The sequence below is a fragment of the Colias eurytheme genome, chromosome 8 (genome assembly GCF_061535395.1).
Source record: "Colias eurytheme isolate Ceu_HAF_F1 chromosome 8, ilColEury1 Martin Lab GWU primary, whole genome shotgun sequence".
In the NCBI taxonomy this organism is placed as follows: Eukaryota; Metazoa; Arthropoda; class Insecta; order Lepidoptera; family Pieridae; genus Colias; species Colias eurytheme.
This window is the reverse complement of record NC_142987.1, coordinates 6,324,709-6,396,797: the sequence shown is the minus strand read 5'-3', so window position 1 is coordinate 6,396,797 and position 72,089 is coordinate 6,324,709. Positions and strand designations below refer to the sequence as shown.

The following is a 72,089-nucleotide window of genomic DNA, read 5'->3' as shown; positions in this document are numbered from 1 at the left end:
CGTGCCTTTACTATAACTACTACTGTTACTATAAATTCTTAAAGACCCTAGGTTGGCTAGTTATAGGTATGTACCTAAATAATATCTGAAGTTATAAAAAAGTTTAGGTCAAATTGATAAAATATCTACCTATCCTTAAAACAACGACGCGACCACGCCATAATATTACTAAAAACATTTTTTCAGTCTACAATGATATGAGATAAGCCTGAAAATACACTCGTAATGAGTTTGCGTCACTAAATCACTCTAAGAGGATTTTTGCTCACGTTTGCAAACGATTAACACAAAATGCGCCAGACGAGCCAAATTTCCACTCAAAAAAGTTAATCTTAATGGTTTCAAACACATCTTTTATTCACGTTTTTGTAAACATTTCTGCTCTTAATGTATTTTATGCGTTTTATTGTGTACAATACGAATTCATATAATACTTACTGCATAATATAATATGAATATGCTTAAGCCTTTACTATGTTCGTTGCACAAACTTTCGTTTATTTGAATAAACTAACTAAAATGGGTGCCGAAAATCAAGTCTAGAACTCGAGGTGCCTGTAACAATTTGAAATGGTTCTGAAATTATTCAGCTTGCGATGATGGCCGGAGCTTAATTTCCTGTAAGTAGATGGGAAATATAATAAAAGTTCTATTTTTTGTTCATTTTGTTATAAAATGAATGAATTTGTTATAAATTGAACAAATGTTTTTATATTATTGTCCGCAAATTCTACGTTTCCAAACCCTTTCAATTGTAAATGTTTCTATATTTCAGATTATATTTACTTATAACGATTGATGTAGGCAAGCTTTTCAGAGAGGATGTTATAGATGCATATATGCATATGCATTTATATAGAATGGAGATTCAAGAGGTTTGTGCGAACCTACACATCTGCTGCCAGTCTTTGAAGAATTTATAGCAAAGTTATGAATCCCAAGAAGAGCGTACTTAGAGTTAGTTTTTATTTGACTTCTTGAAATGTTATTCTTGCCTGGAAGGTTGTGCTTCTCCGGCTTGAGCCAATCGTGTAAGTTAAGTTAAGTTTTAATAATTTTATAGCTAATTTTTTAGAATTTAATAATTGACATTCGCAGCTAGGTTTTTATGTAGTAAATTTTATAGTCATGCTAATTGATCATAAAATATCTATTAAATTGCATTTTCGGAGTGTGTGGTCACGGATAAACATACATGTAAAAGTCGTCCATTTATTTATAAACAGAGCTACCGTGAAATCGAACAATAGAAATTACTTTGTACCTACTTGATAAATTATGTCCATCTATCTGAAGACAAAGAAAATAAACGGTCTTATCTAAAAGGTTAAACTTTAGCCAACATAAGAAGAATAATGGTCATATATTGTAGGTATGTTGTGTAGGTAAGTATTTATATTGATTTTTGGTATTTGGATTCGTTTTATCTTAGCGTTTTATATAGGGAGAGCGGGGATGAAAGTCACATTTTTATCTTTTTTTATGTAACTTCCAAAATACGTTGTTTAGGAATGATATTTGTATACCAAAAGATAGTGTAATTATTCTGTTACAAAATAAATAAACGTATTTTTGTGTAATATTATCAGTTGTAGAAATATTTTGTATTTTCACTCTAAAGAAAAATGTGACTTATAACCCCGGGTCAGGCATGGTTGTCACAATGCCTAGGGTAGGTAGTCACGTACTAAATAACAGGCAATTTATAAATAGAAAGTCACACTTTGGTCTCCATTTTACGGAATAATTTTTAATTAAGAACTCTTAACCAAATGAAACCGTGTCTACGGTCTTTATTTCAGTCTGAATATTAATCAATCACAATTTTAGCAAACAATAATAATCGTGAGTCAATATAGAGTCATCAAGGACAGATGGACTTCCAGCAGGTTTGTTAGGGTGATTTTCCGGTGTTGATTGAAAATTTACGGCTAAAACAAACAACCTCAAAACGCAATTAAAGTCATCTCGCATACAGGGGGCTGGTTGATAGGTGACAACCAGCCCCCGAAAATTTGTGACAACGAGCCCCATAACACGTTTCATGAAAATAAAATTGAAAATAAATTCCGATCAATGAATATCTAAAAAACTATACTACGATATTATAAAACACATTTCATCATCATCAAATGAACTGAAAGATTATTACTGTAAAACAAGAACGTATAATTACGAGGTTCGACACAGCAGCACAAAAATTTACTTTTGCTGTGCGAAAACAATAAACACGTGTGAGGCCCTCACGGCAGATCGGAGCGCACAGTATTTTTTTGACCCTTCTTTTGCGACAGCCTAATTTTATTGAATGAATGTATGGATATATACATGACAAACGCAAGAGTAAAACTCCCATGAAGCTCACTATCATACTTTTCGAAAAAATTCAATCTGAATAAAAAGTACCGGTATTTTATATAATTCAATTTTAATTTTTTATTAATTTTTCTACCATTATAACACATTTTTTTGCATTGCGAGCGTCAAGGCTAGCCATAGGGCCAATTTTCGATCCATTCGGGGAAGAGCTGTGACTTCGCAATTTCGAGATAATCGCATAAATAACAAAATTTCATTTCTTTTTTTGTGACTGAACTTTTAAGAATAGGCAAATTATTTTTACTTCAAAACATAGTTATATGTATGGACTACTTCCACAAAAAAAACCGATCGCGAAAAGAGCGGGATTCGCGAGATATTAATTTCTGAAAAAGTACCGGTTCTTTAACGATTTTTTTGTATAAAATCCTAAATCACACTTTATCAATATTTTTATTTCATACTTTCATATAAAGGTAAGTAGGTACCCCAATTACTATTTCTTTTCTTTATTTATATACTTATACCACATTATACTATGAAGAGGATTACATAAATTTGTAAGTTTCCTTGTTTGTAAAATTATTAAAATAAACTTGACCTTGGATTTGGCAGGAAAAAATATGTAGCTAAGGGAGTGAAATGAAATGTGAAAATGTCTAAACTAAAAATACGTCATTTTCATTTGTTAGAATGAGTGAACTGTCTTCAATTTCAGTACAATATGATTCTTCTTCGTTGTGTTCATCTTCTTCTTCATTAAATTGAAATGGTTTCAACATTTCGATAACAGCAGAGGGCAAAGGCAATTTTTTCATACTGTTTTGGCGCATACTCAAACGTGTATTCGATATAACTGGATCGGACGATTCCAATGCCCTATGAAATAAGTCTTCCATTGTGTGTTTTCTGTCGTCTTTTCGGCTGTGATGTTCGCGGTCATATCGCCAATATTTATTTCTGGACTCTCCAGCTTGTTCGGATAAAACACCTACGGGCAGTACCGAGTTTTCTATAATTTCTTGGCCGTGAATAAGGATTTTGTGCATTGTCGTCGTCATGGGGTGCCAGTTGTAATTAGCTACATATTTTTTGGCTAAATTTCTGCAAAAAATTCCGAACTTCGTTGAGTCTACCGGTAGACCGCAGTTAATTGCCACTAAAATTACGTGTATGTCATCTACAAGCCATCTACTTATTCCTAATATGTCTGCAAATATGCCGCGACTTTCCTCATTAGCGAAAACTCTTCGAGCAGTATTTCCGTCATTAGTTGTTCCAGAGTTCGGACGTACAACATCTACTAGTATACCCAGACGATCCCGTATTTGCGCCTGAATTGTTTTTTTTCGGTCTTCAGTAATTATGCCCGCAGGTGACAACTTTGAGACTCGCCACTGTCTTACTCGGGGGTCATTTTTGTATCCCAAGTGGAGTAAGAACTCTAGAAATCTTATAAATGCATGAAGAGGGCTCAGACCATTTTTTATAGCTTCTTTATTAATTTGTGTAGAGAACGCCAAATCCAGGTCATTGAATTTAGTTGCTGTCAACCCGCAAATTGGACACCTTAGTTGAGAAAAGGTATTGTTGATGATATTGTACACCTTGCCATCTATTATACTTAATGTAAGATTACAAATAGTTTTTACTATGAAGCCTTTTGATGTGGCTGCTGCGATAGGGGACAAATTTTTTAATTGTTGTTCAACGTACTGTTTTTCTCTGAGAATAAGAGACTTTGACTCTTTTCTATATTGAATATGTAGAGGCCTGCAAGAGCGATATGATTGAGGTGTTGGATTTACCCAGAGAATTTGACTGCTGCACGTTTCCATGACCTTTAATGGTACGAAGGTTGTGGCAAATATAGTATTTTCATCATACAAAGGATCTTGGGGTGCCTTCTGCTTATATAATGATTGGCCTGTGCTGCCGTCAAAGCCCCAAGAGCCTTCAAATTTACAAGACAATTCGTCCAAATCCATTCGTTCGCAATACGCATTAATGACATCATCACAGAGACTTACAATTCTTTTAAATGTGTGTGCAAGCAGACCTTGTAGCGAAACAGAAGCTTCAACTTCATTTGCCAAGACTCCATCCTCTGGGTAACACTCCAGTTTTGCTTTTGCTACAAGTCTGTACGGTGGAAAAGCTTTAAAACCTCTTTTATTTAAATCTTGTTGTAAAAATTTATATGTTTCGACACTATATTTTCGGTCAATAAGTATACCAAGCGCTTCTTCTGGAGAGTATGGATTACTGTACTGATTTATTTTTGCCAACACTTCAGTTGATTTATTTGCAGACTCCAAACATATCTTTATCACAGCTTCTAAGTCATGGGCACTTTTTTTGCTTAGTTTTTTGTTGTCATGAGATTTAATGACTTTAGTAAATGATGAAATCAGTTTTGCTGATGGTTCATTCTGAATCAATAATTCTAGTGATTTTTGTTTTCTAAGTTGCGTTCGTTTATGAAGTTTTGCATATTCTTCATCTTTATTACAACAGGCAATTTCACGCAAGACCAAGCGATGAGGATCGGGAACTATTGGGTGTTCATCGGCTACCTCAGATGGCACGTCCAAAACCATAGGCGATACATCCAAGACGGCAGGTGGTACATTCACAACCTCAGAAGGTTTCGAAATGACATCTTGAGGAAGATCATTTATAAAAGGCTTATTCAACCAAGCGTTATTTTTTTTTCGAAATTGTGACAAAATTCTGTTGCTATCGTTATATCTTTTCTCAACTTTGTTGATAAAACGGTTTATAGCAATGTTAAAATTTTTCTCCTGTGGTTCTGAAAGGGGTGTATTTAATATAGTTGCAAAAATCGATTTTACAAAAATATTCCTTTCCGATTTGGATAAGTCAAACGGTTTTCCATAGCGACCATGGAGTTTTTTACTCTCTTGATCCAGATATATGTATATATCATATCGAGTTAGTGTATGGCAGCCTGTTTCTACATCTAGCCTGTATGAGGCCACCTCCGAAGGATAAGAGGTTCCAGCTACAGCGTTATCCATAGCCTTTACGTATACAAAACTGTATGAATGGCAGTGAAAGTATTTAATCAAATAAAATAATTGGATTAAAGAAATTAAAAAACAAAGTAAAAAAGAAAAGTCAAAAATCAACAACCAATAAATGGCTTTACAAAACGAAATAGAAGATTTAATTAGGGTTTTGACCCACAACCAACCAACTGAAACGGTTGGACCGATAAAACCAACCGATTTTTCGTTTAAAGCGGATAAAACGCTAATTCAACCAACCTTACTTTTCAAACTACCAACTTTACTTTTTTTTACTTATTTCTCCAAACCAATTAACCCAACTCATGGAAATCAGCTTACATCTTATATGTAACTAACAAAACATTTCAATAGCGCGATTCAGCGCGCAAAAGCGCCCTCTAGTCTGGATTGCGAAAACTCCACACACCCCGATAATGTCAACTAATAAGTTGAAATAAATAGTCGTAATCTTGATATCTAGTGCCTAGAGAAAGCAATTTCAATTGATGGATGAGTTGAATAAAAAAAATTTGAACTATTTATTTTTATTTATCTAATTAAATGTCATCCGACCAAACAAATAGAGAATTTATTGAAAGTCAAAAACATTTTTATTATAACACCTTATGTCGCGATAAACGCTAAATAACATCAATAAAAAAATAATTAAGATTAATTTGTAAATGATGTAATTTTACTGCATAAAGAAATTTTGTTTAATTTTAACTCAATTTTTTTTATAACTTTTTTATTTTTTATATTTTGTTATAGACACTTCAATTTACTAACAATATGTCTCATCAAATTTTCTGTAGTATTCCGTCATCTGAGAAACGCAACTCTATATAAGTTCAATTTATATTGTGGATTTTATACAAAAAATTCGTTAAAGAACCGGTACTTTTTCAGAAATTAATATCTCGCGAATCCCGCTCTTTTCGCGATCGGTTTTTTTTGTGGAAGTAGTCCATACATATAACTATGTTTTGAAGTAAAAATAATTTGCCTATTCTTAAAAGTTCAGTCACAAAAAAAGAAATGAAATTTTGTTATTTATGCGATTATCTCGAAATTGCGAAGTCACAGCTCTTCCCCGAATGGATCGAAAATTGGCCCTATGGCTAGCCTTGACGCTCGCAATGCAAAAAAATGTGTTATAATGGTAGAAAAATTAATAAAAAATTAAAATTGAATTATATAAAATACCGGTACTTTTTATTCAGATTGAATTTTTTCGAAAAGTATGATAGTGAGCTTCATGGGAGTTTTACTCTTGCGTTTGTCATGTATATATCCATACATTCATTCAATAAAATTAGGCTGTCGCAAAAGAAGGGTCAAAAAAATACTGTGGAGCGGTCTGACGCGAAGTTGGGACAGCGTTTTCACTGTATCGCTCTTGCCACGCTGTTCAACAGACTTATTCGATAGTTCAGTTTTGTGTTAAGACCGCTGTGACAAACAACCCGTGAGACAACCAAACCCGGTCTCCCTACATACCTATAGGTATACAAGTTTTATAATAAAGTGACTAGATCATAGAAACAGGTCAGTTGTAAATGAGGTGTAGAGTATATTATTATAGGTAAGTAGGTAATTAGAACAATGATTCGATGTTTTTGCCTCGATAAACATGAACAACTTGAATTTTTTATATTCTATATTATCTGTCTTCAAAATTTAAGGTTTTTATTTATTAACAAAAATAATGTCTTGTGTATTAAGCATCCATGGGCCCAAATAATTTGTAACCTTAATATTTCACATAGCCTCATGTTTAGTGTGGAGGAATGTTTGGTATTTATAGCGCTTGGCTGCTATAAAAATGTTAGCAAGAAACATTAAGAAGAGTAACAGTAGGCACGCGAGAGGCATGCCGGTATTGTGTTCGATACCGTTTTGTTTATGTACAAAGTTAGATAGTTTCCTATAAATATAAGTCATATTCCTTCGTTAGGCTACGTTATTATTCTGTGGTTAGGCGTACGAATTTTTAGTAATTTTTGATGCTCTATTTGGAGGTAAAGAGGGAGGATTGTTAATTAAATAGGTAACATAACTCAAAACTGTCTAAATTTGTGACATCTTAGTATCCATACTAATATTATAAATGCGAAAGTAACTCTGTCTGTCTGTCTGTTACTCAATCACGCCTAAACTACTGAACCAATTTGCATGAAATTTGGTATGGAGATATTTTGATACCCGAGAAAGGACATAAGGCTACCTTTTATTGCGAAATATGTACCACGGGCGAAGCCAGGGCGGAACTCTAGTTTACTATAAAAGAAAGGCTCTTCAGATGATGATTTCAGAGGTTTACTCTTCAAAAGCTTTTCTGGTTGACTACTGCCAGACTAAAATTTGTCTCAACATAAAAAAAAAATATTTTAATTCAGTTAAATCGACTGAGTTCCTTTGATTCTATCTATGAGGAGAGCAGCAAACTAATTAAGAACCTGGGTATGCATCTTAATAACCAGAATAGCTCTGTACAAGAGGTTTTGATTAAATTATGCTTTTTTAAAGCTCTCTATAATAAGGAAAAATGAGACAAAATTTCTTTCTAAAGCTTTCACATCAAACGAAAACCTTCTTATTTAATTTAATATGCTCGTATTACTTGGTTAGTAGAATGTTTATTAAATACTGTGAACTACGTATAAAATGTTCACCAAGAAAATTCATGTTTTCGAGTTTCATCGGTATGCTTTGAAGAATATTCAGTGAAAAGATTCAACGTACTCATGCATTCTACGAAACAAACCCGTCATTTGAAAAGCTTCTTTCAGACAAAAAGTTTACCGGACATAGAGATTATTACTAAAACGAAATATCTAAGTATTAATGCTAAAACATAATTCTTAGGTGTGGTATTAGGTTAGGTCCTAATAAAATATGTGATCATTATAAAATTACGTTTTCGAAACACCTTCATTAACGAAATCATATTTTCAATTTAGGCCGTTGGCATAACTCATCACTTTTAAAACTTATCAATATGACTATTTGGGAATAATATTAATTTTATAATAAAGTCACAGCGAATTTAATCGAGCACTGTCTATATCCAACAATGTTGTGCCAACTCGCGCTGGTAGCGTGCTAATGCGAATTATAGAAATGTTTACGAAGTTACCCGGCCAGTTGGCCTGTAAATTTCATAAAACTACCTTCACTGAGGTAGAATATTATAATATTATCCAGATGTTTCTAATGCTGACTTTCTGATTACCCTCAATACGCATCGTAGATATATAAGAATCTGTTTGAGGTTGTCTTTAGAAATAAAGAGGTACAGTACTAGGTACCTACTAACCTATTATATCCAGTGTTTATTAGCAACTAGCAAGATATTATTCTGTATAGGTAGTAGGTAAATGGCATACTCATTCACTGTTCTTGGAAATTTGGAATATATCGTCGATATCCGGATTGAAGTAGGAAATTGACGTTAGATATGTACTCATGTAAGAAATAATAGTAATATAAGTCAAACATGAAAAAACGTAGATACTTAAGGGCTTGGTCTAGTAGTGCAAACAAATGCATCCTGTCATCCTATATGTAAATAATACAAATGTGCTAAGGGAAAGTTGCTCCACTTAATTTTTAAAAATTAAATCATTCATATGCATAATTTAATATTCGTAATAAGTACCAAAAATTACAATTTGAAACAATTTTCGTGAAAATTACACCGGGTGATTTTTTTTTATCAGTACACAAAATTTGCGAATACTTTCTATTGATATCTTCAACTTCATGTTTATATAACTGATCAACTTTTACAAAGAAATTTGGACGAAATATAAAAAAAATAAGCTTTCCATACAAAATGCAGAACTCTATACATTTTTTTCGACCTAAGTTTCTTAGTGAAAGTTGTTCAGTTAAACTAATAAAACGGATAAACAAATTTTGTATATAATAAAAAAAAATGTAATGTTTGTGTTAAATGAAAACAAAAGATATTTATTTCTGACTAGCTTCCGCCCGCGACTCCGTCCGCGCGGATGTCAGTCTTCGCGACTTCTACAGATTTATTATATTATGTGTAATATATAGATTTATATTGATAAACCTAATAAATCTTTTGCTAGCATTCTGATGCTTTATCGGTTGCACTGGATTTATCTCTTTTTTTTCAATCGCTTGAATGATATAGGATGGGTCCTTGATGGGCATCGAATGCTGAAGTCTCGAATCAATCAATTCTGACAGTAGGCAATTTATGTAAAATCTTGATAATGGTCCATCATTTTATTTTGCCTAAACGTTACATACTTTTTTTATATATTCTATTTTTAGCGAATTATTCACTCCAGTCCAAACAGCAAATAAGCAGATTTCTGTTTCTGCAACGTTTAGTTGTCCCTGAATTTAGAAAAAATAGTCATGATTCTTATCTATGACAAAAGTGTTATTTTTTGCATTGTATATTTTCAAATATTAAATTTTTTTTTAACCGCATCTTCCGCATTCATGTCTTTTGCCGGAATTAGACATTTAACTTCTACTAGTCCCATTTTCCCATTTTGATATGGGAGTGTATAAAGTAATTTTTTTAGATATTTCTCGTTATACTTTTAAAAAGTTATTATTGTCATTTTGCTCATTAGGTAAAGTAATTTCGATATCAGTTTTAAGTTTTTTGATACCTGCAATAATAACGTCATAATCGCCTGCACATACTTATCGATTACACCCTGTATACAATCCACCATCCACATTCATAATGTTTTCCTGTCCTCCTCTCCTTTACGCTGTTCACCGATACATTTGAAATGAGTAAATCTGCTACCACTGAAGGATGTTTCATTGTGATCAGCAAATTTTCACCACTGTTGTCGATTATTTGTTTTTCATTTTTAATCAGCAATTGGGAATCATCAGTTTTGTTTTTTGCAGATTGGTGATGTACCCTAACAATACGTTGAAAAGGGAAAGCATCAACGAATTATCGTTTTCGTCCTCTTTTTTTATTCTTCGCGTCTCTGTTAAACTCAAAACTCAAACTCAAACATTTATTTATTCAATTAGACTTCTTCTAGAAGCACTTTTGAAACGTCATTAGGTACATATTTTTAACATTTACCACCGATTCGGAAAGCAGTATCTACGCAGAAGAATCGGCAAGAAACTCCATAGTTGCTCTTTTTACTTGTTACTTGTGTTTGTTTAGTTCTCAACATCCATTGAATTTTCCATGTTATTGCGATCTTCCATTACATCTGAGTTTTGATGATGTGATGATAATCCATTCGTTTTAATATTGGTACTTAGAGTTGGTGGACTAAACTAGAAATGGTGGACTAAATTTGTCAGCGCGTCTGTAAGATCAAAATATAAAACCAACATCCTGTATTTAAGTTACAAAATTAATAATCAAACAACATGCCGCTACGTTTAAAATGACTAGAAGAAAAAAAAACACCTCGACATATGTATTTGGAATTTTGGAGTAAACAAATCATTTTCCCCGTATGTCCCAAGTTCAAGTTCTCAATATAATTTAATATATTTCGTATTTCTCAAACGAAAAATAAACATTTTTGGAACTTCAAAAAAATATATATTATAAGAAAATTTATGAGCTTACTTTAGTTTAAAAGAAACATACATCCCTTTACTGAAACCCCGTAAAATAAAGAAATTGTTGCCAATCACCTTTGTAATGTATTTGGTTTCATTAACTTTATGTTCGAAGATAATTTTTTTTCTAGTAAGTACATAGTTACACGCATATTTTTTTCGTTTATTTTCCATATCGAAATCAAATGTTTAAAAATACGAATATTTGCACAAAACTAAGATAAAAATAATCAATTAACAAAAATATTAAATTTAATGAAGTAGAGCAACTTTCACTTCGGTATGAAGGAAAATCGAGCGTAGAGCACACGTCAGAACGCTCCGGCCCAAGGAGCGCGACTAAAGAAATTCGCTAGGATTTTTCCTAATTATTTTAAATATTTTTTTAATATTTAAAGAATTATCAAAATTAAAAAAAAAATTTTTTTTAAAGGATAAATACTCATTGGTCTTCAACCAACTCGAATAAATTAATGGAAACAATAACTTTTAGCAGTATTTATCAATAGATTTTGTAAGGCAAAAAATGGGAAATTTAATGAATTTATAACGTTCTAATTAGGAAAATCATAAGTTTTTCGGCAATTGTATTCAGCAGTTTTTAATAATGACTATATAAGGATAATAATGCGCTGATCAGATTGTGTAAATTGTAATCGGTTGCAACGTAGTGAGTGCACAAACTTAGCTCGAAATGTCTTTGGAGGAAAGAGACTTATCTTGAAGGCCTGATTAAGGTAACATAAAGTAACTTTACAAATGTGAAAAAATTCACGCGCATTGCGTATATAACACTAATTGATAAACAAGAAAAAAAATTCAGTTTATCATTTCATTAGCCGGGAAAAAATTGTCAAATAACTTGTTGAAAACGCAATTTTGCTAGACTGCAGCCTTAATATATTCTTATTAATTTCCTTAGTTGTACTTATTATTAACATAACACTCGTATGAACCAATTTCACCATAATGATCGATGATTTTAAATGGGTAGGTACATCAACATGCACTTTTGTGAAGTTGTTCAGTGTACACAGCACAGTAAGTACTTACCTACGCATGACACGAAGTAAATTACTTATTAACTGGCATAATATACTCTTATTTCGATTTAACAACCCTGCTTAGTAGGGATTAGATCGTTTGAGCCATAAATTAGATTGTAATCAATTTATCTGAGACATTTTAGTCTCATGTTCATATCTTAAGTAGCAAACACAAGGGACGACGTCAAAGGGATACGACTATAAATTATTATGTAAGGGGTAATAGTTTGCGTAACTTCGCTGTGTATATTGTATATATTACTCGTAATTAACATGATATATCTAACAGGGTTCAGGAGGCCATCTTCATCTTAATGCTTGTATTTTTATATTTAGCAAGTAGTTATTAAACTATGCTTATAAGTGTTATAACCTATGTGATTTAGGTAGGTACTTACCTAGTATATGAATTATGAACCTAAATCATGTGAGGAAAATGTTTAAAAATTGCAATAGTTTGTAATTTGTTTAAACTTTAATATAAGCTTATGTATAGGTATCTTTTTTGGAGTTTTGATCAATCATTTGATTGTTTGATTAAATTCCGCCCTAATAATATTATAACAAAGTTTATTTACTTACCTACTCAATGTTTAGGTTCTTATTTAGTTACCTGACTCATTAATCATTATAATTTTATTATTGTATTATTATTGTTATCGGGCCTCAGGCCTCAGGGGATGTAATAAAACCTTTTGCCGCCCCCGGAATATGCATCTTAGTATTATTAATATCCGGATCAAACTTTAAATCCAATAATTGGATAATACTTATACACTTATATTATTTATACTAGCTGTAATAAGTATATAGTCTATGATACTAGCTTCTTATAAGTTACTAGCAAACCCGGCGAACTCCTTTTCCCCACCAGAGACACCTTTTATTTGCTTAAAACCTCACGGAGCCCGAGAACTTTCCAACGAATGCAAAACCATGGAATTTGGTTCGTGCGTTCTGGAGTTATAGCGTCAGGAAGGAAAACCCGACTTATTTTTATAATTATAGTAGTTACTAAATACTAATACTATTACGAGGTACTTAGGTACTTACCTATAATATCTGTGCCTCCAGTGAATAAGGGAATAACTCAAAAACAGCACTTTTCAGGAGAGACAAAAAACTATATATCAATACTAAATCTTTATTAATTCAAAATTTTAAGCTTGTATGGGTAAGATATGATGTTAGACTATAGTTTTACATATGAACACATATTGTAACAACCCCATAAATATACTTTTTTCGTGTTTTTTTGTAGTTGTTGCCTTATGAACGAGTACTTCATGGAATAACTCAATGTATTCACATAATTTTTTTTTTACTCTTTGCAATATAACGACTTATGCCCTTATGCACTATGTTCATAATCGCACAACACGACTTATATTATTGCCAGTTTTGGTTTTATAGAAATGATGTGACTTATTATGCTTGAAATTTGTGTACTTTATGACTCAATTGAGGCATTTTAGTGGAAAAACTATGCACGTAGCTTGAAAAACGAATGAAATCAACGGGATTTTTAATCGTTATTAGATATTAAAAACAAAACAACATTTAGGTATTTATGCATTTAACCCTAGAAGTCCAATCTACGTAAATTTGACGTATGAACTCTTCTATATTTACCATCGAATCGCTGCAAAATCCAGAACCAACTTATTAGCCGTCGAGACCTAGCAGCACCTTAGCAGCACATAGTTGGCTCATCCCGGTAAATTCCGCCATTTGGTTGTAAAGAGGATGTTGTGCGTCATTTTGACGTATAATTGGGTTTTTCGTAACTTTTAAGATTGTTTCAAATTTTTATTTTGTTATTTATTTGAATAATTTTTTTCAAAGTCACGTTTCACATGATATCTATAGTATTATACTATAGATTGAGTATAAAATGGGATCCAGACAACTTTTATACTAGGACGAAAGCCTTCAATTTTAGTAAATGACGATTATTGTCCTCCGCTGGATTTGGACTTCAAGCAAGGGGATTGGGTGCCTGAAGATGTTGTCCGGAGTAAAACCGAATATGTTATGGGGTTTTGTTATAACCCATGTATAATGAAAGTCGTAGATTGTAAAATAAACCTTTAATCGATCTTTCAATAATACAGTACTATGTTGTTAATGCTATACAATGTTTCACCAGTCACCACAATGAGTCTAGTCTGTACAGGTTAGCAGGAGACAATCATTGAGTATTGGTATTAAATACGTATCAACTGCGTATTGCGTTTTGCGTATTAAATTGTCCTAGTGAAAATTAATCGTCGAATCAATTTAAAATTCGATCAAGTGCGTTCCGTTTCGGAACGCCACAGATAATAAAATATAGAAAATAAAAGTGGCAACGCCACAATGTCATGGTGGTATACATTGAGGATACAAGCACTATAAAGAGATAAGAGAAGCCCGAAAACCATATTCCTGTATGTTCAGTTAATACAGGAAAAGTTATAGTTGGTCAGTGGCGATATTTTACGGCATGATATAGAATTTTAACAATTTCTATATCATATAATATCAAAATAATGTAGATAAATAAAGAAAATACAATGAGCCGCAAAGATTTTATGAAAAAATTAAGCACAGATTTGAACGTGCCTTGGATGCAAATACGACTTGTGGCACACACTTTGAAGAGACTCTACGTGACAATAGCCCAATTTTTTCAAAATATGTGGTACCAGAGTATCCATAAAATGTTTACGAAAATGCAGGACCAAAGAAAGAAGTATCGATATTGCGGATTTTTTTCCTATAAAAAAGGCAAATTACCAAAGCACAGTGGCTAAAACGCTATATAAATACTTTTTTTTATGCGACTATTATAGACTATAGTATTATTGTCTTGATTATTGTAGTTAGATATTTTAAAAAAAAAAAGATTAAAAACGAGTTATTTTTTAAAAACTTACCCAATTAAAAGAAGAAAATATAAGTTTAACATTTTTGTTGGCTTTTTTAGATGATTCAATTATCGTTCTGTATTTATATAAACAAATTTATATAAACAAAGAGTATAATATCATTAAATGCGCATAATGTGTTAACTGTATTTTTAATATCTATTGCAAAAAATAGTTAATTTCCATAGAAATATATTAGTATCCCAAGTTATCTAATAAATACCTTTTTTAAAAAATATAAAGATTTGTTGTTGCAGATTTATTGAAAAAACGATTTAAAAATAATAAGGAATAGTGTGTGTTGTTTCCGTGCAGTATTCAAATAGACCAATAGCAACACTGCATTAATGCCAAACTGTCTCATGTCGTCACTTGAACCAATGACACTAAAAGAGTTGTTCCTTTATGCTCATGTTAGAAAAATGACACAAATGCGTTTATACTAAAAAAAGTGATAGGACTGATGGAACAAAATGAATTAAGTCTTTATTCAAAAAGTATAACTACACATACGTCTTTGTGTTCGTGGGTACTTTTGACTCGAGACGAATAGTTCCTTTGCGATTGCCTAAAATGATGGATAAGGTAACTTATACCGTTAATCACACCCTACTTATACCGTTTGGGTCATTCGAAAAAATGGGTTAGGACGCAGCTAGAGATATGACCTTTTGATATGTTGTGTATTTTGACGAGCTGAATCCAATGGTGCAATAAAAACCAAAGGGAATAACTCGTCTTACTCCCTTATTCACTGGAGGCACAGATATAGAGTAGATAGGTAACGTGAGATTTGAGAACTACAATATTTTAAAATAATATTATCTAGAATTATGTCAGCCATCTAGCGGCAATTTATCGCAACCGATCTTTAAAGTTTTGGCGGTTATTTGGGTCATGGCTATGTGTTGCCAGTAATAAATTTATTTCAATTATGATTTCCTCATATATTATGATTTCAATATAAATTTTAATTGAAAAGTATAGATACTCTTATAAAATTTATTTCAAAAAGAAAAAAAATACGTGTTAATATCGTACCAATAACGATATTCGCTATTATTAGGAGTTATACATGGGTTTTCGAGATGATAAAGAAATATAATATATCTGGCAAGTATTTCTTATAATGTCAACTGTCAATAATTTGTCAAATGTGAAATGAGTTGTCAATTGTCATTATTTTAGTAATCGCCATTCGCCAGTCGTACTATATTACTTGCTCTGTGGCCAGTCGTCAAACCAAACATTTTCATTTGTGATGTAAAAATAAGAAGTTTTTTGTTAAATCATTACTTTAATAAACACAAATTATAAAAATGTGTGATAGTGATGATCCTGGCGACCAGGGTCGAGGCGGCATGGACCTCACAGGATTTTTATTTGGAAATATAGACGAAAGCGGTCAACTTGAAGACGATGGGTTGTTGGATGGAGATTCAAAGAGGATGCTGTCCTCTCTGAACCGCTTAGGCCTTGGATCAATGTTGTCTGAAGTTTTAGATCAGGAGGAACCTAATAAAGATGATGAAGAGAAAGGTACATTACTGTTTGAGTACCTAACCCTAATGCTTTTTGTTTGTTTATTTGTGGTAACAACAGAGGTTATACTGTAAAGTTACTCTATTCTCAATAATATTTTTAACTTTTTACTAATTTCTAGTAGTGTAGAATATTACAATTGAATCTAATGCACAAAAGAAATCATCAAATATTGTTATAAGAATTTCTGTAAAGATTACATATTTACAAGTTTATATGTTGGCTTTGTTTTTAAATTCAAATATGATAGCTTATTGGTAATTGATGTTGACACCAAAAGACACTTTTAAACAGATTTCTAAAATAATTTTTACTTTTTAAAATAATCTTTTATACTTACTAACTATATCATTTTACAAAGTTCATAATAAATGTATTTCAAATAGCCATTTATATTTTGTTCTAGATTATACACAAAAGAGCCCATCGGCTGTTGATTTTTTTGATATTGACGATGCAGCTGATGAAGATAAGGTGAGAATATATTATGTAATGTGGATGTAACTTATATTTTGTTATCAATAAAAAATCATTTACTATAAAGCGCATTGCACAAAATTTCGGGTCATTTGTAACAGGATGGTGGTTCTACAGGGGTCTTAGTACGCAATGCCAATAAGAAAAATGATGGTCAGAACGCTGATACCGGATACCTTAAGATACTATAATATAAAATATAACCGTATCTTAAGATAAAATATTATAGTATCTTCACCGTGTGTGATGCGCTTAATTGTACTGTCATTTTGTGTTCATATCAGTTAAACATGCATTTAATTCTACATGGCATATGTTGAATCGCCTCAATTTACAATTTTATTCAAAACATTAACATATGGTATGAGTGAAGCTCCTACAAATTCTGCTGAAGTAATTACAATAGTAACTATTGTATTTTGTTACAATCAAAGTTTTATTTAAATTTAATCCTTGATTAATTTGTATACCTTACTAGCCGCGCCCCGCGGTTTCACCCACATGGCTCTGCTCCTGTTGGTCTTAGTGTGATGACATATAGCCTATAGCCTCCAAAATGGGCTATCTAACACCAAAATAATTTTTCAAATCAGTTTTTCCTGAGATTAGCGCGTTCAAACAAACAAAATCTTCAGCTTTATATTATTAGTATAAATTATATGCATATTTGACATATATTTTTTAATATTTTTCAAAATCCATTAGGATGAAGAAAGCGATTGGGATGCACCATCAGACACAAACAGAGCAGAAAATACAGATGATGTAAAAGAAGAAAACAATGACAATCAGCAACAAAACCAACCACAGAATGATAATGACGCAAATCAAGATGATTGGAAGGAGGGTGAAAATGATGAGTATGAGCAGCGGAATGATGATGGTTATGAAGGGGACATGGAAGGTGACGGTGGCCTCATGCCGCCGCCAAATACTGTTCCGTAAGTTTGTGTTTGGTATATATGTATCAATTGATTGATAATTATTGTGCAGTATTTATGCTAAAGTTCCTAACTTTTCTAGAACATTGTATTTAGTATTATGAAAAAGGGCTCATTCTGTAGTTATGAAAACATTCAGTGCTTAAAAATTGATTTAGATATTCCAAATTTTACTTTCTCACATTTATGTGGCATTCAAAAATTAAAATTTTTATCATAAAAAGAAATTATTTGATTTTTATCTATACTAATATTATAAAGAGGAAAAGTTTGTATGTATGTAAGTATGTATGTATGTATGGTTTTCACGCATAAACTACTGGACCGATTTTGATGAAATTTGGCACAGATAATCTTTAGACCCTGAGAAAGAACATAGGCTACCTTTTATTGCGAAATATGTACCACGGGCGAAGCCGGGGCGGACCGCTAGTTTTAAATAAAGAATAAGAAAATATAGTGACAGCAAGTTCTAACAGAGTATTTAAAATAATGCTAATTAGTAGTTTTCATAAAGCATCTTTCATATTTAATTGGGCAACTTTAATAAAAATAATTTAAGTAACTAGCTATATTTAGTCCGTTAATTTATTCAATTCAATGCTTCAACTATTGTCTAACTTTGCTTTGTGCAACAAACTATTTACAGAAAACAAAAGACTGAGAAACCTAAAAGGTTGGAAACTCCATTAGCCGCAATGCTTCCATCAAAATATGCTAATGTTGATGTCACAGAACTTTTCCCAGACTTTAGACCTGACAAGGTGAGTTAAGCTTATCGTAAATCTGTATGCATATTTTAAGTGAACAAAGTTTTCTTCAGCATTTGTTTTCATGATAACTTTTGATGCAATCAAATTATATGGTGTTGACTTTGTTTATATTATAAATTAATATTAAGTGTTTTAATTTTGAATAAATTTTATACACAGGTATTACTTTTCTCTCGTCTATTCGGGCCGGGGAAACTATCGAGTCTGCCACAAATTTGGCGAGGCGTTAAGAAACGAAGACGTCGTAAGAGAAGCGGCAGTACAGGGTCCGATACACCCCCACAAACATCTGAACTGCAGGATCCGCAATATGCTAGTGACGATGAAGATAAATTTCTCAAGTACGTATGATGTACATATTTAAATCATGTGTTGTGAAAAAATTGTCATTTTGAAGAATCATGAATAATTTCTGTCCCTATGAATATTTTTAAAAGTGTTTAAATGTTACTCATATGGACTAATGGTGTTCATAAGCATAAAAAAATATTTTTGTAATTCATTTTAAAAATTACGAATACTCTTAGGTTTTTAAAACTAATTTAACAAACATTTAGCTACATATAAATTGATGTCCTATGTTATATTTTGTTTAGCGTAAATATATTGTAATGAAAATTGTAGACCAATGGAAGAAAATCAAAATATGGGGAATCAAGAAAATGGTTCTTCTGGTGATAAAGGTGATAAAAGTCAGAGGCCTACACCTGCTCATTGGAGGTTTGGTCCTGCTCAGGCTTGGTATGATATGCTGAATGTGCCAGAAACCGGCGATGGATTTGACTATGGGTTTAAATTAAAGGTAAATGATGTAAATTTTTCCTTCTCGTTGATTAATGATTGGTTTTGCAGATATAATATAAAGAATAATATAAACAGTATGCTGTTCATAAATTTCAAAAAAATTGATTTGAATTACATTTAATAAATTCGAAGTGTATATGGTTAAGTGTCAATGAACAATATTGTTATTGTATCATAATAACGTTTTTTTCTTATTATTTCTAGGCTCCATCACCAGATCGCGAGGAAAAACCGAAAAAGGAGGAGGAGGTTAAAGAGGAATGTGAAGGTTCCGATAGTCCAGATAGTGGCTTTCCCGATGACTCCTTCCTTATGGTCTCACAGTTGCAGTGGGAGGACGATGTTATTTGGGACGGCAGTGAAATTAAACACAAGGTAATATAAATAAAGTTTATATTGTGCTTATGACAGAATTTTAATAATACCCGCATGAGTAGAAATCAGGTTCATTTGTCGCAAATTTATTATATTTTGTAGACAGATAATAGATATATGTATCTCTTAAGTACACATAATACATACTATCAGAGATATTTTATTGTTCTGTATCAAATATGTACTTAGGTTGTCTAATTTTTTAAATATTCTTTTGCACCTGCGCTTTCATTCTACATAAATTTTTATCTCATCAATCATCTTATAAATCAGTATTTTAAATTTGTTTTTTTATAGGTGCTAGCTCGTCTAAACAGCAAAAGCAATGCCGCCGGTTGGGTTCCGACGTCGGTGAGTCGCACTGCACAGCAGTTTTCGCATCCGAGACCGCAACCGCCGGCGCCGTTGCAACCTAAACCACCCACGTTAGTTACTTGTGTTTATTTATTAACTCTTTATTGTACAACAGTCTTATAAAATAAAAGTACAACAAAACCATTGTTTATTAAGGGTGTGTAAAGTATTTTTTTTAGAAAATTATAAAGAATGGAAAACATTCGATCACAAGGTGGTATTCGAATTTTCGCGGTGACGTCCGACCTCTCGGCCTTCCTGATCCCAGAAAAACAATCGAATTTCTTCTACTCTTTCGGTTTTATGTATATAAAGGACAGTATTTTCTGCAAAAAATCTGCTATCTAGCACATGTATATTGGTAAAATGTTCATTCCATAGCCCTGTATGTAAAAATATCTCGATATTATTAGTGTATTGTCCTTTTTACTGAAGTCAATATAACATATGTCTGGATATATGTTTTTCTTATCTAATTAGATATAAGTACATATTATTAGAGTTGTATGAAAATATATTGAATACACCAATACAGTTGCATTCAAATTTTGAATTATTAATTATTATTATTCTAGGTCCACAGCATCAGCGAACAATCCAGCCAATTCAGCAGATGGCGAAGACAATACTTGGTACAGTATTTTCCCCGTGGAAAATGAAGAACTGGTGTATGGCACTTGGGAAGATGAAGTGATATGGGACCCAGAGAATATGCCCAAGATACCCAAGCCTAAAATATTGACTTTGGATCCTAATGACGAAAATATCATTCTGGGTATACCAGATGATGTTGACCCTTCGAAGATTACTAGAGGTTTGTGTTTAGAAAACGTTAATTCATACAATAAATAATTTATTCGTTTATTCTCCTTTATAAAGTCTGTATTTCTCGCTTTATATGACGGTTCTTTTTGTTTCTCGAAATTATTCTTAACGGCTATCGTAAATTTTAAATTGCTAATACCATGAAACTTTATTGAACTTTTATTAAACATGAAACTTTCAACTATATTCTGGGACAGTGAGAACCAATTTACAATTGTACTGTCCTTTTCACAGAAAGAGGTCCACAACCTAAAGTGAAAATTCCGCATCCACACGTGAAAAAGTCGAAGATCCTGCTCGGTAAAGCGGGTGTCATCAATGTACTGCAAGAAGACGCGCCACCTCCACCGCCAAAATCGCCTGATAGGGATCCTTTCAATATATCTAATGACGTGTAAGTTTTATATACGCTACTTCTGTGATTTTTTAAAACGTTATTATTCCAAGATTACCCAAAAACTAAAAAATAACCTTTAATCCAGGTCTAAACAGCCGTTTTATCTATCTCATTTACCAGTTATGTTTGTTATAATTTTAACATACAATAACTTATTTTTAATTTTTTATCTATTATCCTAGTTACTACAACAGCAATTATAAACAAAACATTTTCTCTAGCTATTACCAACCAAAATCCCAAAACCCGCGTCTCAAAGTGGGCGGTGGTCAGTTGATACAGCACAGTACTCCAGTAGTAGAGTTACGAGCGCCGTTCATACAAACGCACATGGGCCCGGCTAGGCTGAGAGCCTTCCATCGTCCAGCTATGAGGAAACTGTCGTATGGACCATTGGCAGCTCCTGGACCACATCCCGTGCAACCGCTGTTGAAACATATCAAGAAGAAGGCTAAGGTATGCTATTATTTTTATTAGCACATTAGGTAGTAGAGTTACGAGCGCCGTTCATACAAACGCACATGGGCCCGGCTAGGCTGAGAGCCTTCCATCGTCCAGCTATGAGGAAACTGTCGTATGGACCATTGGCAGCTCCTGGACCACATCCCGTGCAACCGCTGTTGAAACATATCAAGAAGAAGGCTAAGGTATGCAGCTATTATTTTTATTAGCACATTAGGTAGTAGAGTTACGAGCGCCGTTCATACAAACGCACAATAAGAAGACGAACAAGAAGAATTAGTCATTTGACGGATTATAAATATCAGTATATTCGGTTGTATATACTATGTATATGCTATTTACATAATCACAATATGGTTATTATTGTGGCTCTAACGTGTATTTAAATGGTCTCGGTTAAATTACTTTATTTAATTATCCAACTATTATTATTTCTATACTTAAATTGTAAGTTTGATACCAAAAATATACTTTATAACAAATTCTTACGTTCTTTTTAACGACAGTGTAGTAAAAAGTGAAAAAAAATCTGTTTTCAATATGAAAATCTCTTTTACAGCAACGTGAAGCGGAACGTCTTGCATCAGGAGGTGGTGACGTGTTCTTCATGCGTACTCCCGAAGACCTCAGCGGAAGGGACGGGGAACTCATACTGGTCGAGTTCTGTGAGGAACACCCGCCGCTCATCAGTCAAGTTGGAATGTGCACGAAGATCAAAAATTACTATAAGCGTACTGCTACTAAGGTAGGATTTTAAGTTATGTTCAGCATAATGCAATCAGCATGTAATAACATGTTTCTTACTATAATGATTCAATGATTTTGATATTTTAATTACTAGAATCAAATTTTTTGTACTTTAAAGAAAATCACTTTTCTAAAACATCTTTAGTGCAAATAGCAACGATACATTGATTTTATTTCAATCAAATAAAGCAGGTGCTGATTTGACTTATAATCTATACTAATATTATAGAGCCCATTCATCAAGGAAGGCTATTCGCTATATATCATCTCGCTAAGACCAACAGGAGCGGAGCACTGCGGGTCAAACCGCGGAGTACAGATTATAAACCTAACCTTATCCTTGAACTTTCTTCACGATATGTTTTCAGGATAACGGTCCAAAACCGCAAAAGTACGGTGAGATTGCGTACGCGCATACGTCACCGTTCTTGGGTATACTACCACCAGGTGCCACTCAATCAGTGGTAGAAAATAACATGTACCGAGCACCAATATATGAACACTCATTACCACAAACTGACTTCCTTATTATTAGAACTAGGTAAGTGTACATAATTTGGTTTTAAGTGCTCAAAAAATACAAATGGTAATGGATGTGGTTTCACATCTTCTGCTCAGTTCGTAACAATCCGTAATTTGTACTGAATAATTGTATTATTCAGTACAAAAATACGGATTGTTAAATAAGCTATCAGGGGCCTTTAGGAAGTGCAACTTCAACCTTATTATTGATTTGGAATTCCTGATGGGCATATAAGAAATATTTTGATATTGTTTTCCCCTATATTTCCGTAACATCATAAAACATACCAGAAAATTTTTCATACAAAGGCAAACATATATGTTTCTTTATTAGCATATATTATATTATGTGAAAGTGTTAATAAATCCTTATTCAAATTTCAGGCAATCATATTACATACGTGAGGTGGATGCGCTTTTCGTCGCCGGTCAAGAGTGTCCTTTGTATGAGGTACCGGGACCCAACTCGAAAAGAGCCAATAACTTTGTTAGAGACTTTCTTCAGGTTGGTAAACATTTTAAAATGTTTCTATGGTTTTAAGATTTCAGTATGCACATGGTCTTGCATTTTTATATTATGAGTCAATTGTTTCATGCATTTGAATTTATTGCCTTGCATATATTAATACTTCTTTAACAACTCTTATCATCTATATTAATATTATAAAGAGGAAAGGTTTGTATGTATGTATGTATGGTTTCCACGCATAAACTATCGGTCCAGTAGTTTCATTCCATTTGATGAAATTTGGCACAGATAATCTTTAGACCCTGAGAAAGAACATAGGCTACCTTTTATTGCGAAATATGTACCACGGGCGAAGCCGGGGCGGACCGCTAGTATTTTATACTCATCCTAGGTTTTGTGTGATTATATATTGTTTTCCACATTTCTTTGGTTGGTTGGTTGGTCACTGTTACTAAAATGCATTCGTTGTATTTCAGGTGTTCATATACAGATTATTCTGGAAATCTCGAGACAATCCTCGTCGTATCAAAATGGATGACATCAAGAGAGCTTTCCCATCACATTCAGAGAGTTCTATCCGTAAACGGCTCAAGCTCTGCGCTGATTTCAAACGTACCGGCTTGGATTCTAATTGGTATGATACCTATATAAACATTGAAAATTAAAAAAATATTGGAATGTTAGAATATATTTTTCGGTTTTGTAGGGTTAATCTTTGGAAAATACACTATACGTTATTAAATTGACAATTTTCCTGTGTGTAATGTAATGTTTCCTATATTAATGCATCACATATTATTGATTTTATATCACATGTTAACAGATTAAAATGTTCTAGATTACTGTTCAAGAAGCAGATAAATCATAAAATATTATAAAAACTTTTTCTTCAATACAGGTGGGTGATAAAACCAGACTTCCGTTTGCCGTCCGAAGAAGAAATCCGTGCTATGGTATCGCCGGAGCAATGTTGCGCCTACTTCAGTATGGCGGCTGCGGAACAGAGGCTAAAAGACGCTGGTTATGGCGAGAAATTCATCTTCACTCCGCTAGAGGATGATGATGAGGAACTGCAGTTGAAAATGGATGACGAGGTAGGTAGCTTAATGTATGGAAGAAATAGAAATAAAAAAAAGACGGGTTGCATTCCGGGAGTGCCGGCAGAAGTGAAAACTTGATTATTAACGTTGAGCATGTTTGATATCCGTCCGTCTTACGCTTTTTCGATCAGCCCCCCTAGTCAAGTGGCTTTCTGTTAGCGTAGCGTTCAATAGAATAGACTACGAATGTATGAGATTGACGTAACCTGTAGATACGTTTATCTACAGCTTACGTCAATCTCATACATTTTTAATCTATTCTATTGAACTTTACGCTAATAGAAATCCACTTGTCTAGGGGGGCAGGTCACGTGTCCTGACGCGAGTTTAAGATTTTATACCCAACGCCGCTAAAGAAGTTTTCACTTCAAAAAAAACCTTTGATGTCCTTCAGCTTTAAGTTTATAGGTCGAAAGCAATTAAATATTTATATTATGCAATTTATAATAATTAGTTTATTTGAAGGATTTGAACAATATCTGTACTTTTAAGTGATTTGTAGACTATTGTATTGTCGTGTAGCGACTAGCGATAACACTTCGCGGACAGGAGATAAAAAAAACAAACATATAATTTATAAGTAATAATCTATTTAATTTGTCAAAAATGAAATTATTTTTATAAAGATCACACCGGGTGCAGTTTTGAGATTTCATTATTGTCTCCAGGTGAAAGTAGCTCCCTGGAACACAACGCGAGCATACATCCAAGCTATGCGGGGTAAATGCCTCCTCCAACTCACTGGTCCCGCTGACCCCACGGGATGTGGTGAAGGGTTCTCATACGTGCGAGTGCCCAACAAACCCACACAGCAGCCAAATGAGGAGCAGCAGCCAAAGAGAACGGTCACGGGAACAGATGCCGATTTGAGAAGACTCAGCTTGAATAACGCTAAAGCGCTGCTGAGGAAGTTTGGCGTGCCGGAGGAGGAGGTATGTATTGATAAATATCGGTGGCAATGTCAACATTTTTAATGTTAGAATTCAAGCAAATTGTTTTTGTAACCTTTTCCTTTTGTATATTTGATTAATTAAAACTGATTTATTCCAAGTAGGTTTAGTTGAATAGCAATTATTTCAGTCAAAATAAATCAATATATTTCTGCTAAACGTGAAATGGAGCACTTTAACAACTTTAAACTAAGTATAGCTAAATTCTTTGAAAATAGACTGAGTCGAATCCCTAAACTTATGTAAAAATAGTCACACATAGTCGTGAAATCCAAAAAATATCTCTTATGTGGAATATATATTATGAAATGCCTATTTTGAGTAATAATTTTTCCTTCGTACAGATCAAAAAGCTATCGCGTTGGGAGGTTATTGATGTAGTTAGAACACTTTCAACTGAAAAAGCTAAGGCTGGAGAAGAAGGTATGACGAAGTTCTCTCGAGGGAACAGGTTCTCTATAGCTGAGCACCAGGAGAGGTAAATTATTATTTTTATTATGTGTATATCATTTTGTACTGAAAAAAAAAGATAAATGTCAAACTTTGAAGTAGAACATTAATTGATCAATTTTTAAGAAAAAAAAAAAAAATTCGAATACTTGGCGGGATTCGAACCTGCGTCCTTTTGCCGTACCGTGTCAACACCTAGCCACCCGATTATATTTTGTAAAAATACCTATGCTAATTAAAATTAAATAAGAATACTAATTGTTTAGTTCAGATATACGTTAACAACATGCCTAATTATGTTTTTATCCATCAAGGTATAAAGAAGAATGCCAACGTATATTTGAGCTCCAGAATCGCGTATTGCAAAGCACTGAAGTCCTAAGTACAGACGAGGCCGAGAGTTCAGTTAGTGAAGAGTCCGATCTCGAAGAAATGGGAAAAAATCTTGAGAATATGTTAGCGAATAAGAAGACTACGGAACAGGTTGGCATCAAATTATAATTAATTCACTATCAGCATATATTTGCTCCCACTTCTGATACATATAGCATGCCTCATGTATAATGACATATTATGTCTTTGAAATTTTTGGTTCTTGAATATTTCAGTTTTCTGATCTTTTTCATTTTCATTGAAAGCAATAATGTGCAATTTCCTTATAAATTAAAAGCAATATAGATTTTAATTTTTTTGTCTGACCGGTTAGCTCCGTTGGTAGTAGCCCTGCCTTCCAAGCCAGAGGTCGTGGGTTCGATTCCCACCCGGAGTAAATATTTGTGTGATGAACATAGATATTTACATACTCTGTGTCTGGGTGTTAATTATCTATATAAGTATTTATTTAAAATTATATATGTATGTTTATCAGCCATCTGGTTTCCATAACACAAGCGAAAGCTAAGTATGGGATCAGATCGTGCCGTATGTGAAAATTGTCCTGAAAAATATTTATTTATACATCAAAATTAAATCTTATTAAAATATACCTATATAATTTCTTACATAATTGCTAAACGATATAAACATAATTATGAACCAGTAACAACAAAGTTTTTGCTACCTAATTTAGTACACGATAAAGTTTTAATAAAATTAATATGTTATTATTAATTATTCAATAGTTAACGTTGGAAAGAGAAGAGGCAGAAAGAGCGGAGCTCAGGAAGATGATTCTCGGACAGTCAGAAAAGAAACCTCAGATAAATCAAAACGATCAACAATCATCTAATCAAGGTTTCATTTTATTTCTTGAAATTATGCTAATATAAGTTTTGTATTGGCGTAGAGTATGTGCAATGTGCATGCGTTTTATTTTGAAATAGTTCAAATTCAGGTTTTATTTTCTCGTTTCATGTATTTATATAAACTTGTCGATATACATAACATGGTAATATTCTTGAAACAATTTTTTTCAGGCCGAGTACTTCGCATAGTCCGTACGTTCCGTAACGCATCAGGCCAGCGTTACACTCGAGTAGAGTTAGTCAGGAAGCAAGCGGTCATAGAAGCATATACTAAGATCCGCTCTACCAAAGATGATGCGTTCATTCGACAATTTGCAACTATGGATGAGTCACAGAAAGAAGAGATGAAGCGAGAAAAGCGGAGAATTCAGGTAAGTCGTATCCTAGAAAATGGTTGTTTGTGCTTTTAACAGTATTGAATAATTAGAATTTTATACGGAAATTTTACGTTCTTCTCGATGTTTTGAACACTGAAAAGCGTGGCAAGAAACAATTTTATTTATGAACTAACAATAAGATACTATGGTTGTTTATAACAGTACGCTCTATGATAATATGGATGTGCTTTATAGCGTACAGTTTAAGTTGTATGTAATAGTTATGATGCTTTTGAACAGGAACAACTGAGGCGTATAAAGAGGAATCAAGAAAGGGAAAGGTTGGCGGGCAATCCTCCTGTGCCTGGGTCTATAATTGGCGGCGACAGTGAGTTAATATTACAATGATTTCACCTAAAATCTTAATATATTGTATAAATCTCGTGTCACAATGTTTGTCCTCAATGGACTCCTAAACCACTTAACCGATTATAATAAAATTCGCACACCATGTGCAGTTCGATTCAACTTGAGAGATAGGATAGTTTAAACATGTAGGTACCACGGGCGAAGCCGGGGCGGACCGCTAGTTGAATATAAGTCTTGAAAATATGTACCCCAAGTATTTCTATTTTAACATGTTTCCTTGCATTTCTTGAAGAAAAAAAAATGTTTTTAACTTTTTGATTCATTCTGACAATAGTTTAATATGTGATTGATTTTCTAGGTATGAGTATGTCATCAATGGGGGACATGGGTTCAGCGTCACCTGGGCTCATTCCTTTAGGACAAATCAAACAAGAGCCCGATCTCCATACACCGTCACGCCGACGCGCTAAGTTGAAACCAGATCTGAAATTAAAGGTGAAAATAATAAATAACATTTATTATATGTATTAACTTTAGTGCTTGTTAAATCTTTAACTTATTTGTAAAGTATTTAAAAATATGCGAATGAAAACTATCCGTTACTAGCGGTCCGCCCCGGCTTCGCCCGTGGTACATGTTTACGTTTTCTCTACATAAGAACCATCCTCGTACTTCAAGGAATATAATAAAAAAAGAATTATCGAAATCGGTTCAGCCGTTCTCGAGTTATGCGCTTACCAACACATTTTGCGATTCATTTTTATATATAAGAAGATAACATGATTATAAAACCGATATAAAACGATCAAATAAAGGTAACCAATATCTTATTTCACATATTGCATAGGCTTTACAAGTCCCAAACAAATGTTTGTTTATGTTTTATTTTACGTGATATTAATTATTTTTTCTTCGAATCAGACATCTTATAAGCCGTGTGTTTTATTAAATGAACTGTTTTAAAAGTGCAATTTCCTTAATCCCTAAACTAAAATAAACTGTATTCATTTTACTTATCAAACAACGTTATTCCAGTGCGGTGCTTGCGGTCAAGTTGGACACATGCGTACGAACAAAGCGTGTCCGCTGTACACCGGTGGGGGCCCGTCGTCACCTGATCGGGATGAGAGGGACAGTGAACCAGTCGATAGTGAAGATCTCACTTATGTTGAGGGCACTAAGCTGACACTGCCGTCGAAGATTGTTAAGGTCAGTTTTTTTTTAACCCATTGAGCCCCAAGCGACCCGATCGGTCCCAGACACAATACAGGGTGGAAGGTTAAGATGGGGCATGAAGGGCAGGTACCTTAACCGTTGTAGCTACATGAAAACGTTCTTAGGAGACTATCCTTAAATTCTTGAGAAATTTTAATCTGCATTCACAGATTTTTGAAAAAATGTACGGTCAGCAAGGAAATCGGCAGTTTTCAAAAAATTTTTTTTTGATGCCAATCGATCCAGTTTCTCATGGGGATCATAACACTCTAAAAGACCAACTGAGGTATGAGTACTAGAAAAGTCAGAAATCGCGAAAAACTATTTTCATTCATGAACAAGTAAAAAGACAAAGGCACAGCAACATAACATGCCAGCGACGCGGGGGCGTGAGCGGGCGGTGGCTGGCAGCTGATGCACGAGATGAAAAATTATTTAAATTTGAATATCGAACGAGCACGTCACATTTTTATGGCTTATGTAAACAATAACACATAGAAAACAAAAGTTACCAGAAGTAACTATGTCTTCACTAAAAATGTCCTTAAATAATTTAGAACGTTTAGATCTGTTAGAGGCTTACTTTTAAATAATAAAAACCCAACAGTTGCATTGGAATGGTACAGGAATAAATACCCAATGCGACATGTACCGACGCGAAAGGTAATTGCGAATCTTGTAAAAAATCTAGCAGAAAGTGGCTCATTTAAGAAAAGCTTGACACGTCCGCGTCGTTCACGCGTATTGAATGAGAATACGGTGATAGCAATTTTGGCACTAATTGTGGAAGCATATCCCGAAATTTTTTCAAAACAAGTTGCCGTTGAAGTTGGTTGTTCGCACTGGATAGTTTTAAAAACATGGAAGAAATACGGCTACAAATGCTACCGCCATGAGCGATTAGTCCAAGCATTGTAATCTGGGGACTATGCACGCAGAGTTGCATTTTGCAGATGGTTACGGGGCAAATTTAGTAGAGATAATGATTTTATGAGTTTTCTATTAGCGCATCTTTTGTTGAATCCCTTATTTTCTTAGTGAATGTGTGGAAATAGTTTTTCGCGATTTCTGACTTTTCTAGTACTCATACCTCAGTTGGTCTTTTAGAGTGTTTTGATCCCCATGAGAAACTGGATCGATTGGCATCAAAAAATTTTTTTTTGAAAACTGCCGATTTCCTTGCTGACCGTACATTTTTTTAAAAATCTGTGAATGCAGATTAAAATTTCTCAAGAATTTAAGGATAGTCTCCTAAGAACGTTTTCATGTAGCTACAACGGTTAAGGTACCTGCCCTTCATGCCCCATCTTATCCTTCCACCCTGTATATTTTCTATTATGTCTGTGGTTCCGGGGCCTGAGTTATTAAAGAGGTTGTGGTTTAAATATAGTAAAACGTATTCCAAATGCTGAAGGAAATGACTATAAGGTAGTTTTGTTACACGTTGCAAATTCAATAACAATGCGGCAAACCTGTTTGACGTTATCAGCAGATTTAAATAGAAAGAAAAATTGAACATTTTGTTAAAACTTAACGTTAGTTATAATAAACAAACACTTACTGAAAAAAATGTCAAATATGTGTATTGACTAATTGATTAAATGTCTATATATTTGACATTTTTTGACATTGATTAGGCATGACGAAATATTTTGAAATCCTCTACTATACGTTTACTATACAAGAAAAACCCTATATTTCGGTAATATACTTAAATTTATCGAAAATAAAAGCCATTTTTCAAAAAATATTTATTAACTGTGCCAAAACAGCTCGCAGGAGTCATGGCGTAGGCGTGACGTCACTCTTTAGTAAATACGTAATTATTTGTACGCATTGCGAAGAAAATTAAAAAAAAATTTAATTAATATTGATGTGTGTTATAGAAACGAATTTCAAAGTTTATAAGTGGTGTGCAGTATTGCAGTGTGAAATGCATAAAAATATATGGATTCACACTGCAATACTGGACACCATTTATAACCTGTATACAAACCCACAGCAATCCGAAGAGCTCCGCCGTCGCAGCGGCCTGAGCAGCAGCGGGCGGTCGCGCGGCGAGGTGCGCGCGGCGGGGCGCACGCGGCGCCGCGGGACCGCCGGCGAGCCGTGCGACTACCTCGTGCGCCGGCCCGCCGAGCGCCGCCGCACCGACCCGCTCGTCACGCTCTCCTCGCTGCTGGAGGACGTGCTCAACCACATGCGGCACCTGCCGGACGTGCAGCCCTTCCTGTTCCCCGTCAACCCGAAGGTACGGTAGCGCCGTGTGACTGCCGAGTGTGACCTTCGAAATTCGAAAATAACCTTAAACAAAAAAAGACGGGTTGCACTCCGGGAGTGCCGGCAGAAGTGAAAACTTGATTATTAACGTTGAGCATGTTTGATATCCATCCGTCTTACGCTTTTTCGATCAGGCCACGTGTCCTGACGCGAATTTAAGATTTTATTCCCAACGCCGCTAAAGAAGTTTTCACTTGAAAAAGTTTTCACTTCAAAAGAGTTTTACAAAAACATGTGCATAGAGAATTGTGTGCATTGTTTATTCCTGCTTTGTTGTTGAAACATTTTCCCGTCGCAATCCATTTCTGAAATAAAGTGCGTAACATTTCAAAACTGCAGTGCAGCTGCTTCATCTGCGCGTTAGTGGCGCAGATGCTCTTATCATGTGAAGGATATGCTTCTAACGTGTTACTGTCGCACTGCCAGACAACCAGTTATAGAAAAAAACCTGAACTATTACTTACTTTAACTGTTTTTGATGTAATCAGCGCACGCAAAACTATGAGTTCGATCAAGCATAGCCGTGCACTCATTAAGATGTTATCTTGTCAAATAAAATAAAATAGATTGAATACATAATATGCCCTAACGAAACAAAATATGCCTATATGATATATTTATCGTAACAGATTCTATTACGATATTTATATGTTTATAGATGGTGGCGGATTATTATCGCATTGTATCGCGTCCGATGGATCTGCAGACGATCAGGGACAATTTGCGACAAAAACACTATCAAAGCAGAGAAGAATTCCTTGCAGATGTTAATCAAATTGTGGAAAATTCTAATTTGTATAATGGTATGTACAATGTTTAAATCCCAATTTTCTGAAGTATCCTTTGTCATAACAATTCCAAATAAAATATTCGAATACATTAACAGACTAGTTTAGGTGTAATAATACAACATACAAAAAAGCACAGTAAATTACCTCCCAGATTAAATCTGTTCCTTTTTTAGGATATTTTTTTTAAGTTTTTTTAGGTTAGTGAAACTTTTAATAAAGTGAAATTTATCAATCAATAGGTGCTAACAGTAGCTTGACGGTGGCCGCTCAGCGGATGATGCAAAGATGCTTCGAAAAACTAGCCGAGAAAGAGGAACAATTTATGAAACTTGAAAAACAAATTAATCCGTTACTTGATGATAATGATCAGGTATGTTATAATAATAAAAGTCGTCTGGATATGAAAATTATCTTCCTTACTGATAAAATGGTATTCCGAACAATATACCTTTCTGCTATTTTTTTTTAAACATGCTTATATTAGCTTCACCTGATAGAATAGAATAAATTCGATCGCTCTGGCGGGTCACGAGTGGCCGCGTTGGTCAGGCATCCGCCCCGGAATGGCGCGAAAGGATGCGGGTTGGAGTCCCGCCTCGTGATCGAATTTTTTCTATTCTTTATAAATTTATAATTTATAAAGCATTTGAATGCCATAAAAATTAAAAACCAAAAATATCAAATTCACCAATATTTTTAAACTATATTAATTATTTTAATATCGTATTACGGGTGTTTTACATAAATAATTTCTTCTAGGTGGCTCTATCCTTTATATTCGAGAATCTATTAACAACAAAATTGAAAATAATGCCCGAAGCGTGGCCCTTCCTTAAACCTGTGAACAAGAAACAAGTAAAGGATTACTACAACGTTATAAAGAAACCTATAGATATGGAGACCATAGGCAAGAAGATACAAGGTAAAAAATATAAAATTATTCGATTATTGATAGACTATTCGTAATTTTATTTTGTTTTAAATCCTGTCCCAATATTTCATAACGTTTTGAAAGTTTTCGATCTAAATTGATTTCCAAAAGCTAACCATTTCTCTCTTTAAGTAGTATTTACTATAAAGTAACTATAAATCTGAATGTTCATTTAATGTTTAATTAGATATAGTAAATATTAATAATTCATTTTCATTTAGCGCACAAATATCACAGTCGCGAAGAGTTCTTGCGTGATATACAACTATTGGTTGACAATTGTCGTGCGTACAACGGACCGAACTCACAGTTCACGAGGCAAGCTGAAGCCGTATTGAAAGTAACACAGGAATCACTGGAACAGGTATGTAATAATAGTATACACTTGACTAATAATATTTGAGGTACACTATCAAGAAACAACTTACAAAAAAAAAGACAAAAAATCCCGTAATCAAAATCTGATCAAAGTATCTATGTATTATGTATGACTATCTATTTATTTTTAATCAAAGAATTTTTTTTAATAAAATTTCATATTCGGGTTCAATTCGACTTCTACTGTCATTATTTTTAAGCTATTGCATAGCTTCTATCGCGGGCCTTGAGCGCGGGGACCGAATCGAGAAATTCCGTAACGAAAAAACCTCACGCTCCCCACTCCGACGGGCGCGGAGGTGTGGCTTGAAGGCATAGCATGCAATAGCTTTACCGCGGCAGTCTCCGAGTGCCACACGACTTTATTATATTTTATTATTTTAAAAATATGTAATAGATACCTATTATGGAATAATTAAAACCCTTTTTCAAACAGTTTGACGAGCACGTAAGTCAATTAGAGGCAAACATAGCCCGAGTGCAACAAAAAATGTTAGAAGAAGCGGATGTATCGGACACGGAGGAAGAATTGCCCGTAAATGACGAGAAACGGGGCAGAGGCAGGCCGAGGAAACATAAGCCTACACCTTCTACGTCTACGGATGGTATGTTTGTGTTTAATATTACTTATATTGTAGACAGGAAGGATTAATTTTTACTGTTTTGTTACGATTTCATTCAATTACTCGACGGATTTATTGACAGACATTTTACGGAGAAACGTGTTATTTTCACCTATATTAAGTACTAGCTGTGCCACGCGGTTTTACCCGTAATGCTTCGCTCCTATTGGTCTTAGCGTGATATATAGCCTTCCTCGATAAATGGGTAATCTAACACCGAAAGAATTTTTCAAATCGGACCAGTAGTTCCTGAGATTAGTGCGTTCAAACAAACAAACAAACTCTTTAGCTTTATAATATTAGTATAGATTTTATTTAAGGATAGCATTTTATCCCCGTTGAATATCGATGAAGCGCATAGTTAGACCAAAATGCAGTTTTTCTTTATAGTACTTAATAGAAGAATTGTAGGATTGATAATTTCGCATAATTCATATCGTCTTGATTTTACAGAAGCAACGCCGAGGAAACGCGGTCGACCAAGGAAAGATCAAAATAGCTTGGTGGATGGTAATTATTACAATGTTTTTATTATATATTCCGTGTATGGAGTGTAACTGTGTAGGGTTGTTATTAACTATTTTTTGCTTTCAGACTTGCAATATTCTGACAGCGGCAGTTCTGGACTTGAAGAAGTGGAACAAAAAGATGGCACAGAGACTACGGTGCACTTATCTGTTAAATCTGGTTAGTATTCAAAAATTACACTGTTGGATATTAATTTTTGTATGAATTAAATATTTCGTATAATCTCCTATTATAATGTTACCGCAAAAACATTAATTATTGAATTTTGACTTAATAATTTTAATTGAAAAGGCTATTTTTCTTCACTATTAAGGTCTTTTCGATTTTTTTATATTAATAAATAAATTAATATACTTGGATCAAATAACTTGATACTAAAGTGAAAAATGTCGCGTTGAAAAATTTTTAAGTTTTCAATAATTCTCAAGTGCGTCAACAAAAAAAAAGAATAATAATTTATATTGCTTATTTTTTTACGTATTAACAGAGGACGATCCAGGTGCAGGGCCTAGTTTCAATCCGGCAGATTTCCCGATCAAACGGGAAATACCGGACGAGCCACCGCACGCGTCCGACGAATTGGTCGACTTGGACCAACATAGTATGGACTATAATTATCCTATTAAGGTATTATTATGTATATTTTTTACTTGGTTTGATATACAATTGTTTCAGAAAATGAAATGTAGGTGTAGTTTTACTGTGTTGCGTTTTTTAATTATTATCTTTGTGTGCGTGTACAAAATGTGCACGTATATAAACAATTACGTGCTATTTTGAGATTCTGTTCTTTGTTATTTTAATAAAAAATGGAAAATAATTATTATTTCACATTACGACACTCAAAAAAAAACGTTTAAGGCGTTGCCAAGAGCTTTTATTTGCTAGTGTTTTGTTTAAAAGAGCAAAAAAATCTCACATACACTCAGAATATCAGAGTTTTGGATTTTTAATAGTAAGTGTGATTTATATTACATTACTGATAAAAAAATTATTATTCAATGTACAGGAGGAGCCAATAGAACCGGATATGAGTATGGAGCCTCCAATGGACTTGCCAGGCATGTCTGGGGAGCCGCCACACTTCAAGGAAGAACCGATGGAGAATTGGCAGGTATGTACCAATCAGAGGTTTTTAATCTATTTATTTAAAAGCTTATTGGTGAAATTCGCAAAAAAAATGATTTTTATACTAATAAAAACTTAACATATGTATGCTTTAATATATTAACAATTGGTATTGTTTTGATGTTTAATACTATAAACAACTAGACTGACAATCCTCTATTACAAATTCTACAAAAAGAAAACTCTGCCTAAAAGTTTGACTTCGGACAATTTTGAGCGTGAATATGAGTAGTTGTTTATTGTAGCTTCAGTAGTTCAAATACGGGAATAATTATAATGTAATTAAAAATAATATTCTACTAAAGATATTTTTGTATTTTTAGCCCGATCCTGCAATACAAGACGATTTACAAGTCACGGATAGTGAAGAGGAACCCGAAGATGGATTATGGTTCTAAAGAAATCACGTGTTGCAAATAGTATCAAATTTTCATATTAAAAAAGATTTTTTATTGTATTGTTGAATTAAGACTAAAATAAATTAAGTGAAATTTTATGAGCTTTTTATTTTCATAATTATTTGCGTTAATTTTATCTTTATCGCTTAACAATATAGAGTATGTAAACACTAAAGTTCACTATAATATATCACAGTGAAAAGTCTTTCCCAGACGACCCTGACTATATTATATAGATAAGCTATTATAGGCTCAACTATGTACAATTTACACGAACAATGATTTTCTTAATTCTTATTATTCACGAAATTATCAATCTTCTCAAAACATTATTTCCAAAACAAGACACTAATAAAAAGTCATGTGAGGTGTGTGAGACATAGTCACATACGTAATTCATAAGTCGCGTCTGAATTATCAACAAAATAAGAATAAAATTTCCATAAGTAGCAAAAAATATGGAAAAAGCAATTATGGAAACACGTGTGGTGACGAAAATACTTCATCATTATCCCCCGCCCTTTTGTAGGGCGACATTAAAATTATCTTTTCCGCACGCATTTTATATTATCTGCCCACATTATAGGATGTGATAAATGAAGTCACGTGTGGGTATGCGATCAAGGCTTCTATGTTGTTGAAAAATATACTTGAATATTAATATTTGTTTTGTATTATACATTGAAACTTCTATAGGCATAACAGCTAATATTACTAGAATTTCTATATCGGAGTCTAGTTTTGTCAATGGCTAGTTTGTGTAGTGCTCATATATAGCTCAAATGGCTAATATTCTGCAGGGTCACTCATATCTTTCGGGTTTGAAAAATAGTTTATGTCCTACCTACGTAAAAGAGATATACTTTTAATTTTTAATAACGGATAGAATGTAAATAAACCGTAAATAACGATAACGTGTTTTTTTAAGATTTTTTAACTGTGTATGCAGTGAAGAATAAATAAATAAATAATCCCAGTTCTACGATTTATCCAAATCGAGGGATATATTGACTTAGATGCATTTTCCTTCACCTGATTACCAAGTAACTGTGCAAGTAACCTTTGCATAATATTATAAACTCTGAAATAATATTAACTATACAGGTATTTTATCTGTAAAATTCAATTTTAATAAGCTGTCTTATAAAACTTCAAATAATAATTATGTAAAATCGCTCTTACCTATATACAAATCTAGGTGGTTGAAAAATAAAAACGTATAAGTTTATTTTTATTGTAATTTTATAAAAAATTACTTTTATAGGGATGGCGACTAGCTCTACCAAACAACCCTTCAGTATGTATGGTAAAATTATAAACGTACGGGACAAAAATCAATTACGTTTTTGTACAGATTTTGATAAATCTATTGTAATTAACAGCTTTCAAAGAAGGGGTTGGAAGGAAGTCAATCCAGAAGATGATTGGAATATTTATTGGTCCAATACAATTAATTGTAGAAATATTTTCAACTTAGAAAACGGATACAGGTTACATGACAATCAGCTTATTAACCACTTTCCAAATCATTACGAATTAGTACGCAAAGATTTGCTCGTAAAAAATATAAAACGTTACAGGAAAGAATTGGAAAAAGAAAGTAACCCTCTTGCCGATAAAACCAAAATACAACTCCCGGATGGCAAGGTCATCAGCCGCTATTTATATTTAGATTTTATTCCCACGACATACATTTTACCTACTGATTACAACATTTTCCTCGAAGAATACAGGAAATCACCACAAACAATGTGGATTCTGAAGCCTTGCGGCAAATCTCAGGGAGCTGGAATATTTTTGATAAATAAACTATCGAAACTAAAGAAATGGTCCCGGGAATCAAAAAGATACTTACAACATCAACTTACCAGCAAAGATACATATGTTATTTCACGGTACATAGATAATCCGCTTTTGATCGGGGGAAAGAAATTCGATTTGAGGATTTACGTTCTTGTTACATCTTTTCGCCCTTTAAAAGCTTACATGTTTCGGAACGGATTTTGTAGATTTTGCTCGTTGAAGTACGACACGAGCTTAACAGAGCTCAATAATATGTACATTCATTTGACGAACGTTAGTGTTCAAAAACACGGAGGCGATTACAATAGAAACCACGGTGGAAAAATGGGAATTCAGAATTTGAAGCTCTTCTTGCAAGGAACCCGTGGTCGAGCTGTGACCGAGAAACTTTTCGAACAGATACAATGGTTAATAGTGCATTCATTAAAAGCAGTAGCTCCCCTTATGATAAACGATCGACACTGTTTTGAATGCTATGGCTATGATATCATAATTGACAATAATTTGAAACCGTGGCTCATTGAAGTAAACGCGTCGCCATCAATGACTGGAACGACTATTAACGATAGAATATTAAAATACAATTTAATTGAGAATCTTTTATCCGTTGTCTTACCCCCGAATGGAATTCCCGATACACGTTGGAATAAAAGTCCTACTTCTGAAGCATTGGGCGATTTTGAAGTACTCATTAATGAAGATTTTATGCATAAAGATTCTGAAGAGGAGTCACGTCAAGATTCTAAGAATATAATAAGAAAATAGACTTCAGAGAAAAAACATAGCTAATTAAATTATAATATTTTATTCAAATAGTTAGTTAAATGTTTCTTTTTTGTTATGCAATAAAATATGATAATTAAATGTATCTATTGCTTGAATCGATGGTATTTATTGTAGCGTGAATTTACATCTTCCCTTTCAATTAATTCCTCGTCAATTAAGACTTCGAAATCTCCTAACGCTTCTTCGGAAGGTATTTTGTTCCACCTTGCATCTGGAATGCCACCTGAAGGCACAACGACTGATACGATATTATCAATTAGTTTGTACTTTAAAATTCTATCATTGTGAGTCGTGGATTGCAAGGAGGGAGATGCATTCACTTCTATTAGCCAAGGCTTTAATGCGCTGTCTATAATGATATCGTATCCGTAGCACTCAAAGCAATGTCGATCATTGGCCATCACAGGGGCAACTGCTTTGAGAGAGTGCACTATGAGCCAATGTATTTCGGCAAAAAGCTTTTCAGTCACAGAGCGACCCCGCGTTCCTTGTAAGTACAAACGAAAGTTTTGTATGCTCATTTTGCCACCGTGTAGACTGTTGTAATCTCCGCCGTGTTTCTGCACGCTGACATTTGTTAAATGCACATACATATTATCCAATTCAGTTACGCTTGTGTCGTATTTCACAGTGCAAAATCTGCAAAAACCATGTTGAAACAAATAAGCTTTTAGTGGGCGGAACGATGTCACCAAAACGTACAACCGCAAATCAAATTTTTTGCCTCCAATCAAAAGGGGATTATCAATATAACGCGAAATAACATAGCATTCTTTACTACTCAGTTGCGGATGTAAAGGAGTTTTCGCCTCGCGAGACCATTTCTTAAGTTTTGATAGTTTATTTATCAAGAAAATTCCGGCCCCTTGAGATTTGCCACAGGGTTTCATAATCCACGTACTTTGTGGGGATTTTCTATATTCCTCTACAAACATGTTATAGTCGGCCGGCAAAACGTAAGTAACGGGTATAAAATCTAAGTGGGTGTAACGTGTAACGATTTGTCCGTTCGGTAGGGTGACCTCTGTTTTCTCGGCTAAAGGATTTCCTTCACGTTCCAGTTCTTTTCGGTACCGCTTAATGTTTTTTACCAACAAATCTTTTCTCGACAGTTCGTAGTGGTTCGGAAAATGGTTTATCATTTGGTTGTCATTCATTCTGTATCCACTTTCGATGCTGAATATATTTCGACAATTCTGTGTAAAAGACCAATAGAAATTCCATTCATCTTCAGGGCCTACTTGGACCCAACCCCGTCGTTCGAAGTTGGTCATGATTACTGATTTCTCTAAATCCGTGCAATAAGTAACCCTTTTCTCTCTTTCGGGCGCCGGCATTAGGACTTTGTTGTGAGTGCTTGGTAAGTTTTTCTTATTCTCCAGAGCCATTTTATATAAAATGAAAAGTAAATAACTATAAGTAAACGGACGTATAAAAAATTAAATAAATAGTATAAAATTACAAAACATTTTTAGAAAGATATTATTCCATTTTAAATGAAAAAAGCTTTCGAAATGTCACTCTAATTGTTTAACAGATAATTATCATTGGTGGGTATTCTATGTTTCCATAAATTATCCAGCTAAATACTTTTTACAAAATATAACTATAAGTGCATAAAATATGTGTCTCCCTGTGTGGTGTCTCCAATGGAACAAGGCACAGGAACAAGGAGTTTCTAATTAACGACTAATTACTAGGTTGCCTTATATAAGTGCGGTTATATCACTTAGCTAACTAAAGCCGTTTAATAGTTTGAGCACGAGCTGTAAGCTAGGCATAACCGTTTTCGAAGGCTATGTTAGGTTCTCCAAAGTTCGCTGATTCATTAATACGTGCAGTTCCGGTACTAGGTAATGTTCTCTGACTTCAGAACTTGCGCAGATTGCTTTAATCCAGTTTGGTTATAACATTTCATGGTAACTCTTAGCCTCGATTTCACCTAGAGGTAACAGGGCTAATCCAATTTGAGTACTGGTAAATAAATAATCAATATTAAAGCGTTATAACTACGATTATTTCAAAGATTTTTTTTATCGTGCGTAGAAGTTTGAATACAATCAATTAATAAGTCAATTATTGATCGATAACACTTCAATTTTATTGACTTAGTAACAATTTTTTTTTCATTTCTTTTATTTGAGTAATCTATGATTTCTTAAGATTCAAAATAAAACATCCTTCCGGAATAACGATATACACGATTACAAGACATACATTATACAACACGTTTATTTATCAGAGGCACTGAAATATGGAGATTTTGTATTTTATTAAAACGACCCTTTATAGCGACCTCTTTAATACCCACTAAGGCTGCGACTTTTACATTTCAATGCGAAAAAGATCATGGAAATGGACGGGCTATTAAGATTTTTATAAACATTTCCCAAATTTCCCTTAAAATTATGGAAATTAATTTTTGTTATTAACTCAATGAAAAATGCAACGTTAATACAAGATTGTTATTTTTAAATACAAATAAATATTCCTACATTCAATAATAAATAAATAAATAGATTCGGAACTCAATATAAAATTGGGAGATTTTCGTCTTATAGAACTCCCTGTTAAAGTTTAATAAAAAAAAGTGTACGTATTGCAAATAAATATTTACGGAAACTGTTAATCCATTTCCGCATAGCGATTACAAACTTGAGAATTTCAATGACCGAAGGTATGTCCAATTGAATACAATTTCCGCTCTATTACAATTCCTTCGAGTTGCGTTGAAAATATTTCATAAATTCAAATCCGATTCATCTGGTATTTTGCGATTCCGCATTGGAAATAAGCGAAGTAAACAATCGTAGTCCCGTTTTATTTTTACGAAGATTGCAATAGATTGTGTACAGTTTTATTTTGCTTTTAACAATATTAAGTCGGATAGAATTGAAATTAGTTTCTGCTCTAATAATGTTACTATTTTACTTCGTCTTTGTTTTAATTTATAACAGCAAAACATTTTATTCCTTACATTACTTACGTACTAAATGTATCTCGACATGGATTTAATAAAAAGTCCATTTTTCTGTAAAATCTGAAATTTAGACCGGGTAATGTAAATGTAGAGAAGACAGTTAAGATACATACAAGAGAAGAGAAGACAGTTAAGATCATTTGTAAAAAGATTTATGTAATAAAAATGACAGTGCATTTTCTCTCGTAAAAGTTAATCAAACTTTGAGGTCGCATGCATAATCCCTTCCAACTTTTTTCTATCGAAGCTCAATTTTGCAGTAGAAATTTCTATTGTTCTCCAAGAGAAGGTAGGTCGATTAATATACGTCATACTTTTCGTTGGTAATAATTTCTCAATAGCGTTATAGCTTACGATCTACACAGTATTGTAACAATATATGTAATACAATGAACTAAGTAATGAAAACATGAAAAGAATGTAAATTAAATATAATTCAATATTGCTCAAACATTGATACATTGAAAATTGATATATAATAGGTACATAATTTAGGTAATATTAATGTAATTCAAATTTATACAAAGGATTTTTAATATTAAGAACTTTTTACACAGCAAATTATTTCGCCTAACATTGTACATTTACAAATAGTTCTTTCTGAGTATCGTGGTCGCACAAAATTATGATTAACAACCGTCCGTCTAGGCGCCGTTACTCATACAGCGCTGTGAAATTTAACCCCCGTAATGGGGTTAATCCACGTTTATAAGTCGTGAGTTATACCGGTGTTTTATGAAACTTTTGCACTATTAAGCGGTGTTGTGTTGCCTACTTAACATATAGAACACTCGTGGGAAGTTATGCTTGTAGCGGAGTGGCGATATTTTTCCTGGACGGCAAACATTAAAATGTAAATTAGCAACTGCTCGCGTAGGGGTAGTTATTCAGTGAACTTAGAGGGCGATTTGAAACAAACATCTGAGTTTACGGTGTCTCAATCGCATGGATGATTAAAAAAAAAGATAGGAATTTTGTAAACAAGGTCTACGCAAAATAATCATTAACAAAGCTATAACCACAGATAATATAATACTATACTAGATATAACTAAACATTTAATTCAACAAAGATTAAATACAGAAAACCATAATTTAATGATGAATCTTTCGTCGGTCTACGTCGTAGCGAAATGCTACGTGTTCATAAAATAAACGATAGAGGTAAGTATATACAATAGTTTCACTGGAATATTAGTTTATTAAATATTTACTTTAACTGCTGCAAGATGTGCTAATACAGGGATAACAATAAAAAACGAATTCGCTCTGATGTTCCTTTATTTTATCTCAGTTTTCCATCAGGTTAATGAACAAAGCAGTGTTGTGGAAAGGCATAATTATTATATTGAAGAAGGGGGGTATTTCTTTAAATATTTAAAGGAGAATGGGCAAATTGGGCCTGAAACTTGGGCTAAGACCAATACACACGAAATATTGTTTTTGTGATAGATCATTACACATACCTTACGAAAAAAATAAAATAAAAAAATAAATCAACCGGGTTCTTGTACAGTCAAGGCAAAAAGTTTTATTTATTTGGCTCTTATTTTGCGCACAATAACGGTGTTTTTAATTCGAGTGAAGTAAATATAAATCTAAATGTCACTGGAGTGACTGAGTTTAACCACAAAAAAAGTCTAACTACGTTGAATTATAATAAACACGGTATAGGTACCTGTTACAAAACATAATATTAGTGTATTTCGGTTATTAGAAGGCTTAAGATTAGTACGTATTTGTAAGTGAAAGTGAATTGGAGTAACATAAAGATATTGTCATTGTCTTATAATAGTCCGGGATACATCGCCCATTTTTGCAAGTGATTACTATCAAGCTAATTTTTCGTGAGTAGCTTTATTTTGATGAGATGCCCAATAATTTCATGTACGAAACTCTCGATTGTGGTAGCTTACAGAGGTAACAAGGATAAAAATTTTTGATTTGACGGTTCTCAAATATTTATTACGCAATTTGTAGGACAATATGTCTGTTGAATTATATAAGTATTAAATAAGTGAAAATAAAAAAATCAGCTGGTTAGTAATCATTTATGATGACTTCGTTATCGATACACATCGGAAAGGGGGACTCTTTGATCAAACCATAGATTTTGTAGGACAAATATTTTTTCGAATAATTTAGATAATTATCTTGAGATTGAACAAAAAAAAACATTCAGTTAGTAATTAATATTTGAGAACCATCAAATCAAAATATTTTATCCTTGTTTCCTCTGGTAGCTACCACAATCGAGAGTTTTGTACATGAAATTATTGGGCATCTCATCAAAATAAAGCAACTCACGAAAAATTAGCTTGATAGTAATCACTTGCAAAAATGGGCGATGTATCCCGGACTATAACAGTTATTTATTGCAAAAAATATTATACACAAAGAAATAAAACTTGATGTGACTGTACAAAAACCCGGTTGATTATTTTTTTATATATATTTTTCCCTTTATGTATGTGTTATGATCTATTATAAAAACAATATCTCATGTGTATTGGTCCAACTCAAGGGTTCAGGCCCAACTTCCATAGTAAAATGCCCATTCTCCTTTACTTTGTAACATTTATAAGAATATTTGTAATAAATTAAACTCAACTTCTATTCTTATGGCTTTTAATTATGCGCCCAGAACTGCTCGCTTCTTCTTTTTCCAACAATTCTTCATCAATAAGTAAATCGAAGTTCCCAAGAGCTTCTGGACTCGGCACTTTATTCCAACGAACATCAGGTATACCATCCGGTGGCAAAACCAACGAGATAATGTTATCTATTAATTTGTATTTCATTATTCTATCGTTAACTGTAGTTGATGTCAACGAAGGGGAAGCGTTGACTTCCACCAACCAAGGCTTTAACTGATTATCTATTATTATGTCATATCCATAACACTCAAAACAATGTCTATCGTTCGCCATAACAGACGAAACAGCTTTTAAAGAATGAACAATAAGCCACTGCATAGCTGCAAACAATTTCTCCGTAACTGCTCTACCCTTTGTTCCCTCTAAATACAGACGCAAGTTTTCAACGCTCATTTTCCCGCCGTGTATATTATTATAATCGCCTCCATGTTTTTGTACACTCACATTCGTCAAATGTACATACATGTTATCCAATTCCGTTACACTTGTATCGTATTTTACTGTACAAAAACGACAAAAACCTAATTGGAACATATACGCTTTCAGGGGACGGAACGATGTTACCAAAACATATAATCGCAAATCAAACTTCTTTCCGCCTATAAGCAACGGGTTGTCGATATAGCGCGATATCACGTAGCTTTCTTTGCTAAGTTGTGGATGAAATGGAGCTTTGGCCTCGCGAGACCATTTCTTTAACTTTGAGAGTTTGTTTATAAGGAAAATTCCAGTGCCCTGGGACTTGCCGCAAGGCTTCATAATCCAAGTACTTTGCGGGGACTTGCGGTATTCTTCGACAAACATATTGTAGTCAGCAGGGAGGACAAACGTAACCGGAATAAAATCGAGGTGAACATATCTGTTTACCACTTGCCCGCCGTGTAGAGTCACTTCTGCTTTTTCGGCTATTGGGCTGCCTTCTCTTTCTAATTCTTTTCTATATCTCTTGATATTTTTCACCAACAAATCCTTTCTCGATAGCTCGTAATGGTTAGGAAAGTGATTGATAATCTGATTGTCGTTCATGCGATATCCGCTTTCAACACTGAAAAGATTTCTACAAGTCTGCGTCGACGCCCAGTAAAAGTTCCACTCGTCGTCTGGTCCGACTTGATTCCAGCCACGTCTTTCAAAGTTACTCATTAGAACGGACTTTTCTAAGTCCGTGCAGAAATTAACTCTGCATCTTTCAATCGGTTGAACGTTCACTCTTCCGTACTGATTTGATATAAGTTTCTTAGTATCCGCGTTCATATTTAGCGTATCAAACTAATGCAGTTTCCAAGATAAACATGTTTGTATCTTTGTATATGGAGCGCTCACCCGTTTCGAAGCGATTATTGATTAAACATTGCTATGAACGCCGTTCACTCTAGAGTAATCTTTCAATTTAACTTAGTATAACATCGTATCCACTTCGTTAGGTATTAAGTTTAATTTCGTTGCAACATGATTTAATCTTAAGCACGTACAATCTGAATTATCTAGTAAATAATTATAAAACTATATATCTACGTTCTAACAATTTTTTTTAATCTAAGTTCCCAGTTAGATGTTTTGATTATTAAATAGATGCCATTAAAATATATTTCACATGGTAAAAATGTAATTTTTAATTTAGACGACAAATTCCGACGATAATTTACAAATTTAATAGGTTTAAATGTTGACAATTTCGTCTACAAGTAAACAATATTTAAAAAATTGTGTAAAGATATTAAATATTTTTCGTTCCAATCTTGCTTCAATATATAAAACTACGTATTACTAGGAAGCTTCAACATTAAACCTTCCTTTGAGCGTCAGTCCTTAAAAATGTTTATTTTTCAAATGTAAACACCTCTCCCACTTATTCCCCTTAAAAGTAATAAGTATTCTGCACGAGTTTCCAGCGACCGTTAATATCCTCCACATTTAGTGAAATACGTTGGTATTAAAAATATTTCTTTCGCAATGTTACTTTGACAGGACTGGTCATTAATTCTAATGGAACACTTGTATATATTTTTCAAATTATAATTTACATAATCAAAAGAACTTTCAAGTCGAAAAGACGCTTCTAATTTTTAAGTTTTTTTTCAACAACTCGTACCTATATTAATAATAATTATTTATGTAGACCTGTATAAAATGTTTTCCATTCAAACTCGATTTTTGTTGAGCCTCATCAAAAAAATTGTAGAATTTATGCGAACGTTTCAAATAAATATAAGAGGAAAATATAACCTAAAAGAATTTGCCGGGAATTTCCTTTCACAGATTATACATTTTTGCAAATACACTCAGACCATTATTATGATTAAGTTCTGTGGATGCATATAAATTTACGTGCTTCGTCGAGCGTAACGACATGGATTTGGAGATAAATGTGTGCTATAATTGCAATACCATGTTCAAAGACGATTCTATGATTTATTAGGGGTATCATTTAAGCTATCACCAATTTAATTAGTTTTGTGTTTCTTAAATAATAGGGTTTGTCCTCAAAATAGTAGATCTGTCACCAAAATGTAGTCACCAAACAATGCAAAATCAGTTCCACAATAAATCACCTAAAATCCTGAGATATAAGGTCTAGTACCAAATAAATGTTTTTGTATGTATTATAATAGGTGTGTCCTTATAAGTATTTAAGCAAACTAATTTAAAGAGATCACCAATAAATCAAATTATGTTACTAGAAAATTGCATTCAGTTCAAATAAAAAATTAGGGTTGTCATCATCGTTTCAACCAAAAGATTCTGCTACTTAACTAGACTCCCAAGGTTCTAAATTTCCACTGGTAGTATAAATTATATTTAAATAAAATTTTTAGCAGAGTAATAAGTAAATAAAACAATTAAAGTCAAAATAATCAATATTTATTGTTTAAAATAATTACCACTGAACAATCAGCGCTGGTTTAAAATAGCTGGCTTATGGCTAGCAGAATAGTAGATAAAACACTAAAATAATCAATATTTTATTCTTAAAAATAATAACCACTGAATAATCAGCTCTAGTTTAATAGCTGGCTTATGGCTAGCATAATTGTAGATAAAACACTTAATTAAAGTAAAAATAATCAATTTTTAAAGCGCGCCAATTTGTCTCCGCCCCTTTGATCATTTTTTCATTAAAATTATAAATTAATGTATTAAATTGGTAACTAATACTATTAATTTAATATCTGAACGAAATAAAATGTTACTACTGTATTGGTGACAAAATATCAAATAAAAAGGAGTCGCAGTCAGGGATCGATAATCGATTTATTTGGTGACAGATCTACCATTCTGAGCACAGAGCTATTATTTAAGTAACAAAACTGTTATTATAAGAACGAAGTTTATATTCATGTAATGCAATATAATTTTATTGGTTATCGATCTCTTATTTTACACATATATTAACATTAATTTGATAATTCATACCTGGGAACAATTTTTGTTTATCTGAGAACGAAAATATTTCGTGGTGATAGATCTATTTATTAGGTGATACAACTTGATGACAAATATAAATTTTGGTGATAGAAAATATAGTTCCCATTTATTAGCATTGTTCTTTTGTGTAGGTATTAAAAAGCATTATAAAATATTAATAACAGACGAATATTATTTTTGTTATACATAGATATGTATATATGTATATGTATGTACCACTAGTAGATACTAGTGAAAATTATATTGTAATCACTATCACTACATAGTATAAAACAGAGTCGCTTTCTCTGTACGCTTAAATCTTTAAAACTACGCAAAGGATTTTGATGCGGTATTTTTATAGATAGAGTGATAGAAGAGGAAGGTTTTAGTGTATAATTTATTAGTTTGTAGACAAAGCGGGCGCAGCCGCTGGCGGAAAGCTTATATTGTACCTAATGTATAAAAAATACATTAGGTACTTTTGAACGTTACCAGTTCCTAAGATCCATCACCGTCCTACACGACATCAATTAAAATGCTGTCCTCATGACTCGCTTCAAAAGGAGTTTCGATAACATTATGATTTCAGCGTCAAAAACTTTTCTTATAAATTCCACACATGCTCTATGTGGGTGGTGTGCGTGTGCGTGTTGTGGAGCAGCTACCTATAGGAAATTATTATATTGCGTAGGTGACGGTGATTACTTCCCACCAGATGCCACGTTTTCACGATTGCCTACATATAATTGTTACAATGAAAATACATAAATGACAAATAGAATCATCCTGATCATCGGCCAATAATTTTTTCCTCACTGCAGCCTGCTTTCTCTCTAGTTGGCTACATCACAATATTTTTCTGCATCTATGAAATAAATCGAGTATGTATATTGTATATACGTTGAGAAATCATTAGTTTCCATCTAGTTTTTCGTTTGCTCGCTTAGTCTGGCACCTTCGACCTTTTACTTATAGCGATCCGACGTCTCATTATAACAATAAAATTGTATATAACTCTTAACGCAGGCATAATCGCAGGTGTTTGGTTTATATAAGACCTAGGAATACAAAAACGTTGTTAACCCATAACAATGGATGGAGGCGAGATGATTATCTCATACTTTATTTGGAACGAATTTTTGCAACAATATGAATGAAACTTCTTTGGTGTTATTTATACACACTGGAGATAACATTTTAAAAGCTAGGATTTTTCACCGTTAAAATAAGAACGCAACACGTTGGATTGTTTATTTTCTTACGGATAAAATAGCATTCATTAAAAACGGGAAGAGTCAAATATAGAATCCAAGGTTTCTTTTTAATTAGATTTATGTTTTTCCTGGTAGCCATTAATTCTAGGGGAGAGATTTTTTTCGTTTAAATATTAATTAGATATCTACTTTGATAAAATTATTTGCTTTTTTTTTTAAATTTGTGGTGGTGTATTGTAGTGTGTGATCGTTCAAACTTTTTTCTTAAAATATATTCGATTGAATTAAATAAAGTAAACTAAAATATTTTGCGAGAGTAAGTGTATTATAAAATGGTATGATAAGAATCGGCAGAGCGACTTTGCTTTCAGAGTGTTAAATATATTGGCAAAAACCTTCTCTAAAATCGCAGTAGAATTTAGACTTAGAGCGTTACAAAGGAAGCTTCTATGTATTTTATGACGTCATTAAACCGGAGACATAATGTTACTTTTAGTTCGCATAAAAATACGAGCTAGAAACTCGTGCAATAAATGCTATCAACATTGCACCGAGGGACTGGTGTAAATGCAGCCACAACATTTGTTAACGCCATAATGCTGGCTAAAGTTAAGTGCTAAAAGCACCTAAGCGAGGATTTCTGAATGTGCTTAGTATTTAACACTTTTACTTTGAACGGTGGATTTTATTTCCCTTAAGACCTTAGGAGAAAAGCACTGCCAGTACTACCTGTATACAATATTACCTTTTACGTTATAGAAATAACTTTTGAAGGTTTCATAAATGCTTATTTTTGAAGATAAGTAAAGTAAAAATAAATTTTGTGAAGCCATAATAAGCTTTCAGCGTGAAATTCGCGTTTGTTAGACGGTATCCGCCTCAACTTGAAGACCTCATACAACAGCCTGAATTGGATATAAAATATTAAAAAAAAATGTCAAATTATATATCTGTAAATGAAGAATTATTGTACCTTCTTAAGATTCTAATCTTAGGAACTTATTATAGAAACCTTATAGTTCAAAACCATATAAAAAGTACATTAAAATATTCCTTTTTAACTCCACTACATCACATATGTAAATTCAGTTTGAAGGTCGCACATTATCGTCACCTAACCCAATGTAACGGCCAGTGAATAAAGCCTTCGACGTTTAATGTAGCGAAAAAAGCTTTTTTAAGTTATCGCAAAATCAACCGATCTCTTGGAAAAACTGCAAAGTAACGCGTATTTTATAGGTCGTGCTTGTCTAGATAAAGAAATTTGAATTTCATCATGCTGACGTCGAGGTCTTAGCGGAGTTTTGAGGTCGCTTCGGTAATGTTAGTGAAATTAAGTACAGGAGTGGTGATATGAAGATCCTCTACGGTAACTTCAATACAAGCAGAACATTACGAATTTTACTGCACAATCAGAAAATCACGTTTTAAAACACAAAGATTTAATTATCAACTGCATTTTAATAAATAAAATAATCCGTTTTTATTCAATTAATGGAAAACGTAATATTGTCGTGCATACTGATCCCTTTTTCAGTAGAAATATCGTGGTATTTACGTAATAAGATTACACTTTTATTTAGACCATTATTTGTGAAGGCCGTTCTCCAAATTTTAATTGAATATTGTACCGACGCGAAAAAGGAAAATAAGGTGAAAAAGGTAATTTTATTTTACTGCCTAAAATCTCCAACGACAAGACTCCCCTTCTATTACTTTGTTCTCTTGGGAACTCTAAAAGAAACGTAATTTCCAAGGTCATACTTGTTTTCTTAATTAGTCAAGCGTCTTTGGTTTCTTGTAAATTAACTCTGTTTCTTTATAAGGTATTCATTACACTAATTTAAAATGGATCAATGCAATCTTTTAGGAGGATTCATAGCCCCATAAAGTCCGCTTATTTCAAATCCGAGTCCCAATTTTAGGTTTACGACTGTATTTTATGACTTTGGGCTTATATTGTAATTTTATAAAGTTTTGTACGTTTTAATTGTCTCGTATTTATTAATATGACGACAATAAAATATAACTCTGATAAACTGATATTTTTACAAAAAATTTCATCACTTCACTTCCCTATCTTGCTAAAAAATTATAAAACGATCAAGAGAGGTATGTATGTATGTAATACGGCGGAATAATTATATTAGTCGCGCAGTTTATCTCTTCCCTCAATAATTTAGCTGTTAGCAGTTGACTGTTGAAGCTATCTTTTGAATGAATAGAAGTTAGTTTTCAAAAATATTTAATTTTTTTTAAATCTTCATACATGTAAAGGAAGAGGAGAGATAGAAAAGGAGGTCCGTTGAAGCAGTAAAATCAAATACCTGTACTGTACTATTTCCGTAGTCCTTTTTAGTAAAGGTCTGATGCAGACACACACTTCTTAATATTTGCAAGTAAAGATAATAGTGCTATACTTCTCGTCAGATAGGAAAAGAAACACGGCTGTATTGTGATGTATGCCACTTTACCTTTGTTAATACGTAGCTGTGCAACGTAGATTTGTAAAGAAAGTACACAAAGAAAGAATTGTCTGGAATCTGGATCTAGTTAATAAGTTCTAGGGGAACTTTTACAATAGCATCGGGTTTGCTGGTTGCTTCAGTTCCTTTGACATTGATAAAGAATAGTACGAATTGATTGGAACAGACTTAATTTGTAGTAAATTGAAAACAATAGGTAGGTATTTCTTAATTATTATTTATTAAAAAATATCAAAGTAAAATCTTGTTTAAATTGACAGAATACCCAGTTTTATAATCAATAATTTGGCTAGGTAAATTAACATTAATTAATTTAATTTCATGCTTAAATTATTGCTTCAGAAACTCTTTCTTCATTCCATTTCAGTCGTTGTAGAAGCAAACACATCAATTTCTCTATCTGATGGAACTTTAGAAACTGTAACAGTTGTACCTGAATTGGTGTTTAGTCATTAATTTAAACCATTTGTATTTGCTCTTAGAATTACCTCTTTGCGGAGTAATTACTCAATCATAGGATTAATAATTTAAGATGTTTAGAGTAGAAGGATTAAATTATAAACACAAATTGTAAGTAAAAGGATTTGTTACTTACAAATTAATTAATATCAGGCATATTCATAAAGCGATATATTTGAAGAACCATACAAATAATACAATTAAGCTCATTGATTGTTTTGTTTGTTAGGATAATTATGTAGGAATAAAAATAATAAATACGAAAGCGAATAACATATAAACATCGTGTATCGTGTATATAATTTTTTCCATGAATTGATTTTACATAAAGCAAAGGGAAAATATGTAGGTGGGTATAATACGTACCTCTGTAGTGAGTAGGCGGTAGGCGGGAATATGAGATTGATATGGTGTCACATTACGCGTTGAGAATGAAGATAAATTGTCCCAAACGTGATAAGTTTATAAATTTGTTCACCATGATTTGTATTTTCTGTAGATTCTGCTAAATAATTTCGTTATAATTTATGTACTTTCAAGGCGGTTTCGGATTACGTCTACGAAATATTTTGAGCTCGAATGTTTCTCCGAATTCAATTTTGGTGGTTTCCTCAAAATTAATACGTAGTTTATATACAAAAGATGTATTTCTAATTCTTATATTTATTTCGAAGTCATTTCCAATGGGATGATTAATAAAAAAATTACAAAAGTTTTAGTAAATTAAGAAAATTTATAATATCTAAGGACGTAATTCTAATCTGCTTTTTCCGTTTGTTCAAGAGCTTAAAAGTTAGAGCTTTAAAGTCTTGTCGTAGAAATATTAATTCTCCGACGTTGAATAATTGTTCCTTAGTAGGTATATTGGATTGAGAAATTATCATACATTAAAGCGAAACTGGATTAATTAAAGCAAGTTATAATTTTATTAATCAAATCAATTCCGGTGTCAATCTTTAGTATCCATTTATAGAGTCTTCTGCCATTTGCTACTAATTTAGTTTTCTAGAATTCAGTCAGCTGGTATCTAGCGTCGTTATTCCTACGTAAATTAAGATATTCAATAAACAGTAGGTAATGTTGAAACCAAATGATGAAACTAACTATTAAGTAAAATCAAAGTCAATAGGATTTCCGTCACCCCGTTGTAGTAAAAAGCTTGTGGTTTAAATAAAGCTAAAACAATTCGATCTGGTACGTTGTGACCAAATAAAATAAAATAATAGTAGATACACATACCAAAAAGAAGAAAGAATTTTTCAAGCAAATAAAACGTAGTTTCAATAGATTCTTTAGCCAAAACACATTGTTATGATAAACTACGAAGGCTGCATATAAATTTTCGTGCTCCGTTGAGCGCAACGTCAGGGATTCAGAGATAAATGTGTGTTATAATTATGTTTCCATGCTCAAGACAATTTTCGTGACGCTACCCCTAATATATTGTCCTGTTTGTCGTAGTAATGTTCGGGTATAGTTTACTAAATTAATGCCAGCAAAAATATGAGTCGGAATTAAATGTATTTGTCTTTTTTGTTTGTATGTATGTGTTGACTCTGCTGTATGTATTCGATCGAGATGCCTGTAAACAAAGGATACAATATGTACAGCTGTTGAATTACTTAATAAACAATACGAACATATTTTCCAAGAGCGGTATTTTCTAATTAAAAAGCTTTTTAAGCAGTTCATTTAAAAATTATCTCTAAGTTTTAAAAATTATCTACAATACTGGTATACTTAATTGAACACACTATTCTTAATTGAATTTATCGTATCGTAGGTACATACAATATTCAATTAACTAGTTGGAAAATCCAGAGAGCAAGTCACCTTCCAATCCAGTTGGCTACGCTTTATTCAGGAAATGTTAACGAAGCTGACGTATCTAGATTCAGATCAGGCTTTTGTCTAACCTAGATATGTCCAAACAATGTCTGTATGCTTTGTCACTTAATAGTGTTGTATGTGACAATGGCGATAGTAAAAAGACAAGGGAAATCTATTTTTATTTGAAAGTAACAATGGTGGGTTACTTAAATACAGCCTTTTCACAATATACATTAAGTTCGATTAACCCTTCTTTTATTTTAATTATTAATAATTTTAGGTAAATAGTTTACATAGTATTATTATTTCAATTACTCTGGTTATGCCACTATCGGGGTGCCGATATACAGACAAAATAAAATTTACAACGGTTTATATCATTCCTCACGGAACGCTAAAAAGTACACGGTTTCTCCGTTTCAATTACTGCGTTCCAAATACAAAACGACAAACATTGTTAAAACGAGCTTTTTGTTTTTATTTAAACAAAGTAAACTACTTTGTAAGCAGAGTAAACTGTTAGTGGAACTGGGAAAGTTGTTTAATTTCCGCAACGATAAAGTTAACCAAATTGCAGTTTTTAGATATACATGTATGTATATCTAAAAATATACATATAAATAAATAAAAAAAAACCAACTAACCATACAAATAATTAGTAAAATATGTTGAGTCAAAGTGCACGTGAATATTCACAAAATTAAAATAGGTACCAAATAATTTTAACCCTTTTGCTGCTTCTCGACTTCTTATCCTGAAAATGAAAATTGCTTCTTTTATTACAATGAAACCGAAAACATGTTTTTGTGTAATTTAAAAGAATGATCATTTTTATTATGACAGTGTTTCCCGAACCGAGTTTCGCTCTAATGGCTTAATTTTATACGGTTAGACTATTGTGAAGTGATCTTTATTTTTATAAGGAAATTGTGCCTTACGAATAAAATACAAGTCTGGAGTGAAATTAAGCATTAATTGCTTAAGTACAACTTTCCTGCTTCTAAATTGCTCATATATTTCTTGTATTAAATGTACGTGAAAAGCAGATTGAATATTATATTCTCTATATTGGTATTCTCCGCATGCAGTTATGTTAAAAAAAGTTTGTTTAATTTGTCATTTAGATAATTAAAGGAAACCACATTGCCAACCTAAATAAATAAAATAAAAATTTTCCTATTGCCAAGTTCGGGTTAAAGCCGCTGGCATTTTGACAAAGTTGATATCGAGTTAAAATGACAAATTAGATATTCCCATTTTACTTCGCATCGCCTTAAAAGTCAAATAACCGTCTCCAGTTATTATGCCTTCAAAATAACATTGAACCTTACAGCTTTTGCTTTAAAGTTTAATTTCTCAGGGGGTTACTGTTTTCATATTTTATACAAAAGGTATCTACCGCTAATGTAGCCTTGCGATGGCTCGGGCATGTATTTCCCTGGCTTAGCGAGAGGGTTTAAGGTGCTTTGTCAAGTAAAACTTTGTACAAAGAAAAACTTAGTCTTTGTAGCAAAATTTCATTATCTTCTTTGAACCTAAAGTGTGCTAAATTAAAGCTCGTGTGTTCAGAAAATATATAGACGCTCAAGTAAATTCATTATATATTTTTGTTATTATTAAATTTAATCTTTCGTTGATGGATGATGACGTTATTTCCGGTCCATTTTGTAAAAGTAATCCCTTAATTTGTTTTGTAAAATTACATTAATGATGAAAGTATGCTTTCGCAAAATTGAATCTCAGAGTTCTGAATTTAAGGGAAATATAATTAAGGACTTAAACATGGCTTCGCAATTGAGTTATCTGTTTTAAATTAATTTAAAATAATATTATCATTTCCGAACTTACGCGTTATTTAATACCAAATTCTTGGAGAATTATGACATAAGCTTTTTGATTTATAATAGCTAGGCACTCATTCTGGAGAGTTTTTATTTGTTACTTTATTTTTTACACTTGTCATCTTAATCCAAGTAGAAATCAAATCCGCCAAATCAAGAATGTCTTGAGTTATAAGTGGTGTACCTAACTAACACGACTCTGTTTTGAATATGGACGTGTGGAAACAGTTGGGGTTAATGTTCTATATATAATTTACGTGCTCGGGACTCACTAAGAGATCTCTTTAAGAATACTGGTATCCTTACTGTACCATCACAGTATATATTTAATAATATTTTGCATGTACACAAAAACGCCGACTTACACACAAGAGTAGGAGATAGACACTGTTATGGCACAAGAAACAGAAATAGAATTGAAATGCCATTTTTCCGATTAGCTAAAGTTAAAAATTCATTTATGGGTCAAGGTATACGCTTTTACAATAGAATTCCTCATAATATTAAAGAGTTTAGTAGTTCTAAATTTAAAACTTATATAAAAAATGTACTAGTACAGAGAGCGTACTACAGTATTCAGGAATATATGGACGATAAAAACCCATGGAGGGTTGTCGCGAAAAAACCACAGGACAGTTCTTTGGCATGTTATTATAATATATTATGATGTTACATATGTATTTTGTAAAATTGTAAAACTGACATGATTTAAAAGAGCAACTATGGAGTTTCTTGCCGGTTCTTCTCCGTAGATACTGCTTTCCGAATCGGTGGTAAATTTTTAAATATGTAATGACGTTTCAAAAGTGCTTCTATGAGAAGTCTAATTGAATGAATAAATGTTTGAGTTTGAGTTTGAAATGGGATCATTTAAGATTTCCGATCGTTTATCATTAAAATAGCTTAAGAAAATTATTTACTACTGTGAATCCAAATCACGTGAAACTTTTAGCACTAGAAAACTTTAAGCTTTTAAAATTCAGTCAATATTTTAAGATGGCTGTAAATAAACGTTAGTAGGTACACACTACACAGATCGATAGTGTTTTGAACTCTTGCGAAGTTTCCAATAAATCTTTATCATTTATTCAGTTTTCATAAGATACGGTTTCCGCAAGTTATACAAAATATGGGCTAAAACTTTGGAGAGCTTCTACTTTAAAATTTCTTGTCAGCGCTTCTCAGTCCATATATAAATTTCAAGTTTTATCCGAAAGTCCTTCCTTGTCTATATTTTCGTATTTCAGATGGAAGGGAAGTGGAAAACTTTAAAATGCTTTTATATCTTATATATAAAAATGAATCGCAAAATGTGTTGGTAAGCGCATAACTCGAGAACGGCTGAACCGATTTCGATAATTCTTTTTTTATTATATTCCTTGAAGTACGAGGATGGTTCTTATGTAGAGAAAACGTAAACATGTACCACGGGCGAAGCCGGGGCGGACCGCTAGTTTGAAATATTTTCATAATGCTGAAAAGATTCAATATCTTTATCCTACTAAGAGCTGTGCTCGTTGGAATATACGTCGAAGGAAATTACGGTAAGAATTGATGACTTAACGATGCTCCTTATTCGATGTTTGTGAAAGTCGAGATGTATTCAAGTGCAATAACAAACAAAAATTTCTAATGTACTACTAATACCTAAACCCAAAATTATAATTAGGCACTATAAAATGTTTGACATATTTAACACCAACAAAAAAGTGTACGCACGCAATCGATAAAATTAATTTCAGTCACATACAAATGGACCTTAGCGAATGTATTGAAAAATTTAAGCAAATTTATTATTAAAGAGAATTTGAAAAGTAATTTACAAATTCCCATTTCAGTCGATCGAATATTGTAGAAGCCATTAATGAAGAGAATTAATTTATTGGGCTGAATCGATCGACTCAAAGTAAAGAGCCGCACTTTACGAATTAAGATAAATTAATTTCGTATATTATATAAATAAATTATATGCGTCGTTATTTGTATTTCTAGTTCATCATAGACATAAGGCATTACGGGATGTGTACCTATATAATATTATATATGTATTTTTTGAAAACTGTCTCATGGTATGAAAATATATTGCTCTACATTTATTTTTAAAAAGCAACTAATTCTATTTAATTACTTTACTTGAAACAAAAAATAAAACATAACAAACATTTTCTCCTTTCAAAATTATAACATAGAGCTAAAGGGTAATAACATGGTAATAACTGTTATAAATATCAATAAATTTCATTAACACAAATTGATTTAAAAGGGAAATATTTTCTTTAATATCGAAATAATTTTAAATAAACAGAGACAATTATCGCGCGACTGCGATTTCGATGGCGTATTTTATTTCGGTATAAAACTACTTAATGCTTGTTATATTTTTAAGCCAGCATATTAAATATTTTTCATACTTGAACTTTTCTAAAATTAATGGATATTGCGTATCAAAAACTGAGTTATTATTCTAATGAAAATTTCAATATTATTAATGCAATCTTTAGATGAATAGGGTATCTATTCACTAGGGGCGACCAGGGGACAGCCAGTTTGCAAACAAGTACTTCATCGTAACTTTGCTTTCCGAAGGTATGTAAATTTACCAAGCTATTCAGTGCACTCCACGTCTTGCAAGTTACTCCATCTTTCGACTGCCACGAATACTATGGAATCAAGTTCCCTGTTGTGGAGAACTTTGTAGCTCATGCATACATTAATATACCTGTATTGGGTGCTATTTGTTATGCCTGTTTCGTATGAATATTTGAGTTATGCGGTGCTTGATTTACGGTAGCTATTTCTTAGGATAAATACCAGATGTTTAAGCTGTTATGTATTTTTGTGAGCTTTTATCTTGCTCACTGTATGTAGTTTCTCACTGATTCTTATGAAGTATGAACGTAAGGTGTCACAATATAATATGTTTGAGAAAAATCAAATTTAAGGGAAGTCTTAAGGAAATTGAATATTTCTAAAATACAATATTTTAAAAGTAATACAACTTTATTTGACTGTGTGAGCTTGATAAGAATTATCCAATTTTAAATCTTGTACCTATATAGATAGCAATTTTAATGATGAACATGATGTCATGCAAGCTAGTATTAAGTTAGGTAGGTTGTTCAACAATTATTAAGACACAATCACATAACATGTTTGGATTAATTTCCTATCGCTTGGCACACTCCGTGTTATATTCCTGATATCGACAATAATTCAATTAATCTTCAACATGCTCTGCAGTAAATACAAATTGAGGTAATCTACCGTTATAATAGCTTGTATTAACAAAATTGATTACAACCATCTATCGTGAATATTCCGTCATTTATAAATCTTTTCAGCCCGCTAAAGGTATGAGAAATAGGCTTATATAATATATACGAGTTTCAATTAATTTATAAAGCTTATTTGAGCAGAAAAACATCTCTTAGACGGTAAAATAAAACTTATTGAAGAAGTATCTGGAATATGGATTGAGCACATTTTATAATATGATTCTTAGAAATCGTTGAAGTTGATAAATAATCGTAAAAAATTCGTCTGATTTATGATAAAGTGTATTTCCAGGATAAAGAGTATGTTCATGTATCTGACATTCTGTATACACTGTTTGTAAAAAGTCAAGTTCCTACATTTCTGGCAAATTCGTTGAGAATATCCTCGCAGAATATCAATGAGTGTAGGTTTTCGTTTAATCCTATCATTTTAGTGAATTCTTTGAAATACGAGCACATAACCGCTATTTATTATTAATAAAAAAAATGTGTCTGGATGTTCTAGCACCTGTATTTTTATTCCATCAGCCTTCAAGACAGAAGACTAGTTTTACTTATGCGCAAAATAGTTCCTTCAAATTTACAAATACAATTTTGCTATAATAACTTTAACTGGAAGTATCTAGTATCTACGATACACAAGCACCGAGTGTTTTGATTTATGATGTAAATTAATTTGTATTTAGAGAAGCTTTTAGTTATTACGAAGAAATACCTACTATGGGTCCTACATTGCGAGACAGTAGAATAAGATAATTTATGATTTAAGCTCTCCTAGAAAACGGAATATTTAGTTCATTTATCATTTAGTTTTGTGATAATTATCTAGATATGTTTATGGTTCACTGAAGATGTCTCCGTTGCTGTTATTTTTTACTGTTTGTTATTTGTATGATTAGTGATAATTTTTTTTCAGTCAGGAAAATTAACATTGTTTTTGGGATATAAAAGTTGAAAGAATATAGAGGGACCGAAAAAAACTATACTAATTTATTTTTAAAGATAAACATATTGTAGTTGAACTGTTGCATATACCTAAATTACAAACGTATTTCAAAATATTTATTTCATTTCACAAAAATATTCTTATTAATAGCCGACATCATTATGGCCGCAAATAATACACATTAGGGTGATAGATTATGTATATGTAAACAGTTTAGATTGATGACTAATGTCTACTCAACCGTGTTTGTTCAATCTGTACCTGAATATTATATACTTAGGTGTCATTAAGGACGCAGTAAACACTGAGAAATTTATATAACCTGAATACATTTAGAAAATTATAAAAGAATATACCTTTACCCTTCCTATACCTAAGACATATACTTACTTACACATAGTTACCTAAGACTGCTACGAGTAACTAAATAATTTCAAAATACTTATTTTAAATGAAGTCCCGTGTCCCCTAGTGGGGTAATGGGCAGATGCATTATTCATACATCTGTTTCACTGATCGATTTTCTTTAGGGACAAGTAGGTGATCAGCCTTCTGTGTCCTGCCAGACCGAGACATTTTTTTTTCTTCGTCTCCACCGGGAATCGAACCCAGGACCCCTCGGTTCTACGCTCACGCGTCAACCACTGTACCAAGGAGGCGGTCTAATACTTATACCTAACTGTTATTAAGTATTGTAATCAACACTCTGAGCACGTTCCAATAAAAAATGACATTAAGAAAGAATAACACACATTGTCCTTTCATTACTTTACAACTAAAAATATATAAGTATTATATTAGATATTTCAAGCACTATTCCAAGATTGAAGAATCCATTTTTTCTACAGTTCAATTTACTCTGATTCGGTTTGTGTAAAAAGGGAAATTGGGTGAAAATAAGGGGTCGGCAAATTGTGGCGAGATGACCTCAGATCTAGCAAAATACAAATACCGGAGATTGGACGAATGAAACTTGAGACCGGGGACAATTTCCCATTTATACATCAATTGCGGCTGTGAAACAAGACGTCTTGGCTTTAGTTCAGAAATATATGTGGTATTTGTTTCAAAATAGTAAGTAAGTTTCAATATGTACTGTGGAATACAGAAGAAAATTGTTACAAAGTTTCGTTTAAATAATTATTAATGAATGAGTGATGAGTGAGTTCTATAATTAGGTACAAATTAATTTATTGCAATATTTTAAATAAGAGATATTATTAATTATAAATATAAAAGAGAGACAATATACTTCAGCTTTATCATATTGAAAACCTTTATTAAAATAAACTTTCACAAGTTCTGCTATTTATTAAATTTTATTCCGTCACGAGTTTTGAAGACACTTCAAGAAATCAATGATGCAAATAAATTGAACTTTTCTTGCGACAGCATAAATTCGAAGTATTACCGACATTCCCAAAAATGAAGGAGATTCTCAATTCAACTGTATTTTTTTAGGCTTAGTTTCTCGATAACGATTAATAAGACGCGCTTCGCGTCTGTTCAATCCTGCTCCGAATAGTAAAATCATATTAAAGTGAACACTCACATTGCATTAAGTATCAGACAAATTTATTGAATACATAAGCCATACATAAAATAAGCGCGATTTATTTCTCCGTCGACGTAAATAATGGCTTTACATTTATTATACCGTGGTAATAAATTGTCATACTGCATATAGAATCATGACTTCGTTAGCAACGCATTTGTACGTAGTTAATAATTCAATTAACGGAGTGCAGTCTGTCCGTGACAACGGTTTACAGTTTGAAATACTTCAGTGATTGATTTTTAATTCTCTATCGGATTTCAGCACTGTTTTATGTATGAACCGGTAGGAACACTTTTGCGGATTTGAATGTTTTATGTAGTCATATTGTTTTGTGTTCTCGTAGCAGATGTGAATGAGAGAATAAGGTTTATATTATGTGGTTGAATGAAAATCACAATAGCTGAATATCAAAACATAAAGCCAAGATTCATTTTTATCGGTTCATTCAATATGAATAGTGTTTTAGTAATAAGTAATATGTAGAAAAAGATAGGATTAAATAAACTTATTCACTGCAAATTTAATCGGCGTATTGTTAATTATGCTGGTACGTTTCTAATAGATTATGAAAAATGTGAAATGGTAGACTTTTTAACATTAAAAAACTTATGTTAGATTACAACTTACATAATATCCGCAATTTGCTAAACATTGTCGAATATCCTAAAAAAATTATACATATATTTCAAAATGGCATACAACATCAAAGGAAAGAAACTAATTACTAAAAGAAATAAGCACAAATAAGAAAATGAGAAACCTTTGTCGCATTCACCTGTGTAAAAAGCTAACACGCTGAAACTACGGCATAAATATTGACTTTAAACTTTTATGCATTACTTTTCCTCAACGGTGCGAGCTTTATTACTGCACTCACGGTTCTTGATAACTTCCAAACGTTAAAGTGCAATTAATTTTTAGAATAAAGAGATGAAACTATAAGTGCATCATAAAGAAAAAGCGTTTACTCGCGATGTTCTACAAACGAGAACTTATCTTTGTATAGATGGAGATTTAATATGATAAGAAAAGACAATTTATAGCTCATTGGTTTTTCAACGTTATAGTTTAAAGAAATAATAAATAACGTAGGTAGATATAACATTTTAAAACACTATCACATTCATATTCTAGAAACAAATACTCTACGATATATTCCCGAACTTTCCGCCGACAAATTGTATCAACTATAAAGTACACCGGTTGACTACTAAGTCAATTTATTTGACAATAAAGAAGGCAAAATTCTCTACAAAATACAGTATTTCCCTGGCCAATATCGTATCCTTGTATCGTTATAAAACAGTTCGATATGGTCGTAACTCAATGGCACGTGCCGAGCCAGATGCAATTCCAGGGACTATTTTGTTGCTAAACCTCGATACTAACTTTACAAATGTATGTAGACTTCAATTCAAGAAATTTCATTGCGCAATATATTTGTATGATAAAAGATAAATGAAGTGTTCTTTGAATGGTAATAAAATTGATAGATTTTATTCATACGTTTGTAATACTTAGGTAGACGATTAAGAAAATCGTCTTAACGCGATACGCAAACTTTCCTAAAGATACAATGAGTTGTTTAGATATTTATGTGTGTATCTTTTTACATAAGTGATGTTTTCTAAAAATATAATCATTTAAACCCAAATGTTTGACTCTATGAAAAAAAAACATTACATTGCGTAGGTATAAGATTCGATTTCGTTTCTACGCTCTATTTGGCAGACCAATTTCCAGAGATTTACTCAATTTTGCGTACGAATAATACACATGTAGCTAGTATAAACTTGTCTACCCTCCGTGAGTTGAAATTTAAATACAAAACAGCAGGTATGAAATAACGAATCCATACTAATATTATAAATTCGAAAGTAACTCTGTCTGTCTGTCTATTACTCAATCACGCCTTAAGAGGGGGCATAAAGCAAAATAACCAATCTTCTATTAGATGATACGTGTAATATTCAAGAGCAAATCTAAAAAATAAAATATATATCAAACTAGATGATATGTTCAACGATTCTGTTTAATCAAAAACATAAAATATTAAAATTTACTCGATAAAAAAAAATCACCAAGTTAGCTCTAATTTTCACACTTTTACGTTTTCTACTTGACATGGTAATACTTATTATGATTTTTTTTTCATAAACAATTATATTAAAACATTTGCAAGATATTTGTCAGAGCATTTTGTGTAATTACTTTTAGTTTTGCACGCCTCATAAGCGAAGCGTTGAGGTGGTACTACTGTCACTTCGCGCAAAACATCTGATTTTTCAAACTTAAAATGTCTTTATGTATCATACATTGCACTTGTAAGATAATACATACACACACATATTAAGAAAAAACACTATTTTTAACGTTCATGATATTTTTGATGTCATTTTTGTTATTTAAACTAGTTAAAAAACAGTTTAAAAAAGTTCTGTCTTGGACGTCCGTGTGTCTGTATGTGCGGAGGATTTTTTTGTTAACACGATAGCGACCGAAATACTTTACTAATCGAGTCTTTTTTTTTCTCTTACGCTTGAGTATGCTCAGGAATAGAACCCTTTCATTTTTCAGGGTCTGATTCGATGTGGTTTAATTGTTATTAAATAAACAAAAATAATAATTAATAAATAATTCTTAAAAAAAAATTATGAGGCGTGCACTTTTGGATTTTCCAAATTATTTATATTCACTTTTGGCGCTCTTTTTTTCTCGAGATAAACGTTTGGTTTTGTCACGATAAAAGTGTATCAAAAATATTTTATGTTTTTGATTAAACAGAATCGTTGAACATATCATCTAGTTTGATATATATTTTATTTTTTAGATTTGGTCTTGAATATTACACGTATTATCTAATAGAAGATTGGTAATTTTGCTTTATACTCCTTCTTAACTACTGAACCAATTTGCATGAAATTTGGTATAGAGAAATTTTGATACCCGAGAAAGGACATGGGATAGGTTTTATCCCGGTAATCCCACGGGAACGGGAACTATGCGGGTTTTTCTTTGACTGCGCGGGCGATGCCGCGGGTGGAAAGCTAGTACGGTATAATGGGGAACGCAAATTCAATGATGACACATATTGGATTTCCTTTTTGTTTTATTTTTCAATTAAACGGTTACCAAATAAAAACAATTTAAATATTAATATCAGGTTCAGTAGCAATCTTTTAGGTGTTAAACATATAATATTAGATATTAACATGAAATTCTTTCCTGGAAATAATGTGTATTGGTGCTCTTGAAAAGATGGCATTTGGATAAAATATTATGCAGAACAATGCAGCTTCGAATGACGCTATACTTAAAATATGAAAAAATAAAGATATCAATTATAATGACATACGAAACCTGTACATAAGTGTAGAGCTTTTGTTTTTTCAGTTTCTTTGGAGTTATTTCTTAGTGTTTTCACCTTGTAATATATATATATAAATAACAAAACATCGGCAGCTTTAATTTGATGAAAGGTTCTAATAGCCAAAAGCAATCCGCTGGAATTCTATCAACTCTTTGTCTTTCATCTTTTGAGCATACCTGCTACCAATTCTAGTTAACCGGCTTTATCATGATTTTGAAATAGAATTTACTCTTTAATGTAGAACATTAGAACGTTTTTATTTATTTAAAGATGCGAGATTTTTGTCGAGGTGTTTGAGATTTAATCAAGAAAAAGCAAAGTTATTGGTATGTGACTAAATTTAATTGAATTTAATCTATTGTAAAATATATAGCGAATTGGTTTATAGCATAAAAATCTAAATAACAGGTATTAGTATGATGTATGAATAAATTTATGATAATTTAATAGATTTTCCTTTTTATAGATTTTACGCACCACATAAAATATTATGCAGATTGCAGTCGTGTTTGTATTGAACACAAAATTAAACGAATACATGAAGAAGGCTTTGCATTTATTGAGTAAGAGGTATTAGAGATTTCCCGGTATCTCATTGACGAACTTACTATGTAGTAACCTCTTTAAATTTACCCGCTAGTTCTTAATAGGATTTGACTCTATTCATTCAAATTATATAAATAGAAATTTATAAATTGAGCTGACCTCGAATTAAGGGACAGGTCAAAGGAATAAAATATGAAATATAAATTTATAAAAAATACAGTCGAATAAAGGACCTCTTTTTTGAAGTTGGTTGAAAATAAACAATATAGGTTGTCGATTTTCAACCAACTCATTAAAAGTATCTGTATGCATATGACTGTAACGGTGCATTTACACCAAACGAGCGAATGCTCATTCTAACGCCACTTTGTCAAATTCTTTTAGTGTAAACAGGCGTAGAGCATTCTTTCGTTGTTATTAGTGAGTTCGAAAAGATTCTTTGCAATATTCCAATAGGGAACAACACTGAATACGAGTTTTCGTTTACACTAAAAGATCTCGAAAGAATGCTCTTGTCCAAGCTCTAGCCTCTAGCTCTATAAATGCACCGTAACATAGTACAGGCAATATTAATTGTATTTTCGCTGCAGTAAATATGAAAATCATTATGATATGCTGCTCTGAAACCACAAGCATATTTCCTGTCGCGCCAACAACATTCTGAGAAATTATTGTTTTAACATTTCACATAATACGAGTCTACATCCCAATTATAGTTCGCTAGTTTAGTTTATTTTAGTGTTTATAGTTGGGTTACATATTTCAGCATTTATTTATCTCTACATATTTGATAGTAAAGTTACTTTTTAATATTGACTTAAAAGTTCACAAATTACTTATTAGTTTAACATAATTTTTTTGAAAAAACTTAGTTTCAATGTGATATTTCTAGCTAATTATAATTTGTTATGAGGTAAATGTTTGTTTTTTGTTTTATATTATTCGAATGCTATTAATTATTGCAAACGAGTTTCAACAACTGGACAAAAATAGCGCAAATCTATATTGTTGTGATAAGGTTTAAATAAAACTGCTAAAACCTTTGTAAAATAATCTATTTCAATAACACTTCGTTGTACTGCTGTTTGTAGTTAATCTGTTGAGAATTTGGTGCAAATTACTTATATATGATTCAAAAAAATATCACGAGATCACCACGACCGGTTTAATTCGCGGCGTAACTTAAAGCCGACAAATAAATGGATGTAGAAGCGTCTCGCAATGAATTTTAATGAAGAAGATTCAGTAGGATGACTCTTTTCACACGGATGAATATTTAAACAGTCACAAAGGGTTGGCGTTTCGGATCAACGCTTTTGTTCTGCGGAGCAGTGGACGAACAATAGGCCTAGTTTAGTTTGTTATTCTAGTTCAAAAGTTACCTTTCATTTGTTTATGATATAATTAGGAAAGCTTGAACGCAATTTTAGGTTATGTCGTGATTTAATATGCCTAATGGCGCGATTTAAACGTAATTGAATTTGATAATGACGGTATTTAACGGATCTGTGTAATGAAATGTTATGGATGAATATGGTTCTAATGACTGTTATGAAATCACCAATTAATACCTTACCCTTCTGTAATTTGTTATAACGAAGATTTAGAGGTATCGGTTTCTTAAATTAATCATAGTATACAGAGCATTATAGGTCAAATTTATATAAATCATTATTTTCACTCAAACCTGAAACCTTATTTGAATGAGATTTTAGGGTTTGAATTTAGTCATAAAACATTAACTAATTTTGCTCATGTTTAAGGGTAGCGTATGTTTCCATCAAGTCAAAGGTTTCCTATTTTTGCTAAATAATGAAAATTTGAAGGTCTATATTTAGGAAATAACAAAAAGGTAGGATAATAAAGTTTGATATACTGTCTAGGGCTGATTTCATATAATGTACCTATTGAAAAATACATAATGCGATTGTTTTATAGGATTTATACTGATGAAGGGATAATTCTACCCTTTCTATTGACCTTTCGGTAAACGTATTCTTCCCGTGTAACCCTTTGTGGTTGACAAACTCCGTGACGGGAAGTTTTATTGCCTGGGAAAACAGCAATTGCTTATAATTGGCGTAATTTAATTCATCTTCGTTAGACTTTTTATACGACGACATAATCAACTACAGAGTGTCAGGAGAATCAATAATAAGTAGAGAAAGAGTAGATTATAATATAGTTTATTATAGTTTATTTATAATTAATTAATCGACTTCCAAAGGTGGAGGCTATTATATTAGATATTGGAATATTGTCAGGTTGGTCAGTTGCTTCTCTGTATAATGCCTACCTCTATTATTGGTGAAATATATACAATTATTAGGAGTATGTTTCACTCAAATTTCGCCATCAGTGAACATTAATTATTACTACCACCATGACTTCGATCTCTTAAAAAATAAGTCGTCGCTCAAACTGTGGCTCAAATGCTTAATACTTTCACGTACATAATAATATAAAATGTTAATTCAGGTATACATTTAAATTATATTTATAAAACTATAATCAAAATGTCCAATAAAGCCATTTTAATATCTAGTTAATAAGCTTAATATTACCTATAGCATTCATTTGAAAGGGATAATATTATGAATGCACGATGATTCCAGTAAATGTGTATGAATTTCAATGCATGAAATGAATTTATTGCAAAATTTAATTTCTGCGTATTTCTTTAAGCGTATTTCCCATAAACAATTTTTATTTTATTTTTATAATTTTTAATACGAGATTTCGTACTTGTCGTATAAATATTTTCATAAGCAATATGTTCATATAAATTTAATTTATTAACCATATTATATAACCAAATTTTTTTAAAGTATCTTTTATTAAAGAAAGTTCATTTCACTTTTACCTACTAAAAGTATCACCGACCTCGTTTGCGTAGCTAAGATTCGAAAATTCTAATATTTCTATTTTCTATTTTTAGGAGGATTGTAGTACATTAGAGTTTGAGCTTATTTTTCTGTTTTTTGAAAATCAAGTGCTTTTAATTTCTTCATTTCTCGCACAATAGTTCTCTATACTATCCATCTATCCTTATAGATCTTCATTTTCGATCTATCTGTATGTCATTATATTTGTAGACTGCAATACAGTTGTTTTATTATAGCTCCCTTTAAAGAAGTGCTCGTGCGTATCAGTAGGTATGCTAAAATTTGCCTTTCTATAATAGGATCGTTCGTAGCTTTTTGCTACATTTATTTGTAATTGTGTTTTGTTCTACAATACTAAATGTTTAATAAAAGGCTTCTTTACCAGAAACAGACAGACAAAAAAAAAACAAAACGTACCTACCTATATTCAAATGCGTACAGAAATCCACAAAACTTACCGCGCGATATGTCCATCGTTTTATTCGATACTATTATTTTAGTATTCATAACTGTACGTAACAATACAATATTGAATCCACAGATTGTTTGCAGATGCGACGATGTCGTTCGGAAATTGCATGTGAACCACACATTAGCGACGCTACCGCACATTGCGGGGCCGACTGAATGGCTATGCTGTCGTGTATTGACTATCTATAAATGCATTTTTGAATGTGTAATAGCCACAGAAAATACGATGTTATCCTGGTAATATTATAAATGCGATTATATATTATGTATTGTATGTATGATTTTTACTCTTTCACGCGAAAACCTCTGAACAGAATTATATTATGGTTCTTGGTAATGATGGTAGCTTATGTACCAGAATACCACATAAGCAAGCACGATAGAAATACTTGCTTTTGTCCGCGGGTGCAACTGTGTATTTTATAAGTTAAAATGTAGACGTAGACGTAGCGCATTATGTCTGTAATATAGTTAAAATACGAAATGTTTTTCATTTCCCGGTTCAAATTAACATTTAAATTTAAATATAACATAATTTTATTGCAGCTCAACATGGCTTTAGAGTTTTATCACATTTGACCCACATGCTTATCTTGATTCTATCTAGTTAAAGAGCTCACGAACGCTTGTATATACTCATATTATGTCTATGTGATACCCTCGTCATACATACGACGTTTTAGGACGCTCGATTTGTTATCTTAAGGACAAGGTAAGGATATGATATAAAATTACGAAAAAGTAAGCATAAAAACGAGCAAAAATGTGGTTTATTTGTCTTTACATGAAGTTAAAAATGGCAAAATAATCTTACAAAATATCTTTGAATCGAATGCTTTGATTCCTTCGTCAATTCTTGTTGTTTTATCGAGGGGTTTGCAAACGGCCATCAGACGTATCAATGTGTTCTGTACAACCCGTTGAGATCTCACTTATTCGATTATGTAAATAGGATTCAGGGATTCGGATTCCGGTCACAAGGTACGCTAGTCGACATTTGTTCCTTGATTTCTTCCAAGCAAACATAACACGAGAATGTAAATTTTGGTAAGTCTAGTATGGTAAAGCTTAATAATATTTATATTGAAATAGTCTATTTGTATGTACAAAAAACCTAGAGCCTTAAATACGACAGGAGGAAATAAGATATTTATCTGTTTTAGTTTTAAATCTAGTAGGTATTTCCAACGATTAATTTTAACGGATTCGTGGAAGTAAAATTGCAATCTTTCGTGTTATTTAGGACTGTCAAAACTACATTTCCCGTGTGTCGTTACACCGTTTACTGGGTTGAGAACTTTCTCTACAATATTTTTTATGCTTCCATAAAATATCCAGTTAAAGTTAACATCATACAAATGCAACTTTTTTTTTAGGTTTTTATTAGTCATAAGTCATAATAGTAGGGGAGGCCAAGAGGGGATTTTGGGATTTACTCGAGCGCGTCAGATTACTATAAGGGACGGTACCTTAGCTATTCATTAGTACCTCTAGTCAATATGAGCAGTTATGGTTGGTGGGTGCGCTCAGGGGCCCCGCTGGAAAATTTGAATAATCCATAATTCCCTAAGGTTGAGCTCGAATCGTCAGATTAGCGAAATGGGGACTTCTTATATTGTAATTAACCCCCCCCATATATTAATCTGACGCGCTCGAATAATATTACTTTAATTTTTTACCCTTTCTTCATAGCGATTAAATCGCCACTTAAATCGTCAGATTAACGTATACTTTTTTTCAGTGACGTCCTGGAGCATGCAAAATATCAATATCTAACGCGCTTGAGTATTTCCAAGCCAATTTTTTTCTTTTTTAAATTAAAAAAAATCAAAAAACCCTTCCCCACCGCTAAAAGTGAAAACATTATAGGACCTTTTTTTCTCGCTATGGTCTAATCTACCAATTCTAATAGGTTCCCGTGACGCTCGAGTAAATCCACATTTAGCATCCTGGGCTCCCCTACTATAAGCCATTCTAATTATTATCAGAACTCCAATTGGATAAATATTCCCAAAATAAATAGACGTTCGTGTAAACCTAAAAAAATAAATAAAAGTCAAAACCTACCACTGGTAAATAAGATTGAACAATATTTGTTCAACAAATAAGATTGATTTGATTTTGGAGGTAGTTCGTGCAACAATGTCATTATCACAAGTATTAGAAAATTATAAAAGTTAAGTTAAGTTAAGTTATAGTTAAGTCCAAATTACTATAATATGATGCGGCTCAATTCAAGTCAATTAAGCGAACAATACTCTTAGACATAACTCTTCAAAGTGCAATATAATACCTAGCTAGTGAAATATGATCTATATTGTACAGAACTAAAGCCTTAATTGAAGGTAGAGTGTTACAAACTAAGCGCATTTAGAGACCCTCGCTCGTTTAGGTACTTCTAGCACTTAACTTCAGTATTATGGCGTGGGGTACCACGGTTGCATTTACGCTTGTCTCAAGTTCTAACGTTGATAGCATTTTATTGCACGAGTTGGTTGCAAGCTGTTATCTGCTGAAGTACTAACTTGTTTGCGAATTACAGCCAACAAAATGTTTTATTACGTAACTTTTGATAACGTTTTCTCTAGTGTACACTTTTTATTTATACGCTATTGCTGGTTTGCGGTTTGCTTTTTGTTTGTGTGTTATCTCATCGTGATATCAGCTCTATACTTGCGTCTTTTATTTCATGATTTCAAGGATTTTTCTGAGAAAATAAGAAGCGGTATTCCGTCTCCAATATAGGTTGGTAGGTATACCTATATCTTGGATGAAGACTTCCAAAACTTGTGAATTCTAAATCGAGAATTATTTATTTTCGAGACTAACCATTTAAAAAAATATTGGTTGTCTGTAAAGTCGGTTTACTGACGATAGTTGAACGTGACAACGTCTTAAGGCCGATTGTGCTTCTTTGTCGCTCGTTCCGCGCTCTCGCTTGCACTTCAAGCCTTACATGGAACGCCTCAGAGCGAGGTAACGCCGCATGAGTCATGTTTTTTCGTGCGTGCAGCCGGCTCTATCAAATTATAAGACGTTGTCACGTCAAAAAATGAACTGTAAAATGATATAGATTGGTCTTCATCATATATTTTATAAAGTTAATCCGGTTAGCAATTTCAAAAATATTTCAGCTATAGAACAAAGCCAGTTTTCCACGGTTTGTAAGTCGTGTGATGTGCTACAATAGCATTTCCAAACATGTCTATATGTAAAGTGCCGTCAAATAAAACGTTATATACCAGTCGTCAAAGGGAAATAGCCTGTGACAAAACCGACTACAA

The 72,089-nt window shown here is 32.6% G+C and overlaps 2 protein-coding genes and 2 pseudogenes across 2 annotated transcripts; 2 read left to right on the top strand and 2 right to left on the bottom strand.

Annotated features, from left to right (window-relative positions):
* Positions 1 to 16,136: 16,136 nt before the first annotated feature.
* Positions 16,137 to 36,387, top strand: Taf1 (TATA-box binding protein associated factor 1). Its single transcript, XM_090104679.1, has 35 exons — positions 16,137 to 16,440; positions 16,850 to 16,917; positions 17,626 to 17,861; positions 18,511 to 18,625; positions 18,794 to 18,975; positions 19,259 to 19,436; positions 19,643 to 19,813; positions 20,111 to 20,238; positions 20,743 to 20,981; positions 21,227 to 21,386; positions 21,611 to 21,845; positions 22,411 to 22,596; positions 22,967 to 23,139; positions 23,505 to 23,625; positions 24,066 to 24,223; positions 24,488 to 24,683; positions 25,358 to 25,621; positions 25,984 to 26,117; positions 26,404 to 26,572; positions 27,211 to 27,322; positions 27,505 to 27,704; positions 27,951 to 28,038; positions 28,378 to 28,514; positions 29,055 to 29,228; positions 31,237 to 31,485; positions 32,173 to 32,317; positions 32,545 to 32,675; positions 33,065 to 33,227; positions 33,458 to 33,600; positions 34,051 to 34,219; positions 34,691 to 34,747; positions 34,832 to 34,924; positions 35,253 to 35,392; positions 35,775 to 35,879; positions 36,217 to 36,387. The coding sequence occupies exons 1-35, from the start codon at positions 16,221 to 16,223 to the stop codon at positions 36,289 to 36,291; spliced, it is 5,514 nt and encodes a 1,837-aa protein (XP_089960805.1). The 5' UTR covers positions 16,137 to 16,220; the 3' UTR covers positions 36,292 to 36,387.
* Positions 36,388 to 37,557: 1,170 nt separating this feature from the next.
* On the top strand, positions 37,558 to 38,859 carry LOC149906557 (polyglutamylase complex subunit TTLL1 pseudogene; annotated as a pseudogene).
* Positions 38,860 to 38,963: 104 nt separating this feature from the next.
* LOC149906556 (polyglutamylase complex subunit TTLL1-like) lies at positions 38,964 to 40,268 on the bottom strand. The gene has a single exon (XM_090104678.1). It carries the CDS (start codon positions 40,266 to 40,268, stop codon positions 38,964 to 38,966), a length of 1,305 nt encoding a protein of 434 aa, XP_089960804.1.
* A 4,197-nt stretch (positions 40,269 to 44,465) lies between these two features.
* LOC149906555 (polyglutamylase complex subunit TTLL1 pseudogene) lies at positions 44,466 to 45,770 on the bottom strand (annotated as a pseudogene).
* Between the last annotated feature and the right edge of the window lie 26,319 nt (positions 45,771 to 72,089).

Bases quoted from the DNA above. Each gene is read 5' to 3' on its own strand.
- Taf1 (XM_090104679.1), top strand. From the start codon at position 16,221: ATGTGTGATAGTGATGATCCTGGCGACCAGGGTCGAGGCGGCATGGAC. The intron at 17,862-18,510 runs GTAAGTTTGTGT...AACTATTTACAG, and splicing joins CCGCCGCCAAATACTGTTCC to AAAACAAAAGACTGAGAAAC. The intron at 33,601-34,050 runs GTATGTAATAAT...TTTTTCAAACAG, and splicing joins CACAGGAATCACTGGAACAG to TTTGACGAGCACGTAAGTCA.
- LOC149906556 (XM_090104678.1), bottom strand. From the start codon at position 40,268: ATGGCTCTGGAGAATAAGAAAAACTTACCAAGCACTCACAACAAAGTC.